The sequence below is a fragment of the Fringilla coelebs genome, assembly GCF_963513975.1.
Source record: "Fringilla coelebs genome assembly, chromosome: 24".
NCBI classification, from domain to species: Eukaryota; Metazoa; Chordata; class Aves; order Passeriformes; family Fringillidae; genus Fringilla; species Fringilla coelebs.
In genome coordinates this window covers 7885851-7955095 of record NC_140050.1, presented here as the reverse complement: position 1 = coordinate 7955095, position 69245 = coordinate 7885851, and the positions used below count along the sequence as shown (strand labels likewise).

The 69245-nt window shown below is 45.4% G+C and overlaps 6 protein-coding genes across 8 annotated transcripts; 2 read left to right on the top strand and 4 right to left on the bottom strand.

Annotated features, from left to right (window-relative positions):
- Positions 1–19157: 19157 nt before the first annotated feature.
- On the bottom strand, positions 19158–27685 carry AP1M1 (adaptor related protein complex 1 subunit mu 1). Its single transcript, XM_084220915.1, has 12 exons — positions 27604–27685; positions 26957–27113; positions 26540–26607; positions 25887–26017; positions 25601–25748; positions 25097–25223; positions 24213–24355; positions 23456–23527; positions 23035–23193; positions 22297–22422; positions 22028–22103; positions 19158–21250 (listed from the first exon to the last, which is right to left on the bottom strand). The coding sequence occupies exons 1-12, from the start codon at positions 27643–27645 to the stop codon at positions 21228–21230; spliced, it is 1272 nt and encodes a 423-aa protein (XP_084077041.1). The 5' UTR covers positions 27646–27685; the 3' UTR covers positions 19158–21227.
- A 506-nt stretch (positions 27686–28191) lies between these two features.
- Positions 28192–29620, bottom strand: FAM32A (family with sequence similarity 32 member A). The gene is made up of 4 exons (XM_084221127.1): positions 29472–29620; positions 29210–29348; positions 29064–29117; positions 28192–28908 (listed from the first exon to the last, which is right to left on the bottom strand). Exons 1-4 carry the CDS (start codon positions 29546–29548, stop codon positions 28840–28842), a joined length of 339 nt encoding a protein of 112 aa, XP_084077253.1. The 5' UTR covers positions 29549–29620; the 3' UTR covers positions 28192–28839.
- Positions 29621–30571: 951 nt separating this feature from the next.
- On the top strand, positions 30572–33304 carry CIB3 (calcium and integrin binding family member 3; the record flags this gene model as incomplete). Of its 2 annotated transcripts, XM_084221218.1 has the most annotated exons (6): positions 30572–30622; positions 30939–30973; positions 31752–31863; positions 32218–32365; positions 32511–32706; positions 33204–33304. In XM_084221218.1, the coding sequence occupies 6 exons, from the start codon at positions 30572–30574 to the stop codon at positions 33223–33225; spliced, it is 564 nt and encodes a 187-aa protein (XP_084077344.1). In that variant the 3' UTR covers positions 33226–33304. The 2 variants fall into 2 exon arrangements, with proteins under 2 accessions (XP_084077344.1, XP_084077345.1); XM_084221219.1 differs by lacking the exons at positions 30939–30973; positions 31752–31863.
- A 563-nt stretch (positions 33305–33867) lies between these two features.
- RAB8A (RAB8A, member RAS oncogene family) lies at positions 33868–41806 on the bottom strand (the record flags this gene model as incomplete). The annotated part of the gene is made up of 8 exons (XM_084221277.1): positions 33868–37705; positions 38575–38625; positions 38977–39042; positions 39662–39751; positions 40172–40249; positions 41043–41103; positions 41312–41372; positions 41647–41806. 8 exons carry the CDS (start codon positions 41804–41806, stop codon positions 37613–37615), a joined length of 660 nt encoding a protein of 219 aa, XP_084077403.1. The 3' UTR covers positions 33868–37612.
- Positions 41807–42033: 227 nt separating this feature from the next.
- On the bottom strand, positions 42034–50947 carry TPM4 (tropomyosin 4). 2 transcript variants are annotated; one of them, XR_014616728.1, is made up of 10 exons: positions 50629–50946; positions 48552–48677; positions 45321–45454; positions 44935–45052; positions 44453–44523; positions 44154–44229; positions 43798–43860; positions 43643–43712; positions 42542–43129; positions 42034–42436 (listed from the first exon to the last, which is right to left on the bottom strand). XR_014616728.1 is itself a non-coding variant. In XM_084221037.1 (10 exons), the coding sequence occupies exons 1-9, from the start codon at positions 50740–50742 to the stop codon at positions 43047–43049; spliced, it is 855 nt and encodes a 284-aa protein (XP_084077163.1). In that variant the 5' UTR covers positions 50743–50947; the 3' UTR covers positions 42034–42436; positions 43036–43046. The 2 variants fall into 2 exon arrangements, 1 of the variants encoding a protein (XP_084077163.1); XM_084221037.1 differs by having other exon boundaries at positions 43036–43129; positions 50629–50947.
- A 9286-nt stretch (positions 50948–60233) lies between these two features.
- TINCR (TINCR ubiquitin domain containing) lies at positions 60234–61282 on the top strand (the record flags this gene model as incomplete). Its single annotated transcript, XM_084221349.1, has 2 exons — positions 60234–60335; positions 60997–61282. The coding sequence occupies exon 2, from the start codon at positions 61019–61021 to the stop codon at positions 61280–61282; it is 264 nt and encodes an 87-aa protein (XP_084077475.1). The 5' UTR covers positions 60234–60335; positions 60997–61018.
- Positions 61283–69245: the final 7963 nt, after the last annotated feature.

The window sequence follows — 69245 nt, the reverse complement described above, 5'->3', positions numbered from 1 at the left end:
ATAAAATGCTTTTTCAAGGGACAGCCTGATACAATGCAACTTTGTAGAATGAGTTGTGAAATTCTCTTTTCATTTGCCACATAAAGCGCCAAATAAATGTTTGTAATAAAAACACAAGCCTGGGAAGAATGTGTTTTGCCAATTACAGCATAATGTGAGCTACAAAGAAGTGTTCAGCATGGACTGCATGGGGCTGTTAGTGTCGGGTTACAGCAGGGAAAAAGGTGCCTTAATTTACCAAATAATCAGCGTGGGTTTAGCCCACATTTGCAAGGAAAATCACTTCTTAGAGAGAAAAGATGGGCCTAATCCCATGCAAAATGAACGTGGTGAGGAGCAGCAGGCTGAGACACCGTCGAGGGGGGACTGCAGAGCTCAGATTGATGGTGGGTGGCCAATCCTCCAGCCCGTGGTTGCCACACGCATCTCCTGCAGCTGGGCACAGGCTGGGACTGAACCTGCTCCAGCAGAAGTGGTCCAAGCCACCCTGGGCCCGATGGTAACAATTCAGGGGGGCCCTTTCACCTATTGCTCAAGAGCCTTCCATGATTTGCCTTGTTCCCCTTTTCAGGTTTCACATCACAGAAAAAAACGAGGTTTTTTCAGCCTAACTTTTACTTCAGCCTAAAGTTAGACACCGAAACGCTCCGTGCCCGTGGCTCAACTCAGCCTGACAACACTCTTGAAATAAAGCCTGGATCCTGCTTGCTGGAAGCCCAATAAGAGCTGCCTTGTGCTCAGCTTCTCCGTGGGCTGTTTTCTGTCTTTTTCTGCTCAAAAACCACCTGCTCTGAGGGGATGGCAAAGCATCTCATTGACAGGGAGTCAGCGGGAAGCGGCAGCCAAGAGGCAGCGGCGAGTGTGAGCGAGAGGGGATCCTTGCAGCCTTTATATACCAGAGTTATTTTTAACCACAGCCTCCATGCTTATTACAGTGTTTCCTCTCTCAGACGCTCAGGAAGCCCACTTGGCTCTGTTTCCTGCTAACATTCAGCCCTGGCTCACAAAATCTTTGAGAACAACAGGCCTGAGACTGCTCGGCTCCATTAAAAAAACTGGCAGCTGTTCAAGCCCTGACAGAAAACCTTTGAAAACTCTGGATTTCCTCCAGCTAACGTATGAGGCTCCTACATCAGTGACAAATTAGACTGAAACAGCACAAAACACTCCTATGTAAATAGCCTTTTTCTGCGTTCACTCTTTTAATAGTTCAAACATTATTTATAGTTATTTCTCTGGGTGGAAAAATATTTTTATATTTTTCCAAAGATGGGTTGTAGTGAAATGTTTTCTTTGTTTGTTTGGATTTTTACGTTTTCTTTTTTCCTTCGAGAATTTCATGATGGTTTTCTTAGGCTCCAGGAGTAACCTTTTCTTCCTGGAAACCAGGACAAAATGGCTGTTGTGAGCTCTTCACTGAAAGACCTCTGTCCACAAGTCTAAATGCTGCCATTCCCCAGCTATTAAATAATAGTTGTAACAGGCACGACTGAGTTCTGATTTCCTGAGAGACAACAGGAGTGGTCAGCTGCACTTTATCCTGACTTCCCACATGCCTTTTACACGTAACGTAAATTGTATTGAATTTTTTCTTGCAGGGTTTTCGCTTCAATTCCAAAGGGACTCCTGCTTCCAAAATTGCATTCAAGTATCAAAATAGATGTGATTTCATGGCTGAGAATGCTATTTTTTTCCTGCACTGCCACTGTACAGCATCCTAAGAAATCTTAATGTTAAGTGACTGCTTATATCTGTGAGTAAAAATTACCTGGAATCATACATGATAAATCCAGATCATTAGACTGGTGGGATTTACTGATTTTCTAGGAGTATTTCCAGTATTTCACATCTTTTTCTGCATCAGCATCACCTTAAATGTTACTTATTGCCCTGGGCACGAGCAGGAGCCATCAGTAACTTCTCTATGTCCTTTGTAGTCCCAGTATTTGTCTCAAAGTGGTTGGTGGGAGCAAGTTCACTGGAGCAGGAGGATTTCTCTGACTTGCCCATTTTCTGGGCAGTCAAAAACACCTCAGTAAGGTGGTTTTGTTCTCTCCTCTCAATTTTAATCATCCCCAGCTCGAGTGTATAGGCTCCGCAATGGCAAGACTCTGTACTTGAAGGAGAAAGTGATGGAGAACTCATCCTTCCCTGGGATGATAAGGCCAGTTCTCACCCAGCTAAAGGCAACTGTAGCTAATTCTATTGCAGCCCTACAAATCCAAGGAACTCTCTTCTATTTTTTCCTTAAAGGATTACCTTCACTCCCTCAGTTGTGCCCTGAACCACTGGATTGTGCCTGTTACTCTGTTTTTGAGGCTGACCACCTCTGTGGGCCTTGTATGACAGCAGCATTTTTGCCCTCTGCCTTTCCTTTGGAGCTTGGCTGTTGTGTGAGAGCATCTCCAGTGGGAAAGCTCATCTGTACCATGAGTATCTCAGTTACACTGCTCAGACAGCTCTGCTCTGCTGTACCAGACACAAGGAAATACTCAACAGGGAGCTGAGTGTATCAAGCATGATCTTGAGCAAGTAACTCCCACCATCTCTCAGCCACCATCTCTACTATGACCCTTATTCTGATTGAAATCACTCTACTGCCTGATTTATCTACATTTCACACAGATGTGGCTAGCCTGTGCAGTTGAAACTTACTCTTATGGGAACAGAAAAGTGTAAACAGTTCCTACATGTGAAAGAATTGATTTCCACTTTTTTTTTAGCTTTTAGTAACTCGTTGTGCAGTTCAGTTGTTGCTTTTTGGGGCTTTTATCTCATATCATACCCAACAATGAGGTTTTGGCTGTGCCAAGGCTGCTCTTTCGAATGGATCTTGGCAAGTGAGGCTTTTAAATCCCGCGTATCATTTTGGCAAAGTGATCCTTATTTTGTAAATGTGAAATGGTTCCAGTCATAGCTCCCAGCATTTGCCCCCGTAGTTTATGGAACAAGTGGTATGGAATAGCAGATTCACGTTTATTTTCAGGCAGGAAGCCAGTAGTGCAAAAATGCCTCATGAACTGAAGCGTCAGGGAGAAACCTTTTTAAAAAAGAATCAAGGTGGTTGGGCTGCATTTATCAGGCACAGCCCAGAGGTCTAAAAACGACTTGTTTTGATGCTATTTGGAGCTCACTATAATGAAAAAGTGACTTTGTGCAGATTGACTTTCTGCGTCACAGCCCATCTTGGGACAGTAATACCAACAAGGACAATTAGTTTGACTGTCGTTCACAATTACTGTTTGTTTCTACTCAGTGGTTTCTGGTAGAAGCTGCAGGATGACCCTTCCATTCCCACTCCTGCCAGCAGCTTCAGTAATTGCCTACTAGTCACTGAAGGACAGACTCACCAAGGATTTTCAAAGCTCACTTACCCTCCTTCAAATAAAACTGAAATTTATAGCTAGCAACTTCTAAAATAACTCACATCACTACCACCTCCAAAAACAGCTCTGCAACCATGTGGCCTTGTGGTTATGGCTCTGGGGTTGTGGTGGTGAAGTCAGAGATTCAAATCCAGTTGTAGGGAGATAAAAAGCTTCAAAGAAAGTGAAACTGGTTTTGCCTTGATTAGGTGGCAATAATAACACCTCATTTTGCTTACACCTGAAAACCTAAACTCATGGCCAAAAATCAGATGCAATGCAGAATTCCATGTCACAGCAAGAGATGCACTGGGTGCCAAAGCATGTGGTTGCCATGAAGACATCTCGTGCCAACTGTCATGTCAGAGGGGGTTTGCTTCTCTTAGTGCATAATATTGAGGTGTGGGATGACAAAAGTCAAAGTCTGAAACCTTCAAAGCCAACGCAGACAGAGACTAGTGAGGTCCACTCTATTTTTCAATGTACTGTTTCGGATATGAAAGGATTTTGTTTCCTTACTACCTTAGAGCTGCCCAGAGCTCTCTCTCTCTGAGCATTTTAGACAACAGTTGCAGTCCTGCAAGAATCCCATGGATGCTACACTGGAAATTGTTATTATTGTACAATGATTAGTAAATGCAAATACTAATAATAGCTTCTGATTTTACATTGTACAAGAATTACATTTAATTAGAAGGGGCCAAATAAAAACCAGACAGCTTTATAAGCAGATGGCCTTAGCCCTCAATACCAAAATTATCTAAACCTGAACTAAATGTAAATAGACTTCTGAGGTATTTGGCACAAGAAACATCTGGAAAGCTCTGACTTCCCCCTCAATATGCAGAATTTTCACAAAGCCATTGCTGTCCTGCTGGGTTATTCCTATAGCCAGTCCATCTGTTTGAAAAACTGGGCCAGTTCTGGCTTTAAGAGGGACCTCCCTACCTGCCCAAAAAAACCCCACAGCAAGCCCCACTGAAACTCCAGCCTTGTGGTGTTAGTTTTCAGTTTTGTATCTCTCACTGACACTGGAATTAATTCCCACTCTTTACACAGGGTATGAGAGGAATTTTAACTTGAGAGTGAAGGTCAGGTTTAAGTCTCACTTCATGGTACACAGGATATAAATGTGAAGGCATATTTCAAGCATAAATGTCTACAAACTCTCTGCTACAGATGATAACAAGAAGAGTCCATGGAGCTATTAATCCTAAGAATAGCTGTTACTGGGTTACAAGGACATCCAGAAGTGAGCATGTCACGTTTTCTGATTTATTTAGTAGCATTCCAATGGGAAAACATAGAGATGATAATGTGCATCAATGGTCCATATTGGCTCTGCAGGAAAATCCAGACCTGATTCCTTGGTGACAAGCTTGGCAGATTATTTCTTGAACTGCATCAAGATTAAGTCTGCAGCAGAGACAGATCTGAAGCATTTACAGAAAGAGAACTGATGTTTCCATTGTTGGAATCCAGTGGATATCAAAGATGTCTTTGAATTTCTACAATTAGAAAGAGCCAAATAAAAACCAAATAATTTTCCAAGCAGATGGCCTTAGCCCTCGATACCAAAATTATCAAGTTCCCTACATAGTGGTTTTAAGATAGATGTTAATGGATCTTTGAGCAAGAAGCATTAGTGATCTGGACTACAGCAACATTTTAATTAAAAAGTTGTACAATAACAGGCTCAAAATGTAAACTTCAAAACATTAAAGCCTAAATTACCGTGGCTTCAGAACTGGCATTGAGTGTGTAATTTTTAACATTCCAGACTGCCTTCATTATAGTTCAAGAAGCCACAGAAATACACCGTTACGAGCCAGGAATAGTTCGTCCTTTTATTTGGAAGGAGAATTACAGAGGGAGCTATTGGGAACTGAAGTTTAGTTCCTAAAGCAGGAGCAGGCTGCAGTATTTTTATACACAACTGCAACCACAGACTCGCACTCACTCAAACATGCCGGACTAAATGGTGCCGGCTGTATAAATACTCAGCACTAAGTTAAAACACAGCTTCTTTTTTATTTCAGCTTTGAAGGTTTATCGTGATATTTCTACTTTTTCAATATCATTTAAAGTCTAGATGACATATAAAAATGTAGATATATAGGTTTATCATGCTCTTTCTGCTTTTTCAATATAATTTAAAGTCTAGATGACATATATATGTGTGTGTATATATATATACATACACACATGCACACATATATATATATATAGGTGCCACTAACTTAAACCTACAAATTAAGCCCATGGTTCTTCAGTAGGTTTGGAGAAAGGCTGATTCCTTTCTGAACATTGTTGATGGACACAAAGCTTTCTTTCATTTGTGAACATCCACTTAAAATTACAAAGTGAATCCTTCAGGATTTGTTGTCTTATTATTTTTTTCCAGTGAGTTACTCCACAACTACATCATAATGCTCATATAATCTCTTTTTCAGAAACTGGACTCGCATAACTTGTTGGTATGCAAAATATGTAAGTCCCCAGTCTGTTCTGAATTACACCCATGCAAACCGTTTAAACTTAAAAGGGAGTTTAAAATATGCATGAGTAAGGAAAACAAATGGAGCCTCACTTTGCAGAGTGCCTTGAGATCTTTAGAAGATTTTCTGGAGAGCTTTACAAGACCACTGCACACTTTGTTACCTGTACCTTCAAGACAGAGAAGGGTTCAATTCTTAAACTGCTGTAGCCCAAAACAGGTTTTATCGAAGCTTTTGATAAATTAAAATGGTAGGAGCAGCAGTTGCCTCACACTTAATGCTCCAAACTCACTATAATTAATTAAAAATCTCTAATGGAAAAGCATCCTAAATTTCATGTCTGGTCAGAAACCAACTCTGGTTTTGTTTTACCGAGGGCAGTAAATAAACCCAATATGAATAGACACGAAAGGACATTCTGGAAGTGGCTGGTTGCGATAATTCTGCCCAGAAGCTGCTGAGAAGCATTGCAGACTGGCTGCCCTCTCCTTTGGTGTCTCTTCTTCCCTGTGTTGTTATAAAATCAGGGGAATTGATTTTGCTTCATGACGTTGGTTGACTTGGACCATAGAGCTGCACTTCTAAAGTCTGGATTCTGGGAGAGAACACTTTTAACATGCTCTACAAACTGTTTTGGCTATTTTCAGATTGACTATTGAACCACAGTGGAAGTCTATGTATTCAAGATATTTCGGGTGATTGTGTAACTGGAAAAAACTGTCCTGATTTTAAAGTATTTTTGGCCTACAAGTGGAAGTAAATAAGCCATTTTAGAGACTCACTGGCAAAGTAATTGCTCCTGCAGGATGCAGGCTGTGCCAGGAATTCTGGCATATGCTCTGAATCCTCACTATTAAGCTTCAAAAAACCCTATTTTCTGATGTAAAGGATTGAAACCAAGGACATATAATCTAAAATGTGAGGAACTTGAAAAGAATGGATGTGAAGGGTAATGTTTAAACATATGAACTGCATTAGGAGGCAATGCAAGGGGAAAATGCCTGGTGAAGTCTGGAGACTCCTTGGCTTGTCGTGGTGGGAAGCAGGAGCTGTGGTGGCACTCCTGGTCTGGGGATGGAGCTGCTGGTGACACACAGAGCCCGAGGGCCTTCAGATGTGAGCCTGGGCTGACCAAGGACTTGGGCAGAAAGAACTGCTGATGGCAATGGCACAAGGGAGAGCAGGAGCAAGAGAAGCACCTTGTTTTGGGTGACATTGAACCACTGGATTGCAACCCTTGGATTAGGAACAGTCTGTCCTTGCACTTCCATCCAGTGACTCATCAGTGACTAGGAAAGAGTCATAAAAGCACCACTGTCAGCTAATGTGTCACTAAAGGAAGTGTTCTGCTGCATTTTTTCCTAAACAAGAAATTGACAAAGTGCTATTTTCCCCTGCTCACGCTGTAAACTGGCATTTCAGAGGCTGGGGTGACTTGCCTTTGCTGTTGCTTTACTCGCACCTCAAGGTTGTAATTGAATTCACCCAGGCTGGTTTGCAGTCTGTTCTGTCAGCTTTCTGCATGGCTCCTCCATGAAAATCCCTGCTCTTACCTCCAGCAGCCCCAGAGTTGATCTGAAAACCTCAAGGGGCTGTGGACAGCCACATGCTCTGTAGTGAGGGAGATGAGTAGCTTTGAAACCGAAAGAAAAGTTTTTTACCTGCAGAAAAAATTCCAGATACATGTATGACCAACTCCAGTTAAATCTCCCCAAACAGCCTGCCCAAAGCTCCAGCCTTAAAAAGGTGGAAGAAAAACTGCAAGTTTCATGTAGCTACCCCATGGACAAAAATCTCATAAAGCTCATCTGGGTGGGTGTGCTTGACTGGTTTTTGCTTACAGCATCCCCCCTCCAATGATGCCTGGCTCAGCTGCGCTCTGGGAAGGGTTGTTGTGATGGGATGTGGTGCCAATACTGTGCTTTTTCCATCTTGTCACTGCCTTTGGCTGTGTGGAAGCACTTCCTGAGTAAATGGTCTTGAGGCAGCAGAGGAGCAGCTTCACTTTTCATCCCAGGAGGTTGTGCGGACGGATGATCCTGCAGAACATGAGTGCACACCTTCCAGGAGCCACGGCGCTGGGGTTTTGGGGGCAGGAGGGAAACTGGCAGCTTTGGACATGCAACAGCCTGGTCAGGGACAAGGTGCAGACCTGGCATGGCTTTTCATTTGTCTGTTTGGCCTAGAGCACAGCTGAGTTTTCAACTCCTCCACAATTTCATATCAACTGAACAGGTCGTTGGAAACCACCGAAACTCAAACTCTACGAAAGCAATGGTGCCACAGCCCTGAGCTGCTGAGCAGCACCTCAGCTGGGGCTTGGGCTGACAGGGTATCAATTGCACTGACTATTGGCAATGCTCCTTTTTTCCTTTGGAGCTGGTTGGAGGGCGCTGCTCTGGCCAGGGAAGATGCTCTTGGAGAAGGACAGGTCAGCTCTGCGTGCCAGGCAGTGAGACTTGGAGTTGTCCCCTCCTCCTGCTGGTTTTCTGAGAGCTCAAACAGCCTTTTTGACAGAAAAGCAATGCTTCAAACTCACTGTCATCTTTGAAATTTCAGCCTGAGCACAAACAAAACTCATTGCATCTTAGCAGAGGCATTGCCTGTGTTCTTGAGCTCTCAGCCTGTGCTGTCACTGACAGTGGTGGGCAGGGTGGGGAGTGGAGCCCTGGCCCTACAGGAGAGAGACAAACCCAGCTGGATCCAAACATGAATGATAAGTGAGCTCTTTAGGCAAGGGCTGATTTTCTTGCTCACTCAGTGGTGCAGGGGAGGTTTTTGTGCACTTTGGACCTCTTGATACCACGGCAAGAGCTGGTGCCAGCAAAATGACAGGAACCAGGGCAGGTCAGTGCTAGGAGCAGGGGTGATGTAACAGCACCCAGAGCAGCCCTGTGTCACTGAGAGCTGCAGCACTCCCAGCAGACCTGATGGATTCCCTGCAGGAAACGAGGGAGAAACACTCTGGCCCCTCTGATGTGGGTCAGATGGGGAATCACAGCCTTCTTCCAAATCTCTCTCCCCCTCCAAATGACTTTTGGCTCCTGCTCCAGTGCAGCTGGTAGGAAAATGCTGTGAGGCAACCCCTACAGGCTGATTCTGAAATGTGGATTCTGAAATGTGCTGCTCAGTGAAGCAAGTTAGTAGTTGTCATTCCCTCAAAAAAGTCCAGAAATAATATCTCAGAGCCAAAGTGAAGCCTGCCAAGGAATGAATGCCCTTGGGTGGAGATTACTGATGCTGTATTTGTCATATTAGGCAGGGGAGATCAGACCATTCTTTAAAATAAGCTACAGTAAACAAGCTGGGTAGCTGAGCCCTTCAAACATTTCATTACTGATGAGTTTAACGTTAAGAACTTCTATCACACAAATCTTGATCGAGGGGAAGATAAATGAGCTGTTTTTTAGCGTTTCACTACAAACATGGTGTTTGTGCCAACTGACACAATGATTAAATATGATCATCTCTTCTGAGAAAAGAGGAGAACTGTAACCGCACCGAGCTCTCCGCCGCCGATTTGAGATAAAAAGAGTCAGATCATGTGTGGTTTCCTTCAGACCAAACTTGTGGTGTAGCGTTTGTGAATGATGCTGTCCAAAGGCAAAATAATCTGGTTTGCCCGTAGGTATTTTTACAGAAGACTGCAAGAGTGTATTTTTTCAATGGAATAATAGAAAAAGTTAATTTATCCTTTGCACCATGCCCAGTGATCACTCTTTGTTAGGGCAGAGGCTCAATGCTACAGTGTGGGAATTTTTATGTGCCCAATTGCTTTCATTCTAACAATGGCTAAAAAGGCAGCAGCCTCCAAACAAGCTGAATATATGGTGGGGTTTTTTTTTTAATAAAATCTAAAATTCAGTCCATTTTCCCACCACTGTGTCTGCTCTTGCTGAGTGGTGCCCCCAACACCCCTGAGACAGGGGCTCAGCCCAGCTTCATGTAGGATGGTGGGGCTGTTGCAGCTGCCCTGGCACTGATGGGTGCTTTTACACAGAAAATGAAAAGCAGCTGTTTCTCTCTTTTCAAGAGTATCAGAAAAACAAGAAAATGGTTCCCTCCCTATGTGGGCCAAAGGCTCCTTCAGCCCTTTCACTTTCAGCCGCTCTGGTAGGACTAGTTCTCTGCCTTTCTCTGAAGAGGCTTTCCAATTTATTTCACTGCTGCTCTCTCAGGCCCGTGGGAATTAGCTACAACTGCCCTTCCCCTGTGGTAGACCAAGATAAAAGCAGTGGTGGAGCCACCCAAAAAACCCAGAGAAGCAAAAAGTTGCAGCCCCAGGCACCTCAGCAGCCTGAGGGTGCTGCCCACACGGTGCTGTGCAGCCTCTCCAAGCCCTGCAGAAGCTTGGTTTGCTCACTCTGGGGAGGATGCCTCACCCTCCTCACAGCCAAGGGCAGCTGCGCTCACGCCTCCTCCACCACCAGCTCCGAACCGATGCCTTGTGAAGGCTGAGCTAGAACAGAAGCTAAACAGAGCTAAAGAATAAAGCAGGGATTTATTGAAAGGCCTCAATGGATCCACCTTGGGCAGCACCAGAGCCCAGCCAGGACTGCACCCCAGGTGAACCAAAATGGTCCCAAAACGTACAATCGGTCACAAGGTCTCTCACTTTTATCAGTTCTGCTCCATTCCAGCTCCAGCCCAGGCAGTCCCATCCCTCTTGTTTGTCTCTCTCCAGCCCACGGGGTTTGTGCTCTTGGGCTGAGATTTGGATCAGTTGTCCTTGGTGCCCAGCTGGAGCAGGAATTGTTTTGTCTCCCTGCTCTGCGCAGAGAGCTCACCATCCCATAATATGGAGCCCAGACCCACACACTAAAGCAGCACAGAAACTGAAAATACAAAAGCTAAAACCTGAGGCATCAGACACCCCACTGAGGAACCAGCAGTCCCTTTTGCCTGGCTCCACCAAGGCATGAGTCTTTGCTTGGCACAGCTCAGTCATGGCCCATTCCCAGGCTCCAGCAGGTGCATCCCAAGTCCTTTAAGCTCTGCTTTATGGGCTTCATAGGACATGGGCTTGGGGCAGTGCCCTGTTGGCCAAATAACCTTCTAGGATATCTGGACACTGCCAGGAATAGGATCTTAAAGAAAATTCATTGTGAGTGACAATTGTGATTCATCATGACTGACCTGTTAATTCCTCCTGTGCACTGAGATGGTCCTGAACCCATAATGTGGTATTTAAACCTTTCCTCTGTTGCTGGAGCTGTTTAATGGCTCTGAACCAAAGGCTACTGCTGATGGGACCTGACATGGGGCACCATTAATTGCTGGGCCACAAACAGCAGGCTGAGAGCCTCCCTGCAGAACTGCACTATGGATGCAGGGAAAAGCAGTTGTAACATTTATTCCTCTCTCACTCTGTGGCTATGGGGAGAGGAGATGGTCAGAAGCCAGGAGATGTGAGGCCAACATCCCCCACACAAGCACCAAGCCAGCAGCTTCTAACCCATGTGGCAAAGGACAGGGGAACCAGTGGCCTGGAGTGGAAAGGGAAAAATACCTGGGGCTCAAAATGAGGCAGCATTCCCAGCTGTGGGTGTGGATGGAGGGCAGGCAGCAGAACAGTTTTGGTCCCAGGCAGAATGGGACGCACCAGGTGCCACTGTACTTTCCCACACACTGGCTTTCCCCTGCCCTCACAGACAGCACTCTCACCCAGGATTCATGCAGGAAACGTGGGTGAGAGGTTCCCCGAGAGCAGAAATGATCCTGCACCCAGCCCAGCCTCCCTCCGTGCTCTGCTGTGCCTTGACTCAGCGTGCGGGGAGTCACGGCTGGGGATGTCCCACGGCACCTGCAGGAAACTTGCGCTGAGCGTGGAGGTGGTGGTGCTGTGAGGGCAGGAGCTTTGATGAGCTCAGCAGGGGGAGAAGCCTCCAGGAAGAATTATGCTGATGTTTTGGAGGTGAGGAGCTCCCACAGTCCTTGAGAGCATCACCTGCAGAGTCCACGCCCGAGGGCAGGACCTGTGGCAGCAGTTCTGGGGCTGCATTTTTGGAAGAGGTGTGTTTTTTGGTGGAGGCTCCCTCCCATCTTCACATGGGACTCTGAGCTCTCCCCTGCATCAATTCTATCAGCAAATGCTTGCATACAAACAAATGCTCTTCTGGAAACAAACTCCTCTAGCTTGACTTTGCCTCAACTTCCAGCAACTTGCAGCTGCTGTTTCTTTTCTCTGCTGAATTCACGTTCTCACCCCAATAAAAAAAATAATCTTGTATTTGCTGCAAAAAAATGTCACTTCATTAATCTGAACCCCTCTGGCTTTGCTGTCACAAAATCCTGCTTGGAAAAGAGAAAGCTGCTCCAGTGCTGCTGCCTCAGAGAGTTTGGGCACTCCAACACCTCAGCCAGGAGGACCAAAACGTTCCCTCCTTCCCACCACCTCCACCAGCATGTTTCAAGAGTGAGCAAGAGGGAGGAAAAAAGCTCTTAGTTCCCCACCTCTGACTGTGTCACCTGCCCCAAAATAACGCCTGTCATCATCAGCCTCTGATATTTTGGGTATTTGACACAAGACATAGGAGATAAGTTCGGGGACATAATTTTGCACTGCCACAGTGAGCTCCAAGTGCTGCAGCTCCTGCCTCTGGCTCTGCTGGGAGGTATCAGGAAGTTTTGAGACGAATCAGTGAGGGCCAAACGAAGCTTCTGTGACCAGTTAAGTGCTCACAGGGGCCTGCAAGCTTCCAGTTTGGGTTGGTTTTTTAAAGTGTGTACCATATAGAATAAAATTGAAAGAAAATCCTGACTTTTGTCATTGTAGAAGCCAGTTTTGTTATTGGTAACAAAATTATCCTTTTGTCCACATTTACCAAAAAAATTTCTATATAAAAGATATCTTTGAGTTCTGATGTCAAGAGACATTTAAGAAAAATTGTAATAAGAGTGGAAGTTAGAAAATCTGGCTGTGTGAGCTCTCAAAGGGCAACATGCAACAGTGCATTAAAGGTTGTGTAGCACTGATTATTCTGAAGGATCAAAGTGACCCTTTAGTTATTAGAATTTCTCATTATGCACTTTTTAGGAAAAATTTGGGCAATCCTCAGGCTGTGTGCTTGGTGTTGTAGTTTTTCCTTCTTGGTAGTTACAGTTACTTTGGATGAAAACAGCGACAACAGCTGTGGAAAAACCCACTCCAGCTTTATCAAATGGGCCAAGTGAGGCTTGCTATAATCAACAAGTGGTGTAATTCCATACAGAATATTAATTGCAGTATTGGCCCCCTTCCAAAAGAGCTCTTTACAGCTCCATTGAAGCACTATTTGCTCTGATCTAACACTAGTTATAGATGTTACTGCACTTTTTTGCCATTAACTGTGTGAGGCAGAAGAGCTGTTCTGTTCAACACATGGATCATGCAGAACGCTGCTCATTTCAGAGCCCAAATATAACATTTTATCATCCAGTGAATCTGAAATTTGCTTGGATAGAGCTCAATCTTGCACCATAGAAGTCTATGAGTATTTAATGAAAGCTAAACATGGCCTGCATTGATATGATTTATGGATTTGTTGTTTATATCCTAAAGGCTTCTTTACAAGGCTTATATCACCATATTAATCCCTTTAAACATGTCCATCTGCACTCAAATAATAAAAATACACATATGGACTGTAATGAAATACCATCCTGAACCACGCAGGGCAAGAAAATTCATTCTGCAACTATAGCAACTACTAAAATAGCAAAGCACTCTGATTTCTGCCATGAACCTGCTCCCAATGTCCAAGAGACACTGTGTGCTGCAAGCTTTATATACCAGTTCCCAAAATATCCGAGTCCTGATAGGATGAGAAAATACTGTCATGTTCTTGCACCAGGCCAATTACAAAGCTGTAGTTCCTGTGCTGGTAAAGATGTTTCCTGTTGATAACACTACGGGACAACACAGCACTTAGCTGCTAATGTTATCTGGCACCCTTGTGACCTCTTGGAAACTTTAACAATTGTAGAGACCACCACATGCAGAAGCCTCTCTTCTTGTGCTTTTGTTTGAATAAATAAGCAAGCAAGAAAATAAACACTTGTTCTGCAGCCATGTGCTCATTATTGGTCAGGGAGTAATTAGAGGTGGCTGAAACAGAGAGGAGAGCTCAGCTCAAGGAGCAACAGGTTCCTACCTCTGATGCAAGGCAGTGTTTGACTGATAAGTCCTTTTCTAAACAAATACAGTAAAGGTGGAATTCTACCCTAATAATATTTTTGGTCCGTTTAAAACATGTTCCTTTTCAACTTTATAGACTGCTTTTTTTTGTGTTTGAAGATGAAAAAGCAGATTTAATTTGTTTATAATGTCAGCATTTCTGAACAATCCTTCTTCATTATCCTTTCGCTCAAGCTTTTCCCCTCAACTTTTATACTGAAATTTCTTCAAACCCTTCCTGTCTGTGCAGTTTCATCCCATTTCCTTGGCCAGACAGCAGCAGTGTACAGCTTGGAGCACCATTCCAGGAGTTTTAAGAAAATATAAAACTGCACCTGAATTTGGGTGTTGCATTGCCTCTCAATAACTGGCTGATTCTAACACACATTTGAGATCTCCTACGCCCACCATCCAATAGAAATTTGCCACAGTTTATGTAAAACCCCCCTAAATCTAGATACTACAGGAAACCCAGTGCCCCTACTTGCTCTGAACTCGGTGGAATAGTTGAATTCTTCATTCTCTGCTGGGGAGGAGCCAGCAGCTTCTGTGACCTCTTTAGCTACTTAAAGCGTAAAAACCCAGATCAAGATTTGCGATTTTTGTGATTTGGAGCAGCACCCAGTTCTCATCAGTGGAATCCAGTGTGCCCATGAAGAATCACTCGGCAAAGCCTTCCCTGAAATCCTACAGGTACATTAGTGACCTGTAACCTAGTGGCTTGAAGATCCATAAATAACAAATAGATGGATTTATCCTATGTGCCTGATTTCCCTAGATATTCTTCTATCCCTCAAAATCTGGGGTGCAACCACCATGCTGCCTCAGATGGTCTAAGAAATTCTCAGATGAGGTATAGGACATTCCTTGAGAAGGATGGAAAAGGACTTTTCCTAACTTAATAGAAAAAAAATTTAAAGCCTTACAATAATATAGTAAATTATATTGAATATATATAAATATATAATAAGTATATAAATATAAAATGTATAAATATATAAAATTATATATAACATAAATAAATTAAAAATAATAATTATATATATATGTTTTAAATATAAAAATAAAATGAATATAAGAAATATTCAATATAAAGTCTATATATTGAATATTTGGGCCTCAGTTCAGGGTGAAGAGTCCTGTCAGTGGTCTTTTAAAAACCCCACTGCTCTTCACCTACACCTGCCCAACTGGAATAGCAGAGGTAAAGCTAGTCAGCACTCTTCCCTGCTCCATTGTTATTCCTGCTGGAAAGAGGCAGAACTCCTTGCAGTGGTTTCCTTTGAGTGGTGCTTATTCACAGCAAGTCACAGTGGGAGTGGGTGGGAGGCAGAGTTCATTCATTTTTGTAGCATAACATAGAGCAGATTGTGTTTGGATTTCACTAGATATTTGTTGTTTTATGTTTCTTTGCTTTATATTGGAGAAGGGCCTGCAACAAAATCTTGATCCAAGGTACAAATCCACTGCCAAGATTTGAACTAAGCCTACAAAACTTTCTCCAGAACAGGCTGGAGCCCAGCATGCTGACTCTAGGAGCGTCTTGTTCCTCACATTGATGATCATTTGATTCAGGCCTGTTTCTGTTTATTTATTTGACCATCAGCCCACAAACAAACTTGAAGGCTCCATGATCTAGTCCACAATTTGTTGAGAGTAACTCAGAGTAATTCCACCTACGGCAAAATGAAGTTTCATTGATGCAATGCTGCAGCTGTCAGGGCAGGACTTAAGAGCAGATGGACATAAGGAGATGCAGTGTGGAGGAGGAATGAGGTGAGGAGAGAGAGGTTATAAGCTGGGCATAATTTCTGATGTTAAACTCAGAATTATCCAAATCCTCTGGTTTAATGAGTTTGTCAACAATCGTAGAGCAGCAGAACAGCTGGAGTGGGAAAAGTGGATTTAACTTCCAGTGTAATGCCTTGGATGTTGCAGGGCTGTGGAACGTCTCAGTTTCAGATGGCTGTTTGCACCAATTCTTGGGAACTTAGTCCGGAATCCATCCTGATAAAACAGCACTCCTTCATTTTCAGCAGAACAGGTACAGATCTGAGCTTAGCTGTAACTCCTATCTCTAAAACAATCCCTACATCTTTCTCTTTGGGAGCTGGTGTGAAGGAGCAGAGCCAGATGTGCTGCTGCCCAGAGCAGTGAGGACGCTGCTGATCCACACCTTGATCCCCACACAGCTCCCACACTGCCAAAGCCTGGGAGGTCACAGTCACAATGCAGGAAATGTACAAGGACCTTAAAGCCCATCTTGTTTTATCTCCTGCTATGGGCAGGGACACCTTCTACAGGACCAAGCTGCTCCGAGCCCCATCAAACCTGGTCTTGAATATTCTCAGGGATGAGGCAGCCACAAATTCTCTGGGCAACCTGTGCCAGGGCCTCACCTCCCTCAAAACCAAATTTTTTTCCTAATACCCAATCTAAACCCTCTCTCTGTCAGGGAGATGCCATTCCCCCTCCTCCTGTCACTCCAGTCTCTTGTGAATAGTCTCTTTCCATCTTCCTTGTGGGCTGCTGTCAGATACTGGGAGGTCACAGTTAGGTCATGCCAGAGATTTGGAATTGGGATTCTCCCAGCCTTTCCTCATCCCTCTGATCATCTTGGTGGCCTCCTCTGGAGTTGTTCCAACAGGTCTGTGTCGTTCCTGTGCTGGAGCTCCCAAAGACCCAAAGTTTTAACTAATTCCCTAACGTGCAGTAGCTACACAAGGGAATCTCCTGCATCTGCCTGCAGTAAGCTGTAACTGTGCTTCAACAACTGCTGAGTCAAGACAATGTGCTGTAACTACAGGAGAAACAAGTTTTATCCATGTGTAAGGAGGGCATGACTTAGAAAACACACGGAACTGCACAAAATTCCATGGAAAAAAGTTTTACAATTGTTTGTTTACATTTTGATTTCTCCTGTAGCATAAATAACATAGTTGTATAGTTAATCACCGTGGCAGTTAAGATTATTCATATTGTCCCTTAACTTTGCTCTCTCACGCTGTTTTCTGCAAGGCCATCAACCCTCACCATGCCAGGGCTGCTGAAATTACAAACAGCAGTGGGTGTCAACCACAGAGGGGAAAAAAAAGCACTGAACATATTGCAACACTGCCTTTGGCACCAGATAAAGACAGAGGTGCCAAGGTTTAGCCTTTTTATTTTCACAAAATAAAGTCAGAAATAAACAGGTGCAATCTCCTAACCAGAGGCAAATCCACTCCAGATAAAGTCTCATGATCTCTCTTTATGTGTAAGGATGTTTTATAGACAAAACCAGCTCAGACTAGAATTGGGAAGCAAATATAAGCAGTCCAAAGAGTATTCTAGCAGAAAAAGTTGCAAAGAGAGAAGGAAGAGCAAGAAAACCTTAAAAACACATAACAAAAACTCTTCAGCTGGAAGACCAAGGTGGAATGAAGCTTTTCTAAGGCACTCATTTTACTTGATTGGGAAGTAGGTTCTGGCTTAATTTATCAAGACAAAACCAATTTTCACTAGAGCTAATCAAGTGTGAGGGGGTGAAAATACCCTCTTTTTTTTTTTTTTCTTTTTTTTTTTGTAAATATTTTAATTACATGGGAGCTTTCAGACCCCCAGCTGTGGTTTAATTTGTGACCTGGCAACGGCCAGCACCAGTGTACAACCCCGAGTAGCTGCTCCTGTGGTGCTGCACCGCGTCCTCCCTTCCCTTGGCATCTGCACTTTGCAGGAGTACCAGTATCAGCCACATGAGAGAAAAAGCAAGAAATAAGAATGTTAAAACTATCCAGCTAAAATGCGAGGTTGCTCAACTCCAAAAAAATCACACTGCATAAGGCTAAAAAAATAATTTAATTACATGTTTTGGGTGGTTGCTAATGCTCTCAGAGTCACTAAAATAGCCGTGCCTTCCAAATTCAAGGCGCGCTGGGTACACAGCGGTCGCACGGCTCTCGCTGGTCCGTACTGGGAGCAGCGGGCTCGGAATGCCATCTGCCTGCAGGGACAGGCCAGAGCGGGAGCGCGGCTCTCACTGGTCCGTACTGGGAGCAGCGGGCTCGCAATGCCATCTCCCGGCAGGGACAGGCCAGAGCGGCAGCGCGGCTCTCACTGGTCCGTACTGGGAGCAGCGGGCTCGCAATGCCATCTGCCGGCAGGGACAGGCCAGAGCGGCAGCGCGGCTCTCACTGGTCCGTACTGGGAGCAGCGGGCTCGCAATGCCATCGGCTGGCAGGGACAGGCCAGAGCGGCAGCGCCGCTCGCTCGTTCAGCCGCGCACACGCAGCTACAGGAAATGGCTCGGACAGGGAGCGCCGCTGCCGCACCTGAGAGGCAATTATCTAAAAAAGGAGCAATTAAATGGTGCATAACAAAGCGACAGGTCTGCGCCTGGCAGGGACAGGGAATGTTTCTGCTGCATCTCCAGCCAGCTGCCAACACAGCTATGAAACCACAGCGAGCTGAAAACACAGATTAGGCGCTTCAAACATGCAAATTGTCTTTTAAAAGTCTTTTATATTAGGCACTTACCTATAACTTAGTGGCAAACCAAGTTATTTACATTTCACCACATTAAGCAGAGAACAAAGTTCAGTGAGATAGTCAGTCTGAGAACAAAACTTGTGGTAAAAAAATTCCTCATAGGAGCACAGAGCAGTTTGTGTTGGAAGAGCTATTACAGCCGATCTCATTCTAAATGGGACACCTTCCACTGTCCCAGACTGCTCCAGCCCTGTCCAGCCTGGCCTTGGACTCGTCCAGGGACCCAGAGAAGTTTCCTGGGGAAAGCCTCCCACCCCCCAGGGAAGCTTCTCAGTGTCCCACCCAAACCTGCCCTCCTTGTAGGAGATCAGTGCTGGAATAACATCCCTTGTTTTTGTCTTTCTGCCTGGGCACCCACATTGTAACAACGAGTGGAGGAAAAGGGAGAGGAATTTTGCTTTCTGAGTACCAATTTTATGGTGCATGGGTGGATTTTGCTGAGAATAGAAAAGTGAAATTTTTTTCAGAATTTGGTAAATGAATCCGGAATATCAGTACTTCCTGCTTTTATAAAGTTCTGCTCCACTTATCCAGGCTGAGCATACTCTGAGATCAGACGCTACTACCTGGTGTAGATCAAAGTGAAAAAGAATCAGGCAAAGTACAACTGACTCAAAGAGGACTTTCTGCCTTTATTACCTTCTGGACAAGCATGGCTGATGCCCCATCATCAAAACAGTCAAACTGCAACAAAATGGGAGAAAACATGGTTCTGGTCCACAAGATCCAAACTCCAAGAGGAAAAAGATAGAGAGTCACATTTTACAGGCATAATTAGAGCAAACACTTGGAAAAATAAAAGTCAGCAGAAAGTGATTTGTCAACCAGTTACAGTTTTAATATAAAAGGTTTTAGTCCAGTCATAAGCTTAATTGTTCAAATGAAAATGAGTAGTGGAACTGAAATCTTGAACAAGATGATTCTGTTTCAATATCAAGCTTTTTGGGTGACAGTCAGAATACACCTGTCCACAGCCAGGGATGCCAAAAACTGGGTGCGTGGTTGTTGCCAAACACCACCAGATATTAGATTTCCTGAGGCATATCTTCTGTGATGTCACAGCAGCTGCCGCCTGGGGGGGTTGAGCTGATTTCTGGTTAATTTACACACAGGCATATCTATGTACAGTCAATAAGGATTCAGTGAGGACAGTGACTGAAATGCCTTCTCACTCTTTGTGGACACTCCTGGACTCTCCCACCAGCGGAGAATTTTGCACATAGTGTATTATCACATCGCATCTGCAGACATAGATATTTAGATTTTGATGGTGTAAGTTTAGCACCTCTCAGGAGTACTAAATTCAAGCTAAAACAGCCTAAAAGTTGTGTAAAGAAAATACTGATAACCGTCACAATTTTCCTGAAAAAAAAAACCTCACCAAAACCCAAAATAACTATGTACAACCATGCCAATTGTAGCTTCTGAGAAAAAAAATGAAATGGCATGTAAAAAAAATAATACCTTTAAGAATAACATTGCAAACTGTTATTCATTCTGCCAGGAAGATACAGTAATAGCTGTTCACAAACGGAAAAGACTGAGAAAGAACATATCTCTCTTTAGGGCAAATGAAGTTAAACAATTCTAGCAAACTATAACAAAAAAGGGGAAGTATTTGCCCTAAATTAACACAAAAGGCAAGCTGGAAGAAAGATGGCAACTGTATTTTTGTCGGCCTCTTCTTATACAGTAACTTCCAGGAAGAGCTTGGAGTATATTACTAACCTGGGAAAATAATCATAAACACCCAATCTTCCTACCAAATTACATTACCTCTACAAGTGTTTTGGTCTTTTAATACCTAATCTAAGGCTTCGTGCCTACATCTGACAATTGGGAACTTGTTTGATGAACAGAAATTTGAAAAAGCAAGTACTGGTCATTGGCAGAGGGTTCCCAGGCCCTGGGGTGTCACAAGGTTGGAACTCTTTCATCTGCATTTCGACTGACTGGAGGCAGCAATCCTGCTTCCAGAGACTCTCCCACAGGCATTTACTCCTCTTCTCAGCTAACTTAGTCTTTAACAAACCCCTATTTTTGTTTCCAAAGCTTTCACTTGAAGATGCTCTCTCAGATTAATTCCTTTGAAACCATGCAAAAAAAGCTAATGGTATTTTTTGACTTCAGATAATTTCAACTCGTGTTCTGCAATTTTTTTTTAAAGTTAACTGAGCTATGAATGAGTTAAGGCACCCAAATGCCCAGAAAAAAAAAAAATAAATACCTTGGGCTAAATACAACGAAGCGTTCAGCAGTCATTTAATTGCACAATCATCTCCCTAATTTGTAGCATAATGCTGCCAATGTCTTTAGGGATCCTAAAATACAAATACTAGAAACTCTGCGACTGTAATGAACAAGGCATCGACAAGACATTCCCAAGGTTCATTCTGGATTCCTGGCTCCTCGATGTAACTGCTACTCCTAATGTAATTAGCATTTAGCAGCAAGATCAGCATGTTCTAAGAATGAAATAAATATTCACACAATCAATACTAATGGTTCAAAAGCTCAAACAACATTATTGAAATCAATAAATTTCCAATCTTTCTTCTGTCAATCCAAGATTGCAGAAATGAGACCCTTGGCAACAACATTCACAGCTCTCAGGACCACAGAAGCTTCTGCACACGAATTCTAGGCCTGAAGGTTTGTTGTCTGTGGTGCCTGTGAGGTGTTTTACTGTGTTCGGAGCTGGTAGTCTGTAAAGGGGAAAAAAACAACAAAAATCCAATTTTGTAATTTGTCTCATTCAAAGGAGTAAAGCAGAGCAGCAAGTTGGGATGAAGTGATAAAATAACTTCTTGTATTAATATATATTAATAAAAGATAATGCAAATATCAATAAAACACTGAGAGGGGGAATAGCCTTCAACTGAAAGAGGGAAGGGTTAGATGGGATATGAGGAATAAATTCTTCCTGTGCAGGGGGTGAGGCCCTGGCACAGGGTGCCCAGAGCAGCTGTGGCTGCCCCTGGATCCCTGGCAGTGCCCAGGGCCAGGCTGGACAGGGCTGGGAACAGCCTGGGATGGTGGAAGGTGTCCCTGCCCATGACAGAGGTGGAACAAGAGGAGCTTTAAGGTCCCTTCCCACCCAAACCAGTCTGGGATTCAACAATTCTATAAAATAAAAACCCCAACAAAACCAAACCCCACCATTTTTTCTTGCTAAAAATCTAGTATTTTGTACTAGACAGTGTCTTATACATTTTAAGGGTGGCAGAATTATACATGCAAGCACACTGCTAAGGACGTGTTTGTTTTTAAATATACCAAATTCCAGCTCAATTAGAAAATACTTGAACAGCATTACCACTCTACCCCACTGGGTGTTTCATTAGGACACCAAAAATGGGATTAGAAAAGAAACAGTGTAGTTTAATTTACTGTGTATCTAAACCACATAGTTCTATACTCAAAAACAAGAGCTTCAATTTGTAGGTGTATTCTGGAGAAACAAAATATTCCTTTCCTCTCACCTCCATTCTGGGTGATGTACCGCACCCAAGGCAAAGCCTGGTAGCCACTCTTCTCAATTATCTTTAAGTAACGCACCTGGAAAAAAAGATCTGTGAGATAAAAAGGCTCCCATGCTGACAAACCAGCATTTAGCAAAAAACCCGACCCTTTTATGGGTAAAAATCTGTCTTGTGGATAAAACTGAACAGGAATCATCAAGATGAGAAACACCTCATGTGTTAGAGCCCAGCATGTGAATTTATCAGTATTTCTCTTTTTAATCACTGACCTGGATTCCTGAAGTGGTGAAATAGGGAATCTCAAACTTTACACTAATGGGAGGTTTTCCTTCCTTGTCTTCAGCTTCAACACTTGGAAGTCCAAAGTGAGCTCTCATCAGGTATTCTTTTCCACCCTATCCAAAAGGGACAATTGTTTTTTTCTTGAATCAAAAAAAATAATAAAAAACTTGCAATGATACAAGTAGTTTTCTTAACGTCAAACTGCTGAACTCCACCATTCATTCCAGCTCTTCTCCAGGGCTTCAAAGTGACATGTATTTTTAATTTAAAAATACTTTTTCTTTTTTTTTTTTTAATGCAGATCCAGCCTGAGGAATAATTCATTTTCTTCCAGCCTCATACTCAAAATTTCAGATTAAATAGTGACACACACACTATCACACCATTAGCAGTGGACAGGGCTCATGCTCATGGAACCACCCAAGAAGTAGAGCCTGACAAAACTCAAACAGCTGCTGCTAAAGCCAGGCCAATGATTACACCACCCAGAGACACCACTCAAAAATCTGCTCTCTGCCAGGGTTCTGAAAAAATATCCAAGTGAAACAAATATAAACAACATCTACCAGCAAGTTCCAATCTCTCATCCATGGAAAAAGAAGAGTCCACTACTACTTGTCTGATACCAACAGGATTTGCTTTAGGCAGAGTCTAAATGTGAATGAAATATTAGTGTTAAGTAATTATTACACGCTTTGCTGGTAAGAGTAAAAAATAACACTTACTGGAAAAGATTTAATGGACCAGACAATTTCACTGTTCTCTGGGACCCATTTGACACTTCCAACAGTGGTTTTAAACTTTGGCGAGTCTGCATCATTTGGAACTGGGATGTGAATCTCCACATTGTTGGCAGTTGATCTACGCTTAAACTGACTCTTTGCCTAAAGAAAAAAAACGGCAAAGGAGAAAAGCAGGGTCTAAGTATTTCCATGATGCCGGTGAGCTCAGAGAGCTGTGAGACACACAGCTCCCCTCCACCCCAACTTGGATCCTGAGAACCAGAGCTGGAACTGAGATCATAACTGACAAATGAAGACAAAGGTGTCTAAGTCCCACAGAAACGCGGAATACTTGTAGAAAAATGCATACACTGCTCATCAAACTTTGACTAAAATTAGCCATAATTTTTTAGGGATATCTCACCTTGATCATGTACTCGATGCGGCTGTGGGAATGTTTCTCAATCACAGACTCAATCCAGATCAGGGGTTTTACCTGGTGGTGGAAAAACACATCACAGCTCTGAGTATTACTCTGACAGAGGCACTAAAATGTTAATTTCCCTTAAAACTACACTCAATATGTGAGCCACACAGAAAATGCAGCCTGGGGTATTCAAAAATGACAGAATTGTGTTTTTTTAAGAAATAATTATACAAATGAGCAAGACTGATATATCAATGAGCAAATGTACAAGAATAATAGACTTAAAAATGTATGTCTCAGATTAATCCCTAATAACAAACACCTGCATCAGAAAATATTTGATAGTTTTACATACTAGGGACTGAACTACTTTGCTATAGGCCTTCTCTAGATTGAATTTTTTGACCTTTTTTTTATCACCATGGCTGGCATACTCCAATAAAACTAAGTGACATAAATACTGTTGTTAAAAAGCTCAATTAATTGTTACACTGATATTATGCAGTTAGATTAAAACCACAGTATTTCAAAAACAGTTTCAACAGCAGTTGAAAATACAGAGATTTATTGCTAAGTGAAGTCTAAACTTCCTTCTTCCTCCAGAAGGAGTGAGCACCAAGTTTTGCTATTAACAGTTCACTCAACACCCATTTGCTGCCCATGTTTTAAGAGAAAAAAAAAAAAAAGAAGGGAAAGCTATTGTGGCTATAATCTAAACCACCCTCATTTAAAAAAGGCAGAGATCCAGACTCACGTGGGTATTGAGACGATAGGACATGAGCTCAAACTCTCCATCAGGTGGGATGAAGGAGATTGTCCGGTCGTTTTCAAAGCGAGAGAGACGAACACACTGGTGGAACTTCACATCTTCCAGTTCTACTGATTTACTTTTCCCACCTAGCAGAAAACACACAGGTCACACAAACCATGGCCCAAGTCTCCCCACAGCACAGCTGCTGCCTGCTGACATTCTTCCTTTTAGCCAGCTTTCTAGGATCAGGGCAGTGACTGTCCCCCTGGGCTGGGCACTGCTGAGGCATCTCGAGTCCTGTGATCAGTTTTGGATCCCCCACGACAAGGACGACAGTGAGGGGCTGGAGTCTATCCAGAAAAGCAGAACTGGGGAAGGGGCTGGAGCACAAGGAGCAGCTGAGGGAGCTGGGGGGACTCAGCCTGGAGAAAAGTAGGCTCAGGGGGAGCCTTCTCACTCTCCACGACTCCCTGACAGGAGGATGGAGCTGGGGGTGGGGCGGGGGGTGGCGGGTAGGGAGGTCAGCTCTGCTCCCAGGCAACACAGGACAGGACAAGAGGAAATGGCCTCAAGTTGTGCCACTGGAGGTTTAGACTATATTTTAGGAAAATTTCTTCACTGAAGGGATGGCCATGCATTGGCACAGGCTGCCCGGGGCACTGGGGGGGGGTCACCATCCCTGGAAGCATTCAAAAGGCCTGTGGTTGTGACACCTGGAGACACGGCTTAGTGCTGAACATGGTGGTGTTGCTCAGCAGTTGGACCTCATTATTTTAGAGGGCTTTTCCAACCTTCATGATTCTGTGATCAGCATGCTACCCAGGCATCCCAAACCTCAAGAGTCCAGACAGCATCTGTGATGATTATGATGACAGTGCAACACTCACGGCCTGTGTTATCAAAGAGAACTTTGTCATTCAGCCCAAGGCGCAGCTCTGGCATTCCTGAGAGGAACACTCTCATTTTAATGGATCCAACTATCTCACTCCGTAGCACGTTCCCGTTGGCACTGACCTGAACAGAGATGAACAGGAAGGTAAGACATCTCTGATGGGGTACATTGTGACATCATGAAATACTCCCACTCTATCCCTGTGCCCTGGGTTTTCTTGGATGTGTTTCTTATGAGGAATTAATCCAGTAGAGTGAATTAAATCAGGGACATGAAGCAGCACAGAGGATCAAAGGATGTATCCAAAAATCAGCAATACACACAATTAAAGCATTATTTGTACTGGATTTCCTTGGGGGAACTTAATGATTACGTTGCTTTGAGTGTCACAGCACACCATCCCCAGTCAGACTTTCTACTGTAGGTTTTCATACAAAAAGCCCTTTTTAACACTTCCTACTACAATTCTCAAACACAAGTTAAACTACAAGGTACCCACCAAAAGGTTAACTGACTCTATGACATCCAGGAACACCTCATTTTTCCTGTATTTTATCCCTTCTGATCTCCATGAAACAGCATTTGTAACAGTGGCAGGCGGGCGTGGGGCTCCAGTTTCAAGTTTGTGGCCTTCCTGAGTGATGTACCTTTACAAGCAGAGAATTGGCATGGAAAAAAAAGAAAATTAATATTTTTGATAATTAGAACACGCTGAAACATTTCTTTGCCTATGGGAAAAGGCTCAAAACATTACAAGGGCTTTGTCACTGTTGAGTGATACTTACTCTTGTAAAATTTTACTATCAGTGGTTTGTGGATAACCAAAATCCATAAGCTCATCTAACAACTCATAAATAATAACAAAATTATCCCTAATGCTCTCTTCTTCCAACTCCTTGAAATATTCAGAAAAAACCTGAAATGCAATAAGAGGAGGGAGAGGGAGAAGAAGGACATTAACTGATGCAGCACAGCACATGCAGAAGGAATTCCTCTAAAATAATGATCTTGTAAAGTTCCAACCCCATACTTCCCAAACAGCACTATGCTCAGATCAGCCCCAGGAAATCACCACAATTAAAACACATAAAGAGAATCCTAGAAGAAACTATTATGAAAAATATTTATTCTGGAGAAAGTATTTTTCTCAACAGCTACAGAAGAACCAAACACGGGATCTGTGTTTGGATCACGCACCAATCACATGCACCAATTCACAATCTCCTCCAGGTGCTCAGCTCTTGTGTAACTACTTACAGCACACCGTGCCCCATCCTCTGCCTACACGGCTACAAAATATCAGTGCCCTTATTAGACAGTTCTACAAAATAATCAAATATAAAGTAAAAATGCTATTATTGAAGTTCTTAAAAAAGGTGAAAGCTCTACGCACTTCTGTTTAGACAGAACAGAAAGGTTACTTTTGAAATATACTCACCTGAACTACTTTATATAAAAATGAAAACACCAGTGATACACATGCATTTTTCTTAGAAGTTGCAACAACTGATAAAGGATGTTCAGGAATGCGCATTTTAAAAAAAAGTTTACTAAGTGAATTTTAAAAAGCCTAATTTTAGGCAAATAGAGTTGCTTAGAAGAATTATGCACTAACTACTTAACAGCACGTATGACCTAAGGAGAGATGAAGATAAACATTCAGGAAGTCATGAATTAAGAGTAAAATGAAAACACTTCTTCTATAAAGCACAAAACCCCCTTATTTAATATAACCAACTTTACTGAATATAGCCTTTTTATACCACTTCACCCATTCTCCAACTTGCATTTTGACATTAAAAAAACGAAACCAGCGGCCCTTGGCATGTCAGCACATCTGCAGCACAAAGGATACGATACAGGTTGTTATGTTTAATCCACATGAAACGAACTCCTCCATGCGCTAGGATAGGAGAAAGTGTCCCCTCTTCTTCCTTTTCCATAAGGATTGGCATAAAATGTTCCACCTCTGACATGTCCACATCTCCACGATAATTCCGACAGATCAGAACCTATAAAGAAAGCAACCAAATCCTTCTTTTTTCTCTTCCATAAGGACGTTATCATGCAAGACGCACAAACGCTTGAAAGGCCCTTCTAAGATCATCCAGCTTCCCTCGAGCCTCTCTGCATTTACACGCGCAAATTACAATGCCGAAATACTTGTCCGATTAGAACGCGAATACCAACATTTAAGTGCACAAAGTCATGTATTAGTATTTTCCAGACCTACCCTTCCCCTATTCCTGCTCACACTCTCACAATGATTTTAAGATAGGACAACACGCAACTCCTCTGAGGCAAAGCAGCTACAGCACCGGCAGAGATGAATTACCCGGGGATGCCGCCTCACCCAACACCCCTACCGGCGAGGGGCTACAGGCCACAACTGCCCCGTGCCCGCCCGGCTAACCCGGGGCTGGCAGCCCGGGAAGCGGAACCCCCGCGGCCCCCGCAGCCCTCCCAGCGGCAGCGGAACGGCAGCTCGGCGCCGGGCCTCACCTTCCCCTTCAGGTCCAGCACATAGACGGCGCTGGCCGACATCGCCCCGGCCGGGCCGCGTCCCGCCCGCCTTCCGCTTCCGCGGGAAGTGACGCCACCGGCCGCGCCCGGGCTGCGCGCAGCGATACGCGCGGTGCGGCGGAAGGACACCGCGAGCGAACAGCGACATTCAGTAGTCCCGGCGTGCTTTCCCCCGGGGCTGTGCCGGTAGCGCTCGCACAGCCCCGGGGCGCGCCGAGAGGCTGAGGTGGGGCCCTGGACAGATGCTGAGCACCAGGGCTCAACGGCGCCCGCGGCGGAACCTCATTCGGGTTAAGAACGATATTCCGATTTTAGCGGCGCGTTAGGAGTTCGAACATCATGAAATCCTCTCGTCATCCCTGAGAGGTGTAAGAATCAAACTCCACACTCCCCATTTCGTGCGTGTATCACCACCAAAAAAAGGGATGAAAGCAGCGTTTTAATAAATTACATCGAATTTACAAGTTGCAGCAGACCCCTCTTGAGAGAGCTCAACATAGAAATGATACTGTCTTCCACAAAACCCGGATTCAGTAGTCGGTGCACAGCAAGCCAGTAATTACATACTAGAGAGACACACTGATTATTTATTTCAGAGTTGCACAAGCCTGGATGCTTGGTAGGATCCCAGAAATCCAGCACATCAGCTATCAAAGCTTGGACATCACTCAAGAGCTTGTTGGCTGCTCTCTATTCCATGGATTAAACCTCACTTCTTGCTCGTTAGGCTTGAAAGTATAGAAAGATCAAAAATCAAAGAATATCCTTTCGTAAAACAATTTTACATATCTCCCATTTTGCAACGTGGCCGCTGACAGAACTTGATAGAAAGTAATTATACAATTCACATAACTTACAAGAGAAACTTAAATGTGAGCCTGTCAGACTCTTCACCTCAAAAAGGGATTACTGTTAGAACCAAATAAATAATGTTTTCCATCTGCCTCACAGCAATTAATTTTGGCCTTAATCTCACTATAAACACTAAGAAAAACCAAACCCTCTGCATCGACGTAAACCAGAGCTCCTCAACCCAGAGGAGACATTTTTGCAGGTTTGGTTTTAAAAAACAAGTCTATAAAATAACACAATATAAAGTCATAAAAGCTCAGAACATGTATTAGACAATATGGAGAAAAGACAGATTTACATGGCAACCCTGCTTGATACAAATAAAATACAACTCCAGCTCCACAGCCGAGAAAAGAAGCCCGGTCATTTAGTCCAGCTGACTTTGGGAATGTCGTAATGCTCAGTCAGAGTATCCAAGTGCCTGTTGAAGTCCTGGGGAGGGAAAGAGAAAGAAAACGGGTGCTGACATCACCAAAGCTGAACCACAACCTCCCCTGCGTCCCGGCTTGTGTTTGACAAGGCGGAACGGCTCCTTCAGCCCAACAATAAACACGCTGGCCTGAGGAACTCGGGACGGTTTTGCTCACCTCCACTCGCTGCTTGTGGGTTTTCGATGCTTTCTTCAGGATCCGCTCCATTTGCTGTAGGAGACAAGAAGGGCCGGTTACTCCGGACACTCGCAGCCCCCTCAGCGGCCGCACCCCGGGGCTCACGGGGGTTTTTAAAGCCTTACCCGCTTCTCCTGCATCTTCTCGTAGGCCACCTGCGCCGGGGTCCGCTTGTCCAGCCCGCGCTTCTTCTCCTCCTCCTGCTTCTTGCTGCTTACGATCTGCTCCAGGATCTGGGCCTTGTCTTTCGCTTTCTTCTTCTTCCTGCGGGGAGCGCCGGGTCAGCGCTCAGCCCCGGGGCTGTGTGTCCCCTCCTCGCCCACCGCTCTCCCGCCCCCTCACCGCCCCCCCCCCCCCTTCTCCCCCGGTTGTCCCGACGCCCCTCACCGCTTGCCGGCGCCCAGGGCCCCGCCGCTGCCCTTCAGCCGCAGCGGGCCGCGCTGCACCGCCTCATAATCCGCCATGGCGGAACGGCTGCGCCCGCGCCCCCTGCCGGCACCGCCACAACGGCGCGGCCGGGGCCGGGAGCGCGCGCGAGCCCCGCCCGGCCGCTTCGTGAGGGGAACCGGGGCTGCCGTGAGCCGCCTTGCACCTCCGTGAGGGGAACCGGCCCCTCCGTGAGGGGAACCGGGGCTGTCGTGAGCCGCCTTGCACCTCCGTGAGGGGAACCGGCCCCTCCGTGAGGGGAACCGGGGCTGCCGTGAGCCGCCTTGCACCTCCGTGAGGAGAACCGGCCCCTCCGTGAGGGGAACCGGGAACGAGCCCCGCCTGGCCTCTTCGTGAGCGGATCCGGCAGTGAGCCCAGTCCGTAGTCATCTTTATGAGGGGAACCGAAGCGAGGCTTGCAAAATGTGGATGTTTTTAACAGAGTGCATTAAAGGAAAATACTGGCACAGGCTGTCTAGGACAGTGGTGAAGTCACAATCCCTGGAAGGGCTCAAAACACTTGTGGATGAGACACTTGGGGACATGGTATACTGGTGACCTTGGCAGTGCTGCATTAATGATCTAAAAGGGCTTTCCTAGCCTTTATAATTCTGACCCTATAAAACGTGAGAAGGAAAGGAGGAGAGGCAATCAAATTTCCATCATTTGATGTTAAATTTTAAAGAAGGAAAACACTACTAACACTTTTCAGTTAATTCCCCATATCTGAAGGCATGAAAAAGCAGGGTCCACTGGGTCTACCTGCCGCTGAAGGGCATCAATGAGCAGCTATTACTTATTTGGCTAAATCCTGTAACCCGAGTCTTCGTGGTGCACACAGGAGACAGGTGAATGCTGCTGGATAAGAGCCTCAAGCAGCCAGACTAAAGATTTGATGAAATGCTCCTATTATGATACTTTGCAGCCTGTAGAAGTTGGTTACCTGATCCTCTGCTGTACCTGAGCCTCATTGTTGCAGCTTTTAATAACTGAATATCCAGACGACCTTTAAAGGTGCCTTTGAGGAAAGAACTGACAAGAGTCAGTATTCCCAGCTCAAAATGGGCAACAAGCAAACCATTTTCACTCAAGAGCAACTGGATGCATATCAGGTATAAAGGAAACTAAATGGCTGTTTGGGCAGGACACTGAATAATGGCAAAGGTATTGTTGGGTTTTTAAAAACAACATCTTTTAAAAATCAGTAAGTAGACATACTGAATTGCAGCAAAGATTTTAGGAACATAGTTTGATTTTTACATCAAAAGGAAGGGTTATAAGATATGCCTAATTGTATGTCAAAAAGAAATCTTTAATGCTTATACATATACTACAGTATAACTTCGTTTAAGTCACTGCATGGGAAAAGTTTGGGCCAATGCATGCTAACAGCTGTCATTTTGTGTTATATTTTTTCTTATTTCATAGGACTGCACATTTTTCACAAGGAAAGAAATTCTGAGGTGAGTCTTCTGTATGCATGTTGTGAATAAAGGGCAGAGATTGCTGTAAAGGCAGGTCACATATGGGGTAAGGTATTTAAAAAATAATTTTAAAATGGATTTACTCAAATTTAAAGTGATACTTTGGGGCTCTCTGAGCATTTTTCTTGGCTTTTCTTCATATACAAACCCTGTCCTAAACTGAGTCAGAATTCTAAATGTACTAGTCACTCTTTATTTATTAGAAATAAATGTAATGAATTATGTCTTAGTTGCAGCGACATCCACAGTTCTCTCACAGGGTTTTCAGACTGATGCTTCAAAGTATACTGTTATTCTCTGGAATACTTTGCTGGTTTATGAAAACTTTAATGATTGTGTCAAGTTTTCTTCATGTTTTCTTGTAAACAATTACACTGCTGCTCCAAGATGCATTTTTCCCGGGCCTCATTGAACTCCCTTTTTAATCTCTGGCCACAGGATCTGATAAAGGCAGTATCAGGTGGGACCGAGAGTCCTCAATGAAAACATGAACTTTTTCTCCTCTCGTAAGGGTTTGGCTGCATGTCCTGTGTAAGCGTTTTCACCTAACAGTTCTATAATGAAGCTTTGTATTTTTCACCTGTTACAGTATGTTGCTTGTTTTAATAACGGTTGTTCCAACAAAAACACACTGACTGTTACTTAGTGACTGATCTCTGTCTGGTAATGGATGGAAAGCATAAAAAATGAGGTGGAAAAGCAAACCACCTTGTTCTCAGAAGTCTCAAGAGCCAACAAGCCTTTCTCTCTGTCTCAGGCTGTTTCACAGGTACCGAGACCTGGCCCCACAGCTCGTTCCCCTTGACTACTCGGACAAACCAGCCGTGACACTCCCCTACGAGCTCATCGGCAGCATGCCAGAGCTCAAGGTACCCACACACGACTCAAGTGACTCATTTCAGGTTCATCTACCCTTTCTGAATAATTCATCCAGGACTAATTGCTGGGAGGCTGCCATAGAAATAAATCTGGGGTATCAAAGTAAAAAGTCTTTCTGGAAGCTTCTAGTAATTCCCAGAAAACATGCTGAAACAGCACAAAGGTTAAACAGAGTGTGGCTGTGTCTGCTTCTGACACAGCTTTAGACAAGAACTTAGAGGCAAAAAGGGAAGAAATTACCAAAAAGGTGTTTCAACAAAAATAATCTCGCTCCACTTGCCTTGCCTGCTCTGAAATCAATGCTAGTAAGGATGACCTTCCCTTGCTCCTGTGCTGTTTCCCAGGACAACCCATTCCGCCAGCGGATAGCAGAAGTGTTCTCAGAGCATGGTGACGGCAACATGACTTTGGATAATTTTTTGGACATGTTTTCTGTGCTAAGTGAAATGGCTCCCCGAGACTTGAAAGCTTATTATGCTTTTAAAATTTATGGTGAGTGAGACACACATGAAAAGTAAATGGGGGGCTGCAAAATCCTCGCTTTGTCAGCATAATGACTTCTATGTACCATTTAAATGCACTTGAATGTTTGTTCTCCCTCCTCTAAAAACTTCTGGTTTTCTTTATCCTTTGTCAGACTTCAACAATGATGATTACATATGCAAATCAGACCTAGAGAAAACTGTTAACAAATTAACCCGAAATGAACTGACCCCAGAAGAAGTCAGCCTTGTGTGTGAAAAGGTGATTTACGAGGCTGATGTGGACAACGATGGCAAGCTGTCCTTGGCAGACTTTCAGCATATGATTGTACGAGCTCCAGATTTCCTCAGGTAATATTTGCTTTTAACTTCTAGAACAAAATTCTCTTAGTTTCCTTGTCAGAAGCCTCTGAAGTGTGTGTTTATATCTCCTCAGCGTTTGCAGATCACCACTCTTCTGTGGCAGGTTCTAGAGAGTTGCCCACTGCAAACACTGCAAAAACAGATGCTTGAAAAAAGCCTCCAGGCTCTTGACTTGCTTTTGAACTTCCAAAGTACTTTTTACATGATAGAAGGTCCTTGTAACTTAAAAAATTAGTATTAGCACTTAGGCTGCATTGATAAATGTATGAGATTTGCTCACGTAATGCTTAACATCGTGCTAACGTGGTGTCTGATGCACATCTTACACAAACCAGCACTCAAATCTTGCATTTTTTTAATGTACCCTGTCTTTGCAAATGCTTTGAAAAATAAAGTTTCCAGTTTATCACAGAGTCCTACAATTAACTGTACTAAATCCTTTAAACATTGATGCATAAGTGATCATGACTTCTTTTTTTTAACAGCACCTTTCATATTCGAATCTGAATGTAGTCAACCACGGGGATGGGAGTGCTTCTGGGACTTTTAACAACTATTACTTCACCTGAGATTACCAGCCATGAGAGCACAAGATGAGAGGGAAAAGAGGACAACTTCTGGTAACTGAACCACTCAGAGAACTGTCTTTCATTTATCTCTTTAAAAGGAATAATTCATTAAGCTCTTCATCAGGATTTCCCAGTAATTTAGCAAAATGTCTACTCCCCACCCTCAGCTAGAGCAAACCTGGCCTGAACAGTCAGAAGGGAAGTATTTTTTTTAAAGTTCAGATACCACCAGGAAGTAAAGAAACTTGTATCAAACTATAACCTCTAAAAATTCACCCAAAAATGCCTTAACCAGATCCCTTTAGTTTAAATACATAAGTAACTCCTCTGATTATTTATGGTCTTAATAAATGGTCCAATGAATCAATTCCTGAAGTATTCTCCCACAGTGCAGGATTTACAATGAAAAAGTCAGCATAGTTTAGAGACAAAAGAGTCTACCCCAGGTCCTGTCCCTCTTCTCCATTTTCAGAAATCCTCTATCTTCCACACCCACCAGGCTGCCTACGCACAAATGATGAACAGGACTGAAAACTTAAGTTTGTAAAATTCTCTTTTCATAAGAAGTTTATTTATGCAGTGCTTAGGGTCCTGTACAAGAGAGTAAAAACAGACATATTGTAATAAACAACAGTTTTAATACAAACATGAAAATCAACAAGAAGTGTTTAAGAAAGCAGTTGTAATGTGGGAAGGGTGGCAGCCAAAAGTGATCATTCGAAAAATACAATTTACAGTTATTTTTACAAATTTTGGGATGTGTTAAATTCCCTTCAAACAAAGTCGTAAGTCGCAACTTGCACTCATTGTAGAGCAGATCATTCCTGCAGAAAGGCTGGAGAGACCAGTTAACCAGCCAGTTACCTTTATTAACCACAGAAACTCCAGGAATGAGAGAAGGATGGGTCAGAGAATAAGGCAGCCTGGAACACTCAGACTGCAGTTACCATTCACATTCCTTTGAACAAATCTTGAGTTAAGCTACAATTGAAGACACATGTTAGTCATCATTCTTCCCCAAGCCCTACAACTTCTACAAGTACAAAGGGAGCCCATCCTCACACAGCTGTTTGTGCATTCCCCTGGCAAGTCCAAGAGAACAAGAAATCATGGCAGTTTTGAGCATGATCTTCAACCAAACACACCACCACAATAACCCCTTAGCAATCATCAGGGAGATGATCAGCATCTCACAGGAGAGACCAAATAATTTTCAGCAGCAATAAAGAGACTTACAATAATCCATAGGATTTATAAATCTGAGGCTGGAAGTCTGAAGCTGGGATAAGGTTCTGATGTCAGGAAACATGAGCTGTGCCTGTCAGCACAGGACAACGCTAACACAGGTGTTAGAAAGCAGCTCCACCATTTATTGACAGACTGACAGGTCTTCACCCCTATGCAATGACACCTACTGCAACCAGCCTCAAAAATAAGGTCAACCACAGAATTCCATGATTCTCACTGAAATAAGGGAATTTGAGGACATGCTCAAAAATGGATTTGTTTCTCTACAAAACAAATGTTAATCAATTACTTGACATTTTAGTGGTATTTAGACACTGAGAATGTTAGTTTTGCAGACCTACTTCAATTCCTCAGTTTTACAGGTTTTGTACCCAATTTCTGATTTTTTCCTCCTTAGTTAAAGAAACCTTAGACACAAGTAAATTAAGTATGTATTTACAGAGTACCTCTTTGACAATTGCATTTTCCATTACATTCATACTTAATAAGCACAGTAATTGAACGATGTGATGGAAACACACTGTACTTCTACATTTGATGCCTGTGTTTAGTGACATAGCTAAGCCCACGTGCAGTGCAGTGTCTTTAACCTTTTCCTCTCTTACGCTTGCATTTTAGGTTTCATGTTGCTTACACAGATTTAATGTCCTGTGTAGAGCCTTCATACCCTGAAGTACAGTGATGACTGTAGTCACAGTAACTGCATAAGACTTCCTGAGATCAAGCAATAATGTTGTTGTTCGTAAACCAAACCATTTCAAAGGAAATAATGTCATAATTAGGTACATAAACACATGCAACAACCAGTGTAAGCTTAAACAGAAGGTATTCACATACAAAGCATTCTGAATGCAAGAGTAACTTCAGATTTAGAAAATTAGTGAAAAATCAGAATACTATCTTTCACATTTTACCCACTTGTAAATGAATATGGTTTGCTTTCCCATCTTGGGATGAGTTATTGATACAGTCCACAGGCAAGAACCAGCATCATGGCAGACCTGTGGTATCAAGTCAGATAAACACCAATTTTTCCAGTCACTCTGAAAAATAAATCTGGCTCAGCATCTGCCTGTTTACAGCACAATACAGATGCAAGACAATCCCCAGTTATTACTAAGCCAGAAGAAAATTGTTACAGAGTTATGTAGGAAATTCAGCCTCCCTTATCACTGCCCCAGTTGTGCCTCAATCATTACTTGAAGCACACACAAACTCTTTGAAAACATTCTTAGCTCAAGATAGAGGTGCTGCTTGTCCAGTCTACAGGTCTGTGTTAACTACACTCTGTCTAGAAGCTGCCTCAGTAACTTAACATGGTTTTATCCTACAATTACATCTATGTATAAATCCACTACAGGGCATGTTCATCAAGTCCTTATGCTAAAAAGCCACAAGTAACAAAGAACCAACCCATCATAAGGTTTTGGTTAGAGGAAAGTTTTTATCAGGACAGAGATCATCTAAATGCATCTAAAATGCATTTCTATAAACCAGCAACTTACAGAGTGAAATCTTTTCCCATTTTGGAACAGGCAGTATTCCTGTTGGGCCAAATTGCATGGTGCAGATTTATACAGTTTAATTGTGAATCCAACAGATATTTAACCACAGCAACACTTATTAGTGCTACTCTGGGGCCCAGAGTTCAATACCACAAACTTGAAGAAAAGCAAACTGGTGAGTAAATTCCACAACTTCAAAATCAACTTTGATTTTACCCTTAAGTGCAGTTGTCAATGTTAACAAAGCCTGTTTCAGTTCCAGCGAGCTGCAGGACACAGCTGGTGTGTTCCCTGGGTCACGCACACCATCACGGCAATCACTGGGCAGCAGCGAGTGCTCCTTCTGGCTCCTTCTGTCAGTCTAGTCCAGAGCCAGGCTTGCAGCCCCTGCTGAGGAGCTGCGCTTGGCTCTGGCCTTCCACACATGGGAATGTCCTAGGCTGGGTTTGTGGGAATGATAACACAGCCTGTTCTGGGAGGGCTGGACATGCCCTGGCACAAGCTGTGAGCAGGTTGATGCTGTGCTGATCGACACCCAGCAGCAAGGCCAGCCTCAGCCCAAGAGAGCCTCTACTCACAAAGTATTCTGATGCGCAACATTTATTTGCATATGTGAGCAAGTGTGCTTGGGAACACATGACTGGGAGCAGTGCAAAACATTTCCTTGTCATGATTTAAAACTACCTACTCTGTCATGATAGGTCTGGAGTCATTCCTAGCTGGAGAGCGGTAAAGCCACCCATTGTAAGGTGACAGGTTTCGTGGAAGTGTCCCTGCCTGACTCTGGTTCTCCAAGAACAGATGACAGATCATCTGTACAGGACTCAGTGTAGCCATCAGCGCCTCCTGTTATTAAACATGTCTGAATGTCTGGAGTACTTAATTAAGCACAGTCAAGTCTAACGTGGATGAATTACCAATGGTAAGGACTCATTCTATGTACAGCACACATTTTTTTTTTAAAAAAATAGAGATTCCTTTGAGGAGTTTTTAAAACATCAATTATACTTGTGGATTGTCTAGAGTAGCACAGCTGAGTAAGAGACAGGCAGACAAAGGAGTTTCTCTGTAGCAGTAAAGAAGTGGAGCTGCAGAAATCTCCCTCTTACCTCCTGGGAAGGCATCAGCCTGCACTGCTCATCTCCATGCATTTCTGGGATGGTCTCATGCCACTATTCAGTGTGCAGCTACACACTGGATATTCACATGTACCATCTATGCGCACCTGTACTTCATTAACAGTGGCATTTAAGTTTCTTATTTTGATCACAACTTCATATTTCTAAACTGGATACGTGACAGATATGAATGAAGACTGATGCAATGGTGCTGCATCCCAGGTCACATGTGATCTGTTCTTCCTCTGCTAGACAATACACATGCCCAGTGGCAATCTGACAAAAATAAACTTGTTTCATCTCCAAAATTGAAGAGTCAGACAATTACCAAAATAAGCCATTTCTTATTCAGATGGTCACAGAGTGACAAGGTATGTTGGGAGCACTAAGTCCATAGAAAGAGAAAACCTCACTTAGCACAGGCACAGTCCAGCTCAGATTAAGGCCGTGTCCCTCACAGAAGAACACATCGGAAAAAGCTGCTTTTCTTCTGCTGGTCTTGCGTGATTTTGACTCCCTGGTTGCTGCCTTGAGGGCTATTGCCTTCCTGAAGATGGAAAGAATATCCAGTTACTTATTTATACTTAACAGATTCTTCCATCCATACTTCATCTGGTCACTCTAAACCAAGCCTAAGATACACAAGAACCTTTCCCACAATCAGTAAGAGGCTTCACTCATTTATCTGAGTCTTACACCAGCCACAACAAAAAACTGGAGAACTGCATCTGCAGCTTTTGGCTTCAACAAGCTCACACTGTGCCTATGCCTCAGCTTCCATCAACTCAAAGACAGCTGAGACTAAAAGCCAATAAATTACAGAGCATGTATGACTCTTGTTGGAAGGCTCAGGAATCATCAGCAAGACCCAAAATATCCCATTGCATCAGTTCATGTCTGGTCACATGAAGGTGGAAATACCAGTAAGAGTAGCAAGAGCCTTCATTAGCTTCATTTCATATTCCTTAAGGAACAATCCAACATCACTGTGAATTTATTTGTTGTAAAAAGACAACCCAATTGTTGCTCAGGATATTTGTGCAAAGATTATCCAAAACCATTAATTCTTTACCTATTCTTAAACAGTTTGAAATTTCTACCCTGAAGTATGATGTCAGCCTCCTCTATCTCTAATTTACAGGATTTTCAGACTGCAAGAGTGAGAAGTATCATTAAACTGCTCTACCCCCAACTGACTTTTGATAAAACAAATAACAGATAATTTTATTTAGAAAACCTCAACCATTGCAGCTAATTCCGGAAATGCAGAGACAGCCAACATCAGAGCACAGCTTACACTTCTAGAACTTTCAGGGATCCTTCATAAAAGAGACTATGACACATTTTTTATACAGGCTTTTGGTTTGCTTTTTTTTCCTATTTAAATCCAGCATGGATGAAATCAAAGTTACTCACCAACTTCTTGTCCATTTTTGCTTTGATATCTCTTGCAAGAGTAAAAAATGCCTGTGACAAGTCAAACAGTTCAGTGTTACAGGGTATGAAATATTTTCTAACAGTTTTGTATAGCAATAAGCTGCCTTCTCAAGTTTTGACATGCTATATGAGAACGTTAGGTTTTCAGTATTTTTCCCTTTGCTCCAGGTTTTAATGCTCCTTCTCTAGCTCCACAACCTTCTTTCTGAGCCCCAAAGCCCCACTGCCACCCCCAGCCAGGGTGTGTGCTGCAGGAAGTGCTAAACAACCCATCTGTGGTACCCAACAACAGAGTTCTGCATCCCACCAGCGTGGGCAACTGCCTACACTGCTGGTCTGCACAAAGAGAACAATAAATACAAGAGAGGCATCAGTACTTACATTCTCTATGTTTATATTTGCTTTTGCACTGGTCTCCATGAATTTAATCCCGAAACTTGCAGCAAGCTGAACAAAAGCAGATTGCACATTAGTTGAACAATTGCAGGAACAGCTCCAAACACAGCCCTGGGCACAGCATCTATCCCTGCTGCCACCAGCCAGTTGGGGATTTACTCACGCAGAACAATTTGCAAAAATTAGGAACTAAATCCCAAAGCAATTGGCATCTGTTCTCACTGGCTTTGCTCTGCTCTTTTACACTCTGCACATTTTAACTTGCTCTTTTTTATTTGTTTCTTGCATAGATACCTTGGCAATCTAATAACAACAACAGTGCAGAAAAAAACTCTGCCTGGACTCAGTAACGTCTGAGATCAGAAAAGGCAATCCCATCTACCTTGTCTCAGTGGCTTTCAGCCAAAGCAGACATTTTCTCCATGTCCAACTCTAGCATCCTTTTAGAGAAGTCCCACTCGTTGCCTTGCATCTGTTAGATAATTGACAAGAATCCTTAACACAGGCTCTGCTGTTGGTCCCAGTGGGGAAAGCATTACCATGGCAGCTTGGGGAGCGTTCAGTCATTCACTCAGGAACACCACCGGGGTACCATGTGCACACAATCAGCAGGGCAGGTCTTAGACTCTGAAAAGCCTAAACCAAAACACATGGAAGCCACGGCACTCACCTTCTCCCCTTGCTCTCTAGAGACTTGTCTTTTGTCATTTGCATCACATTTGTTCCCCAGGATCATTTTTTCAACATCCGGAGAGGCGTGCTGAGACAAACACAGAGCAGAAACTCGGGCTTGGCTTTTGCAGATACACATTGTCAGACAGGTGAGGCACCCACTGAGTACCCAACATGGAGATGCCAGTCCTGAGAATCTTCCACAGATTTCCAGGCACCCCCAACCCTTCTTCCCAGCATGTAACCTGTACCATGGCAGTTCTTGGATCAATTGCTGTGGCAGGAAATTGTCATATTAGGCACCCTCAGAAGTACAGGGGCTACAGCCCTCACAACAGATCACCATCAGCCAAGGCATTCCAAAAGCTATTACTGACTTCCATCCCACTTACCTTCCAAGTACCCTGCAGCACATGACAACATGTAACGCTCCTGAAGCAGCTTTAATTACTTTCAGAGGAAGAAACAACACCTTTAACAGTCAGTAATGAGTAAAAAGAGAAATTACCTCTTCAATATTTCTCACCCAGTTCCGAATATTTTCAAAAGACTTTTCATTGGTGATGTCATACACTAGCATGATGCCCTGAAGGTAAAGAAAGACTGTTTATTATTAAAGGTTTATCCATAGCAGAGAGGAGCAGCTCAACAGTGGCTATTTTTAACAACTGGTTCCCAGCTAATGGCAGTGAGATAAGGTGTGCAGGACATGTATTTATAGAGTGAAACATGGGGAAGCTGCCTTTGCAAAGTCCCAGATTGTCCCAGTGTGGGAAATGGATTTGTAGAGAGTTCTCAGGGCCTGACAGAAGGCACACACAGTGTGCATCCGTATGTAAACTTTAAGACAAGAAACGCTGACTTAGAAATACTATAGGACAGAACAGATATTGTTGAGAGAAAAATGGCACTAGAAAAAGGTTTCAAAAGATGGTCTTGTAAATAAGACTAGATACTTTGGAGAAATAGAATTATGGAAGATATACTGTAGTGGGACCTATGAGGGGTAGTTTTACATGATTGGTTTTAAGGTATCTACAAGACGGTGTGGTAAAAAATTGATAAGCCAAGAAACACTTATAGTGTATTGTGATTAGGAAATAGCTGGCTTTTGATTGTGATGGTGTGAATTACAAGATCTGTATTGTCTCACCCTTCTCATGAGACGGAAAACGGAATAGAAGTTTTTAAAATGCCCTCAGTTACCCCATCTCTAAGGCAAGCAAAGGGTGTTATCCAACATCCCAGCACAGCTCCAGCAGCACCTGGAGCAGCAGCAGAGCTGTGAGTATGCAGCCTGGCATAGCCCCATGCTGTGAGGGCTCCAGAGCCAGTTGGGTTTATCCGGCCCCAGCACAGGATCCCGGCTGTGCCCCTACCATGGCTCCCCTGTAGTAGGCGGTGGTGATGGTCCGGAACCGCTCCTGCCCGGCCGTGTCCCTGCAACACACACAACACGGGGCTCACGCCAGCCACCTCCACAAGCCTTAAATAAATTCGAACCAGTCTTCAGAGCACTAGAAACTGACTTTTGGGCTCTAAAATACCATAAACCACTGAGCAGCCCAACCGGATGAGAACGGAACACATCCCCACCAGAGCACACAGCCCCAGCCATCAGACGCTCGCTGCGGCAGAGGAGCCTTACCAGATCTGCAGCTTGATTCTCTTGCCATCGAGTTCTATCGTTCTTATTTTAAAGTCGATTCCTGAAAGGAGAACCAATAACTTTACTCACGGGTCCCGTCGAAAGGCCAAATACAGCGGCTTAGCCCTCAATCCCGCTGCTTAGCGTCCCGTTCTCGGCGCTCCCTGCCCGCCGCTGCCCAGCACCGGCCGGAGCGGCCCCTCACGGATCCCGTGCGGAGAGCCCGCCGCGGCAGCGAGCCGGCCCCGCCGAGGCAGCGAGCCCGCGCCGATGCCGGCGCCGCGGCCGATCCCGGCGCGGCAGGACGGTGCGCAGCGCGGCCCGGCGGCGCTCACCGATGGTGGAGATGAAGGTGGCGTTGAAGGCGTCCTCGGAGAAGCGGAACAGCGCGCAGGTCTTGCCCACGCCCGAGTCGCCGATCAGCAGCAGCTTGAACAGGTAGTCGTAGGTCTTCGCCATGTTGGTGGGCACCGGCCCCGCCCGCCACACACTCATTGGCCCAGCCCGGCGGAGAGCGCACGGAGCCGGCACTCCATTGGTGGACGGCTCTGACACAGGCCCAAGCGGCGCTGCGATTGGCTATCGGCCCCACCGCCAGTGCTCCGTCGTTTCCGGCTACGGGCAGGCGAGGCCGGGCGGCGACATAGTGACGTCACTCCCGTACTGATGGCACCGTGACGTCACGCCCCCCGAGGAGCACAAAAACCCGCAAGAGGCCTCGGTACTGTGAGAAATCGTTTAATAAGAAACGGCAGCGAAAGCGCCGCCGCCGCCGCTCGGGTGCAGCTTCTACCGGGGTGTACAGGGAAGGACCAAGGAACCGCGAGAACAGCCACGGCACGGACACGCAGCGGCGCGGCGCGGCCCGGCGGGGCTCCCCGCGGCTCCCCGGCCCCAGGGATGCCCGGAGCCACGGTGTGGCTGTGCCGGTCATAACTTAATTGGCTTTTCCAGGATACAGAGAGAGAAAGGAGAGGCGCGGGGCAGGGCCAGGGCCAGGGCCAGGGCCGGCTCCCGCTGGCTGCTGTCAGCTCCGCGCCCCTCATATACAGTTCAGTTCATTTAGCGTCTGATCCAGTGTCTGGTGCAAGCCCAGGTTCTCCTCTTTGGCTTGAGCGAGTTTTTCTGGTGAGAAAGAAGAAAACCACAAGATTTAAATCACATTATTTTACAGCCTTTTCTCTTTAAATAAAACCTGGGGTAGCTTACCTTCACATTTAAGACACTTACATCTATATCATTAAAATGGAGCCAATTTTTTATAATTGCTGTCCTTAAGGGAGGTTTTTGGACATGTCTCATGGAATGTGAAAGGGCTGTGATTTAATGTGTCATTGTGTCATTTATAGGCCACATCCTGCTGGGTTCTCCTTGGACTGGGAAGTTTTTAACCAGGCTGGTGGAGCACAAATAGACATTGAATGCACACACAGCTTTTCGCTCACTAAAGGGAACACCAAAATTCAATTGTTTGCCAGAGCCAGGTCCTGCCCCATCCTGACCGTGTCCTGCCCAGCCCCACCTGAGGAGCGGAACGTGTTTTTGGTGTCATCACCAGCGTATTTGAGCTGATCTATACCGAAGCAAACCCTGCAAGGTGAAAGGTAGAGGTATCATGTTTTATTGAGCTCAGTTCCCAGAGGTGGAAGTGGCACAGGAGTGACAGGGATTACAGGCAAGAAAAGCTTGAGAAAACACAGTGAGTGGGAGCCCCACATCCTCACACAGGGGCAGGTCACAAAGAGGTCATGTCGTTGAGAGCATGGTCGAGCTCCTCACTGATGGCTTTGTACTTCAGCTTCTGAGCGTAGAGCTCATCTGTCAGCCACAAAGGCAGCAGGAACAGGCCAGCAAGAAATGCAGGGAGGAGAAGAGGCCACAGGAGGAGAGCAGAGAGGCAAAAGGCAACAGCAGCCCAAGCAGTTGGGGAGGAAAACAAAAGAAGAAAACAGAGGCGTAGTTGAGTATCAGAAGGAATGCAAAACACCCACAAAGCTGCCTCATCAGAAGTTCCACCTAGGTGAACTACTTTTTGTCTTTTTGCAACCTCACAACTGTTTCCCAGTAAGCAGATTTAAGTACGGTGGGGATCTTGAGCCCTTGAGTCCCTCCATCTGTTAGTTGGCCAAAATCAGGTAATTGTTACCAACTTTATGGAAGAAAACCTTTCTCAGGAGAACTTCCACCACACAGAGCAGGTGCCCAGTGGACACATCATACCCATCTACCAATATGCTGCTGCTCTTTCCCATTAAATCCCCCACCCACTCCTAGAATTTGTTATCTGATTTGTAACTGACCACTTTTAAAGAAACTTGACTCATTCCATACCTTCCAGGTCATCAATAGACTTTTCCAGCTTGGCAACAGTTCTCTCTGCAAATTCTGCACGAGTTTCAGCCTAAAAAAGTTGAAATATCATCACTGGATGCCCCTAGAAAGATTATGCCCAAAGATGCATCCAGCTTGGGGATGGCCAAACTTACTTCTTTCAGCTTGTCAGAGAGAATCTTGATTTCTTCTTCATATTTATCTTCTTTTTCCGAGTACTGTGAAAACAATAAACACTCTTTAAGGGAAGTTGTAGCAACAATAATAAATGTTTATGAAACCGTGACCTATTTATAAGCACTCTTCCTTTTACAACAGCTGCAAACACCATTTCCGTGCTCTTCTGCTCTCCTGCAGACCTTCAGGATTGTTTGGGCAAAATTGATGGAGTGGTATCTACAGGCAGGCAGGTAAAACCTGTCATTTGCTTTGTATTTCTGGTTTATTTCTATGAATTCTATTTACAAGTTTTGGCTTTTCCCATATCCTTTAGTTTACTGAAAGAACCAACCTTTTCAGATTGAGCTTCCAAAGATTTCAGGTTGTTTGTGACGTTCTTTAACTCCTCTTCAAGGTCACTACACTTACTAGAAGGAGAAAATAGAGGTATGAATTACTGGTGTTCCTGTTATGATTTGGAGAAGTCTAAAACACACGAGGGAGGAAGTAATTAAGTCTGAAAGAAGAAAGCCAGGTATATAGTGTACAAACCAACTTTTCTACAAGTACTAACTACATGCCTGCCTACCAGGAGATTATTTTTAATGCAATGTAGTGTTGGTATTTCCTATATTCTGAAAAGTTACTCACACTTCAGACACCTCTGCACGCTCCTCAGCTCTTTCCAGTTCACCCTCCAAAATAACCAGTTTACGGGCAACCTGTGAAAAGACAACAGCCAGTTGTCAGTCAGTGTGCAGCTCACAGAATCACAGCACAGCTTGGGCTGGGAGGGACCTCAAAAATCATCTAGTTCCATCCCTTGCCACAGGCTGGGACACTCTTTACAGATTTCAAAAGGCACTCAGAAGTACTCTGTTCCCGCTTCCTCTGGAGTAAGGAAATTAGGCTGAAGCACAGATGTAACAGCCCTCCCCAGTTCATCAGATTTTGCAGTATTTTTAGCATTGAGTGCCAAAGATGCTGCAAATCACTATTAAAATTCCTCCTTTTGGCAACGTTCCAAGGCTGAAGCATCACCCAGTGCCAACTGAACAGAGGGACTAAACTGAAGAGCAGTGCTGTTGTTCATGGCTCTCCTGTACATTTCACCATTTCCTTCTCCCTTTTACCTCCTCATACTTGCGGTCGGCTTCTTCAGCAATGTGCTTGGCCTCCTTTAACTGCATTTCCTGAATTTCCATTTTCTCTTCATCTTTCATTGCTCTGTTCTCAATAACCTTCATTCCTCTGCAGAAGTCAAAGAATGTTTAATGTAGAAGCATTCTGGCACTTGTATTTCAACTTCACAAAGTGGAATTTGATATTTGTAACCTAAAAGTGGCCCATTATGACCACTGTGTTCATCCAGGCTCACAGAATTACCCAATCAAGCTTGAAAGTAAGAAAGTTTGAAGTCTCTGACCTGCAGTATTACATGCAGATAATAAGTTACACAGGAATATTTTATTCACATACATTCATTTTTCTAACACCAGAAAATAAAAAAGGAGCGTACCTCTCGCTCTCATCTGCTGCTTTCTCAGCCTCCTCCAGTTTCTGCAGGGCTGTGGCCAGTCGTTCCTGGGCACGATCCAACTCCTCTTCCACGAGCTGGATGCGTCTGTTCAGAGCTGCCACCTCACCCTCAGCCTGTGTGAACAATGGCCCAGAGCAGGGTTACACAGGCCCTTGCTGCTGGCCAAGGCTCCCAACTCATCCCTTTCCTTTCAACTACAGCAGCATCTCCCTGGGACGTGCAGGGCAGCTCAGGGGCCCTTCTGCCTCTGCTTTTTTGTTTGCCTAAACTCTGGCATCTCAGGAATGTCAAGGTATGGAGAGTGTGCTTGTCCTTTCTTTTTTTAATGGCACTTATCATTCCTGCCACACAAAAAGTAACTCTACAAGACTGCGAATGGATCGGGGTATTTTTGGAGCACTTCATAGGGCTGCATCTATCCAAACTGAAAAAATGAACCGTTTCCATGATGGCTTAGCTCCAAAACCTTCACCGTTGGTTTCTCTGCCCTTGGTTTCAGTGACACCCTGTCACAGCTCACTGTGGAGCTGGAGCCAGGTCCTGATCCCTCCTGGCTCCCCAGCCTGCAAATGCTGGAGAATCTACAGGGTCAGCTGGGCACAGACAGTGGCCTCGGCATGGCAGAGTCAGGCTTTTTTGGGACAAAATTAGCTATATTCCTAAAATAAGCTACCTTTGCTTCCTGCGGTACTTAAGGAATTAGGTAGGATGCATTTCTCAGTAATGAGATCTGTTTGTGCATTACTGAACAAACTGCACAGTAATTGGAACACCATTAATGTATAAAAAATAAACTAGTTAATAAATGGAAGAGATTGCTGGGAGAAATGCACAATACAAACAACATGGACAAACTGGTGTCCATAAATATGTGTTTATTAAGATTCGACTCCTTTAATTGCTTGTTTTTGAAGGAAAATAGAACCCTGCTTTAGTAACTGCCAGGCTTGTGCACCGTACTATCCCCCAATCTGAGGAGGATTGCTATATACAAGATTAATTTTTTTTTTCTCCCCAAACATTTTTACAGAATATCGACCCTGGAGGGGTGACTGTTTTATGCTTTATGTTAAAACACTCTGGGGAAAAAAAAAAACTGTTTTTCTGCAGCTTAGCAAATTTGGTCACTGACCACTCCTAAACTGGAGGAAGTGGTTTCCATTCACTTCTGAGCCATCTTGGAAAGGAGTTCAGTGGCTGATCCAAATGGAAGCTGACCCAGGATTCCTCTAGTCATAAATTATCCAATTTCATCTGTTTTTAACCAGTGCAGTGTTTAACTTCCCGATTTATACACAAGGCATCGATCATGTACAAAACTGGCATCTGTTCTGTGGCAGCAACTCCTTCCACTAGACAGGGTGCTTTTAAGTCACTTTTTAATTCAGCAAGATTCCAAAGTTATGGAGCCGGGGCCACTGGGAATGTGGGGTGAGCCTGGCTCCACCTCTCCCAGCAGCAGCCCGCAGTCCTTATACGGTAAAACTAAGTCGCTGACATGTGATAAAATAGCAGGAAGATGCCGGGAAGGCTGATCGCACACAAATCTAAGTGAAACCAGCTGTCCAACCCCGGGAGAGCGCACGCTAGCAGAGATTTCGCATTTCTCTGTGAAAACCAGGACGGAAAGTTATTTTTCAGCGGATCGGACATTTCCCAGCTGTGCTGAAGCCAGCGGTGCGGCGCCGAGAGGCGGGAACTCCCCGCTCCGTGTCATGCAGTGCTTTTGCCTAATTAAACAGCCATTTGCTACTAAACTCTCAACCGCTCCCCAGTGCCGATCGGTGCTCGAACGCCGTTTCCGCAGGAATGGGCCCTAAAGCGCGATAAGCGGCGGGCGGGGAGCCGCCGCCGCGCCCGGTTCCCCGCGGGACGGGCCGGGCCGGTGCGGGCCGGTGCGGGCGCGGCGCTGCGGCAGCGCCGGCGGCTCCCGCGGGCGGTGAGTGCGGAGCGGAGCAGCGCGGGGACAGCCGAGGGATGGAGGCAGCCGGCGGCCAAGCCGTCCTGCCGCAGCGGGGAAGAGCCGGGCACGCCCCAGCGAGAGAGAGCCAGAGACAGGAAGGAAGGAGCAGCCCGGGAGAGAGCGACCGAGAGAGGCGAACAGGCAGCCCGGGCGGTCTCACTTTCTCCCGCAGGTCCCGTTCCAGGTCAAGCTCCCGCTGGAGGACCTGCGCGCGGTCCTCCGCCTCATCCGCCTGTTGCTGCAGGCACTGGATCTTCCTCTTGACGGCTTCCAGGGAGCTCGGCGCGGCCATGGGCGCGGGCGGCGGGCTGGGCGCGGAGGTGCTGCACGTGGCGGGCCCGCGCCTTTCAATGGCCCGCTGACGTCACGCTCCTGGAGGTGGAGGTGGTGACGTAGCCTGAGGAGCGGCGCGGGCTCGGCCGGGACGGGCGCGCCCGGGGCCGCCCCGCTCGGCCCGGTCTGGCCCGGCCCGGGGGATGCCGCCCCGCTCGGCCCGGTCTGGCCCGGTCTGGGGGATGCCGCCCCGCTCGGCTCGGCCCGGCCCGAGGGATGCTGCCTCGTTCTGCCCGGCCCGGCCCAGCCCGGGGGATGCCGCCCCGCTCGGCCCGGTCTGGCCCGGCCCGACCCGGGGGATGCCGCCCCGCTCGGCCCGGTCTGGCCCGGCCCGACCCGGGGGATGCCGCCCCGCTCGGCCCGGTCTGGCCCGGCCCTGGGGATGCCGCCCCGCTCGGCCCGGTCTGGCCCGGCCCGACCCGGGGAATGCCGCCCCGCTCGGCTCGGCCCGGCCCGGGAGATGATGCCCCGCAGCCGCGCTCCCCGCGCCCCCCGGCCCCCCAAAGGGGAGGTTGTCACGCTGCTGCCCGGCCCTCCCCGCGCTTCGCCGCTGTCACGACGGGGCGGGTGTGGCGGGGAGCCTGGGCTGGCCTTTAACCCTGGCGCGGGCATGAAGGCAAAGGGCATCCTTATGCCACGGCATAGTCCTGCTGCCGTTCCATTTTGCTTCAAAAGGCACCATTTGGTTTAGTTCTATTAAAGGAGATTTCTCCTTTCTCAAAGAATTCCCAGTAGGTTCCCCGGGGTCAACTGCGGGTGCCATGGGCTCGGTGTGGAGCAGCCCCGCTCCCTTTAGCAGAGAGGAGATGAGATTAAAACCCTGTAACCCCGCCTTTCTATCCCCCGGCAGAAATGCATACAACCAGTGAAGTGCATGCAAAATACACAGGCAAGTGTTAGCCATGGATACGTACATCAGTGGCCTTCTTCTCAGCCTGCTCCAGTTTTTCCTGGGCATCTTTAAGAGCCTCTGAGTACTTATCCAGCTCATCTTCAGTTCCTTTCAGCTTCTTCTGCAGAGCTACCAGCTCATCCTCTACCTTTCAAGAGAAAAAATTCCCAAAGTGAGCATACTGATGTAGTATCAGTTACAGTTTAATATGATAAAACTACTCTTCACTATTAGTTTTAACCCATTATAGCATACAAAAAGCCACAAAAGACCAGATCAAAGTTCTGCTAGTGACAGCAGTCTGAGAATGACTGGTAGCAATTGCCAGGGAATGTCATCCTTGAACAACACTGCTGGCCACCACACACACAGGATCTGCTTTAATACAGAACTTGGTATAAGCCCTTTCTCACCTCACTTTTTTTTTTTTTTTTTTTTTTTGACACCCTGCAGCAGTTTTGCAGCATAATTACAGATGTTATTAAATTATGTCCTTTTAGTGTTTGTTGTAACACTACTATCTGGTGATTTTTCAGGAAATTATTCAATTCCTGTGCAGTTGAAAAAAATTAGTGATCCTTCCTTAATGATCTTTGTGTGTGCTTCAGGACACTTAACCCAGATGAGGTATTCTGGATGTGGGAGGGAACAGGGCTGGCCTTGCTCTAGGTGGGACTCCTGACCTCGGGAGGTCCCTTCCAGCCTGGACTATTCTTTAACTGTGGCCCAACACGATATGAGGGTCAGACTCCTCCATACCATATAAATCCATATTGTTCACCAGAATGGTGCTATTTATAACCTGCTGGGAGGCTGTTTAGTGATAAACTGTCTCATGCTCCCTGAAGAATTCACGTTATCGAAGGCCTACTGCTGATAAGGGTGGGCCTGCAAACCCATCTGCTTCATCCTTTCATTTGCAACACAAAACAGCTCAGTCTGTTGAGACAGTGATTTATCCATTTAGCTCCAGCTTCACAGAAATTTACTAAAACAGTTTGTATTTTGGTTTACTTCCTTCATTTTAGTTTCACTGATAGTTTTAAAGACATTTTTGGTAGTGTACTATTCTGGAATGTTGGTGTGTTGCAGAGAATAACCAGACAGTGTGAGAGAACGGCAAACCTTGCTTGGGTGTTCTAACAGAGGGACACTGAGCGGCATGAAGTAGATGCTGGCTTTGTGTGTGAATATTAAAGTTACTATTTGAGTACTGCGCCCACATTAAAAAAGAAGCTGAAAATTTTGAGACAATTCAGAAAAGAGGAGTAAGATCAAATATTTATTTTTCTAAAGAAGAAGAAATATTAGGCCAGATGAATGCTTACAACATATTAGAGCAATGTGGAAGATGTAGAAGCAGCCAAACTTAGGAAATGTAAAAGGGAAATACTTTTGGTGGTACTTTTACAAGAAGAGCTGTAAAAACTTGAATGCACTCAGCTAACATTTCAAGATCATTCTGGAAATACTGAAGCTCAAATAGAACACAGACACCCAGAATAAAGACATTGAAAAGCAAAAGAATATGAAAATATTATCGTTAGAATTCAGTTAAAAGAACAGCATTCAAATTAAGATATTTTCCGTTATTCTTGACACAAAAAATAAGAGAACATATCTCCTGTTGAGTCTCAGCTGGTACCTCTAAGGGGCACTCCGCACCAAGAACTTGAAGTGAACTTTATTAATTCATTTCAAGGAGAGGCTTAATTAATGTTTAGACACAGCCGACTCTATTAGCACTAGTCCTACAGGTGTCAAGGTTTACAGCTTTGATTTTAAATATGTAAAGGCCTTTTGCATGGAATCAAACATGAGAAATTTAGGACAATTATGTAAGATTCAAGAAAACTTAGACAAAGTACTGTTAATAATCTGTGGATGATGTTAATTTTTTGAAAGACGGAGAAGGCTGAGAAATTACAGCCTAGTCCTGGCTGTAGAAGCATAACAAAAAGGCAAAAAAATTCAAAAGAAGATTAACAGAAAACTGACTTCAAATTATTTTGCTTTCTGAATCAGAACATTGCCACACAGTATTTTGTTACACTTATTTCCACAGCACACACAAAGTCAGTGATTTTATTTCCTCTTACCTGCTTGCATTTGTCCTCAGCTGCCTTCTTATCCGTCTCAGCCTGCTCTGCTCTGTCAATGGCATTCTCCTTGTCTAACTTCAACATCTGCATCTTTTTCTTGATGGCTTCCATTTTTGCTCAAGGACAGGCTGGATCTGTCACGAAACTAAAATAATCTTATTATTAAATTTTAGATTTTTAACAGCTTGGACAGAGAAAGAAGTTGTACCCAGGCAAGTCACAGGGAAAATGAGCTACAAGTGGTTTTAGAGAGCTTTAAACCCAGAGTCCCCTGGACAAAACCCAGATCTATTGGCCCCTTCTCCGGTGCTCCATCCACAGCCTTTCTAAGGAATGAGCTGGAACAGACTCACTAGAGGAATCTTCACCACTCCATCTCCTTATTTGGGTCCTGTTTTCTTAAAGAGAAAACTGTTTCCATTTTTAAGCTTCTGATAGAAGCAAAAGTGTTGACATATGAACACATGCTTGAAGAAAAGCTGATTAGTTCCCCTTTGTGTGTGCAGAGCAATTAACCAACCCAGCAGATCTTGGGGATGGCCTGCCTTCCTGGAATAAAGGCATGAGGCTGATCAAGGGAAGGATCTCTTTACGTTACTCCAAAATAAATCCAGACACAAAATAAATTATTTTTTGAAAATCTATGCCTAAGAGGTGGCTAAATATAAGTTATAAAAAGATGCATGATATGAGACAGCAGAGGTTTTTGCTGTAAAAATAAGCACTCATGTAAAGGAACTAGCTATAATGTGTGATAGTATAACGCATAACGGAACTCAAATTTAGATGTCAAGTTCAGGCTCAAGGCAAACTCAGTGAGTTTGAGTGCCTGTCCTTGAAATTTCCCTCACTAAATACTTGGGGAACTGAACAACACCTGAAGTTGCAGTCTGATGAGCACTGTAAATTATTCCTTTTGCTGTATGAAGCAGTCACCTTCACTCTGTCAGGGAAGAACAGGCTCTGGGGCAAGCAGGAGTATCTCCACTGACAGAGGACACCAAGCAGAGCATCCAACAGCCCCAGAACGAGCTCTGCTTCCTTTTGCAGCTCTATTAAACACGTCCTCAAAACCATTCTATCCCTTCACCAGCTCTTGCTGAGCCTGACAGCCCCACACAGCCTTGTCCTGACTGCTCTGATGTTCTGATATTCTGATGTACAACACTTTCCAGGGCAGCCTGGCAACACTTTTTGAATTTGCTGCCCTGGCACCTGCACAGAGCCATGGAATATGCTGAGATGGGTCCCACAGGGGTCATCTAGTCCAACCTCTGGCTCTGCACAGATAGCCCAACAATCCAACCCTGTGCCTGAGAGCGTTGCTCAAACACTCCTGGAGCTCTGGCAGCCTTGGGGCTGTCCCCTGGGCACTATGTCCAGTGCCCAGCCACTGTCTGGGGGAAGAACTTTTTCCTGATATCCACCCTTCCCATTCCCCAGTTCTTTCCCCATCCAGGTCCCATTGAGCACACAGTGCCCCTTCCCTGCCCAGCTCTGCCGTGCTCTGCTCTCCACAGCCCCTCACTCGCAGCCCGAGCTGCCTCACAGCCCCTCTGCCCAAGCATCCCAGCCCTGAGGGCACCAGGACACTCAGCACAAGGCCCAGAGCTTCGCCATCCTCTGGGGCTCAGCTGGCACGGCACTGAAAGGCCTTTGGGAGAGACTTTGAAGGAAAAATCTGCCCTTTATTGAGCCAAATATGATGGTAGAACGGACACAAAGCCAACACGAGCACAATGCTTGTGGCTGTGATAATTTCCTTCCCAGTGGCTAGTACAGGGCTGTGTTTTGGATTTGTTCTGAACACAGGGTTGAGAATATAGTGACGCTTTTGTTATTGCTGAGCTTGCACAGAGCCAAGGCCTTTCCTGCCTCTTACAGGACCAAGCTGGGGAGGGGCCTGGGGGTGCCTGAGAGATTGGAGGAGACACAGCTAGGATATTCCAGACCATCTGACATCACTCAGGACATAAACGGGGAAAAGGAGGAACAAATGGGGGGACTTTGGAGTGATGACATTTGTCTTCCCGTGTCACCATTCCATGGGATGGGGCCCTGTTCTCCGTTGTTTTCCCTCTTAAACTTTCTTTCAACCCAGAAGTTCTCCAGATTTTACCCTTCTGATTCCGCTCGTGGGCGAGCAAGTGAGTGGCTACGTGCTACGTGGTGCTTGGCAGCCAGCTGGGGTTAAAACACGACAATGATTTGTTGTTGTTGTTGTTTAAATGAAAATGAATTAATTTTACGAAAACCCAGCCCGCCCCACAGCCCAAGATGGCTGCCGGGAGTCCTCAGGGGCGGTGCTGAGGCGGCGCCAAGATGGCGGCGCCCCGGACTGCGGCTCCCAGCGGGCTGTGGGGATGGGCCTGCCCCGCCCGGCCGGGCACCGCCAGCGGCGGTGGGGGATGTGCTTCGTTCGTGTGTGTTTTACCGTTTCTTTGTCTTCTTCTTCTTCTTCTTCTTCTTTGTTTGTTTGTTTTTGTTTTAATATTAAAAAAAAATAGGAATTTTTAACAGGTCTAGGTTCAGTGTTTGCTTGGAAACCAGTGCTGGCACTTGGTACGCGCCCGTATCCGTCTGAACACCTCACAAAATTAAATGTGCTTTTTTCGGGTGCCTCTGCAGCAAGGTGGCACCCGGGCTTTTTTTTTTTTTTTTTTTTTTTTTTTTTTTTTTTTGGTCCAATTCCAATGACTTTTAAGCTACTCTGTGATTTGAGCAGTGGGAAGTAAAATCACATAGGACCACAGTCTGGAGCGGATTTAAGGTGTAGGGGTGAAGCGCTGTGTTACCAGTGTTTGCAAACCTTGAGAAATGTCATGGCAGCCCCATAAACCATGTTAATCACAGTCATGTCCCTTCCTCTCGCCCTCCTGCGTGGGAGTGTGCTGGTGGAGGGCAGCAGAGGCTCCTCAGGGCTTTGGAGTGAGAGCCCCGGGAGCCGAGCGCGGCTCAGTGCTGGTGGGCGCAGATTTCTTTGCGACAAGATGCATCTTTGGGACCCCTGCCAGATTTCTTGGGGACAAGATACACCTTTAATCACTTTCCTCAGCTGGCTGCAGCCTCGTGGTCCAGCTCACACTGCTGCTGTCTGTTCCAACCAGCTGGCTGTGTTTTATGGCTCCTTCAGGGCTTCCTTCCCTCAGTCACGCTGCTGCTGCCATCCTGCCTTGAGAGCTGTTTCACCTCATGGTCCTGCATGCCACGAGGCTGGACGTGCCACAGGCTCTCTGACTCACAGGAGCAAGTTTTGGGGTGTAGTTTGAAGACACAAGGGAGGGCAATGGAGTGGGAAGGACTGTGTTAGCCCTGTTTGACCCAGCACATGTAGGAACTTGTGGAATGGAGGCTGATATAAGGCTGTGTGTGCTGCTCCTTAGGACAACAGCTGCTTGTACCCTTAGGTGTGCATTTTGAACTGTTCCTGTGGCTGCTCTCACAGCCACTTCATAATTTCTATGATTGAGAGAAGCACAAGTGGTTTTCCAGTTAGCTCACCAGCCCCCTTCCTGCCACAGGCTCAGGCAGGCTTGGATTCAGGGCTGGGGAAGCAAACACCAAACAAGATTCTTTTTTCTTTCCACTTCAACTGCAGGAAGATAATTTTTTAATCAACACTATTGGATGACTCAGAGCCACATTTAGAAAGGAACATCAAGAAACATGTCACCCTCTGTAGCCCTTCAACCAGGTACATGCCCTTCTTCCCTTCCCTGCTTCACGAACTGGAGAGAAACACCTGGAGAATTCAGTGATGATAATCCTGTCAGTCCCACAGCCTCTGGTTTTCATTAGCTTGGGAAACAGTGAGCAACCAAGAGAAAAAGAAGAGCACTCTAAGCCATTTCTTTTTTTTTGGTTTGTTTCAGGCAGTCAGGAAGGTGCTTTACAGGCTGTAAGAGTTCCTTTGTTTTTCCTTTTCTTTCTGAGGGATTGTTTGGGCTGAGCAAAGCTTGGCAAGGTTGATGTGTAAATATGAGAGGATACCAGAAGGAAATGAAGTTGGATTGTTGGAGAGTGTGCTCATTCCTTTGGCAGCAGGCTGCATGGGAAGCTTGTCACAGCAGGCATCTGAACAGACTGGGGGTGGTCAGACCTGTGGCCTGAAGTCTGGCAGGTCTCAACATTTTTTCTGCTGTCAATCCCTACTCCTTTTTTGTGGCCCAGCAGTTAGCTGAGACCCACAACATGGCCCATTTCACTAGCTGGGAAAAACAGACACTTTATATCCCCCAGTTTCTCCTGCAGCTCTTTCTCTGCTCCAAACTTTGGTCATGGAAGATCTCCTTCCTCTCTTTCACACTGATTGAGCTCCAACTCCACATATACAGGGGGGCATGTATTAAGGCTAGAAGCAATTCAAAGCAGAAGAAAGAAGCTGTTGTCAACCCTTTACCAAATTCCTTCATTTTACTAAACTGAGTATCTCCTAACAATCCACTCTCTTGTGAACTTTCTGTTGTAGAAATTATGTAATATGGTGTATCAGTAGAAACGGTGGCACTAGACTGAATATCAAACTTGTCTATTCCTGACATTTCCTTTTAAATGACAAGATGTGTAAATCCTCACATCTCACTGGATTTTTTGCTCTGTGGGTTCTCCCTCCACCCTTCTCACTGTGTGTGCCAGTACCAGCCTGAAATACATTCTCATTAAGTATCCATTACTGACCACAGATGAACACTGGGCTGAGAATGATGAAAATACTAGATCTGCTTTTCCTGTGCCTTGATCCAGGGGAAATCTACCTCTTTTCTTTAATAATCCCAGTTACCTGCATTTCCCAGCAGGATCTTGGAACAGCTGAGATAATGAATTTTACGCTGTTTTGAACAGAATGGCAGAATTCACTCGATACCTGAGATACGCACCTGCTTGGGAAGCCTGTCTCAATGCCAGCATTAGAAGAACAGGGTACAGCAGAAGAAATCAAGCGCCACCCTGAATCCATGCTAATATTTCTGACTAATACAGAGTGGAGAGGATCCTAGAAAAAAAGGAATCAGCAGCCTCTACCGGAAGATTTTGGCTGCCCTGCTTTTCTCTGGGCTGGTCTTCATGGGAGAGACCTTTCAGCTGCAGAGGCAGGATTTGCATTTAGAGCACGGGACTATCCCTGCGGGCCATCTCCTCCTTGTTTTCACTGTTCCAGCCCATTGCTGGGCCCCAGCCAATGCTTCAGGCTCTGCCTTGCCGTTAGATGGCAATGCAGATCCACAGATCCTTCCTCTTCCTTGAGTCTCTGGAAAGTGATGGTGCTGCAGCTGGAATGGCTCATAGAGCCTCAAATCTTCTATTTCCGCCCATCTCACTTTTGAAGACTGAGGCACCTGAATTTGTTTTGCCTGAAAGAAAAGGAGCTGGCTGCCTGGGATGGCAGCTCCTCTGAGTCCTCAGTGGCACAAGCCTTCTCTCTCTCTCCAAAGGCCTTCTTATATGTGCAGAGGTTTGGGGTTTTTTTGCTCTTCCATCAGTTATCTCATTTGTCTTTTGTTTTGCCGTTCCCACCACCATTTTGTTGTCTTGCTTATTTCTCAGCTTATAGCCAACCCTCTCGGGTGAGCGAGTCATGGGCTGCCTCAGGCCAAAGCCCAAGGATATAGACTTCTTCTGAGGGTCACGAATCTCCCATCTGGGAAGTTATAAAGAAGTGAGAAATAGTTACCACCACAAAATGCTTTCCTCCATATCAATTTTTCAGCTTTTCCATTGTCTGCACTTGACTGGTTCATTTAACATGTGCTTTACCAGGGTTTTTTTCCTTCACATTGCCTTTTCCACCAGAAAATGTCACCAACTCACATCCAACTTTTGCTCAGAAAACTTGCAGGTTCATTTGTGTTCCAAACCCAGGGAGGTTTTCTCCTTCAAAACTAAATATGAATACCTTTTTTGTTTGTTTGTTTTTCTGGAGCCTGTTTGAAGTTCAATTCCATGCCAAACAGTCCACCAACTCCCAGTACTGCAATTTTTTTGCTGGGCAGCTGGCCAGAGCAGTTGTGGGGCATTTTGCAATCCGATTTGGATACTTGCAGCAGGATCTGCTTTACTTGGTGACTTCAGCTGTGTTACTGGCAGAAATCCTCATTTGTGGTAAAAAGAATGACAGTACCATCTTTTTAAATCTATTATACTGGTGGAGCAGATGGAGAGCTCTTGACTGTGGCTTAGAACAGGGCAGGAAGATGTTGACACTTTCCCCCATGCCAGGCAAGGATGGGAGGCTGGGGCTCTGCTTGACAGTCATACCTCACACATTAAAGTAAGCACCTTCCAGTTTGTCTAGATTTAAAATGTCTAAACAAAGAGGATTTTGTCTTAAACCCCAGGAGAAGTCCTCCTCTATCACAGAAAGGCTCTTTTTTCCTGGTGCACAAGAAGTTACTAGTGTTCCTAAGCCCTCTTGCAGATGTTAGCAGTGTGCTGCAGATAAGTTGTATCAGGAGAAAGCCTTATCACTTGGGCTTACATATTTTGTACTTATCCGTTGGAGTCTTAAAAAAGCTGTTGCATTTAATTACTCATTTCTCAAAGCATTTATTAATCATTTATTATCTCTTTGTTCATTTTTTGGAGATGTAACTTGACATATAAAGTGAGCCCAGTCATTTCATAACCAAGCACATCTGAGGAGGAGAGAAGCACTGAGTGATAGGAAAGGCCTTACTCATCTTGGCACGTGGTGGTACAGCTCTAGTTGGGGCGTCTGGTACTTCAGAAATATAAATACCTGTGCCTTAAGCTGCCCCATCACCTGAGATATCTGAGGCACTGAATAATTAGGTGACAGCTGCCTATTGGACTGAAGACTATAACCTTGTTTTAGCACTGTTAGGCCTGCACAGCCATTCACTCTATGAATAAACCTTTCCCAGCCTCCTGCTCCCCAGCACCTGGTTTGGGTGTCAGAACTCACAGTGCTGCAGCCTTCCCTCTGCACCTTTGATTAATGGAGCAGGAGAACAGTGTTTGGGTTGAGAATGTGCCCACCAGTTGAACTGAGTCTTTTGGGAATCTGACAAAAAGCCCCTCTTTAGTACCCATGTTGTAGAACTGCAGGTTCCATATTGAAACCTTTATTTCCTTATCAAGACCTTTATTTTCTTATTGAGCAGCATCCCGCTTCTCAATTGCCCTTTTCAAGGAGAGCAGCACAGCAAACAGCAAAACAGCCACTGTCAAACAAGCAACCCCACCAAAACCCCACCTGCCTAGCGAATGAATGTCTCTATTCTGTCATTATGAGAAGAAGTTATAAGGCCCAAGATCATCTCAACCATCTTGAGACATCTTAACAAAGCACCTAATTCAGGCAGGTGTTTCTTTTTTGCTCTAGTCAGTGGAGTAAGGAGGCTCTGAGAACAGAAGAGGAGACATTTTATAAATGTTGTTGCTTTATTTCTTCTGTCCATAAAAAAATCACAGCCCACCTGGGTTTTAAATTGCTTTTCAGGCTTTCCTAATGAATGTCTCTGAATATTTGCATGTCTTTTGTTTGCCCTCAATATGGGGAAAAGCTTAAGTCAACAAGTTTTTATTTGATTTGTAAATAATGTCAGAGTGACACTTTATTACAGATTCCCAGAACTCCAACTCCATGTCTTATCCCCCAGATATGACATACCAGAGACATCACCAGAGACAGGCTGCCAGGTGTAGGGTAGGAGACAGAAATTAAAATAATTTTGAGGAAAGACCATCTAGAACTTTACCCTATACCTCTGTTTAGCCTACAAACTGTCAGGAGCTGGTGAAATAATTGCTTTGGACAGATAATAAAACATCCTCAAGCAAAATTAAGGTATTTAATATACTGCTCAAGTCAATTTCCCTTATTTCTGCTGGCCTTTTGCTTTTAATAGTGGTTTAATGAAAAATCCAGAATTAATTGAAACTGGCATTAGCCATTCACGTGTTCCGTGAGGATTTCATTGCTTCAATATTTCATAAGCTGACTTCACTGCTATGCTTCTCCTTATGCTGCTTTCATAGGCCAGGATATCATCCCTTTTCATAAAATGAAGGGTCCCAATGTGGGCAGATGGGGGTACATGAGGAAAGTTTGCAACCACATCATAGGCAAAGAAATAAAAATATTAGCTGCTTTCTTCCTGCCACCATCCCCCTTTTTCTATAATGATTTGCATCTGAGCCTTGATGGGAAAGAGCTGTCCTAAAAATAAACAGGATCTGTCTGAAAGGTGTCTGAGGGAGGTATTTGGCAACTGTCAGGCTGTCACGTATGCTAGAAGGATGGAGCTGATGGACTCGCTGACACCAGACAGGCTCTGCTGAAGTGAGAATGCCTTATGCTCCCCTTGGCACTCACTGGGCACATTCTGTTGGCCAGAGCCATCAGAGCACGGTGTGTCTGGGGCCTGTGCCAGGTCTGGCTGCCGTCAATGAGAGGCTGCCCTTGGATGGCTCTGGGAGCTGGATCAGACCCTTGCTTTACCCCTGAGACTCTGGCTTTGCACCAGGGATGAAGTTTGGCTCCCTGAGTGAATGTCACCCCAATGGGGAAGGAATCACCAGCCCTGGGCTTGAGGGTTTGTTCAGGTCTCTGAAAATGAGACCCCTCACGGAGGTACCTGCTTATGGGGACCAGAGCCTGACCTTCCGCCTTTTCTGGGCTTTAACAGCTTTATCCCTCAGTTTCTCCATCTCTAACAGGGGTAGACTTGTTCTGTCTTCAAGGTTATTGGCATATTTGTAAATCGAGGCATCCTTAAATGCTCCCAAACCATGACAGTGCTAAACTCAGTTCCTGTTTCCCACCAGGTGCTTAATGAGCATGTGTTACACCATACTACAGTCATGAGGTGAGTAAATACAAACACCAAGGCATGACATGACTCATCTCGTGCCTTTGCAGCAGCTCAGTGGCAGAGCAAGGACCCAAGAATCCCAGACCCACCAAAACAATCATACCTTTGGAGTGACCCAAGCTGAAAAGAAATGCTGCAATGGAAGCTTCAGTTCTTCTCAATTGTACAGGGAAATCTCCACTGCCCGTGGTTGTGGTGCAAGTGAAGATATTTGCTGCTGTTCTTGGCAGAGACATAATGTGCTAGGGAGGGAAAAGGGAGTTGTGGCGGAAAGGTGGCAACCTCCTTGTTCCCCCATGGGAGAGTGGACACTTCTCTTATTCTCAATGGCAGCTGACTGCTGCCTTATCTGAAAATCAGACTTTTTTGTTATCTGCTGGGCAAGAGCAGCTCCTTTTTAGTGAAGAGCAGACTCTGAACTCAACAGTCTTGCAGTACTTTGGTCTGAAAATACTGGTCTATGTTGAGAAGAATGGAAGAGGGAATTAAAGCCTGTAATATGGGCTGCAGAAAAGTTACCTACAAGATAAGAGGGTGACTTGATCTTTTTGAGAAAAAGAGCAAAAAAGGCTTCCTTATCTTCATGGTGTTTGCTCTGAAGTATCATCTTGTGACTGCCAGAGTCTGCCTTGCAGGATCAGTCAATTACAGCCTGTGGCTGACATCAACTCCTTCCTTTCAGAGGTGCCATTGTATTTCCCAAAGTATGGCTGGCTCCTCTTGACACTTCAAGGCCTCTGTGCCACCTGTTTGTGCCTGCGGCCCTGTGGTGCTGATCCCACTGATGCTGCACAGGGTACCCAGCCCTGCAATTAGACAGCGGTCTGAAAGGAAGAGGAAATCAAGACAATGAACCATCAAGGAGCTCAAGTGAGTCAATATCAGATGTATGGGGGTATGATGAGGAGTGAATGAGTCCTACCCCTTCTGGAGGGTCCCAGATTGTTTGTGAGCAGTAACAGTGCAGATCTCCTGGGGGAATCTGCACTGCAATGATGAGAGTGGTTCACACAGACAGGCTCTGGCTCATCAGGGTGCTGTGGCTCTCCTCTGTGAGGAATTTGTCGCTATGCAGCTGTACTTCTCTTCATTAAAGTGGCCATGTTAAATAGCTGTGAGGTTGCTAAATGCCTACTTTGCTAACTGATCTTCTCCCCAGCTGGCAGCTTTTTAGAGCAGGAGACGTGAGGTTGCTAAACCCATTCATTTCTCACATGCACCCACGTTTCTAATGTCTGTGGGGTTCTGGCTTTAAAAGTCCTCTGCCAGCCACTGGAATGAAGAGCACTCCGTGAAGACACTGTAATTATTATGGGATTTAGGGGTGTGTGGAAATGATTCATGGAGATGTTTCCCAGCCAGCAGGCTCATGGAGCCAGGTGAGCTCTTCCCTGGAATGTGAAGCATGCAGTGTGGCAACTGGGAGAAACAGGTTTGGCAGGACGTTTTAAGCTGTTTGCAGCAGCCAGCCTCTTCAGAGCCCCGTCCCTGCCTTGCTGATCTCCTGGCTGGATGCTCTGCTCTGCCACAGTGGCCCTGCTGAGCTGGAGAGGATGGACACGCTGCGCAGGAGCCTGTCCCGATGGAAGAGGTACCACATCAAGGTGCACCTGGCAGACGAGGACCTGATGATGCCCCTGACGGTCCGGCCCAGGGACACGGTGATGGACCTGCGGGCTCTCTTGGTACGGGAGGGCATCACTTCCTGGAAGAAGACATTTTATTACAACTCCAGGCAGCTTGAGGAGCATGAGACCCTCAAAGAAGCCAATATCCAGAATGGTTCTGTCCTCCTCCTTGTCAGCAATAAAAGGTAGGCAAGGAGCTCCTCTGTCCTGGGCGTGGTGCAGAGGAAGGGGAATGCTCGGTGTGTCTCAGCCCCTTGGGACACTTTCTTGTCAGGGTTTGTGGAAGGCAGACCAGGAACTCAAATCCTGCCATTTCCAGCAGGATTGAGGCTCCAGGCTCTTCAAATCCAGACATGTGCTGTGAAATAAGCAGTTTATAGGTGGTTGCTGCTGTCTGTCCTGTCTCGGGTTAGGTCTTATTTTCCTGGATATGTGGCCAAGGACAGAGAGAGAAACATGCCTAGAAAAAGGGCAGGGGAGATTGTGCCACATGGGAGAATGTTCTGGGAACCTCTCTCTTGTCCTGTTGTGCCTGTGTCTCCCTGCTTCTTTGTAGCAAATACTTTTTGCAGGTATTTGGGGGAAGCAGTCCTTGTGACAGGAGAGGAGCTGCCAGCCACCAGCTTACAGCAGAGCACGAGCAGTGTGGACAGGGATGGCAAGAGGCTGCAGCTGCCCAAAATGTGTCTGAATCACAACAGAAAGTACAGTGAGACTGGAGACTCCCTGGAGAGCCAGGGCATGGGAGATCAATCACAGCAAGCACTATGTCCTAGTGGGGATGAAAGCTGAGATAATGGACCTTGGAATCACTGGCCCACAGGACAGTTTTGATTCAGTGTGGTGAATTTATGCCCACCTGCACTGTCTTTCCTAATGCCGGGTTGTTGCTGCCAGCGTGATTCATTCTGTGAAGCATTTTGGGGATACTGGGTAGAAGAGGTATGTTGTGGGTATGTGGTGTCTAATTCATCTTTCTAAATCCTGAACCCTCTGAGTTATGTGTCTATGCTGATCAGAGTTTTCTCTGCAGAAAACCCTGCACTAAAGACTTCAGTTCCTGATTATATCCCACATACTGGAATGGTCCTATTTTCCAGTCCAGAGGCAGGTTGAAATCTCACACAAAGAAGATTTAATAAAGCGTTTCCTTCCAGAGCTCAGCCAGACACAGGAGATTTCACATCACTCAGCTAACTGCAAACCCCAAGTCACCCACGGCCCTTTTCTCCAACATCTCATTTCAGTTCTCTGATTAACTTGGCTCAGCTCCTCCTTTCACCTGGTTTTTAATGGCAGAAGCACTTCTATTTGTTTTTGTTTCCAGTATTTATTTTCCTACATTTTACAGTCTGAATTTTTGAATCTAAAAAAGGATTTGGAGAGTCTGAGTTGATGGAGTGCACATACTGATGCTTGTTTGGTAGATGCCTGGTTTCCATAAAAAGGAAACCTTTCCTTAAGGTGCTGTGCACCTTCCCACATGCTGGAGAAGCAGGTGTAACTGCAGCAATGCAAAACTCACCAGGAGATCCTGCCCTGGTGTGCTGAGTTCAGTGGGCCCAGCTGAAGTCACTGGACATTTTTGAAAGTCTAGAGCCTGTTGCTCAAAGGGCCAGCTCAATTTTTGTGAGAACACTAAAAATGAAGTGGTATTTCTAATATTTTTCTCCATTGATTTCCTGCTAACCTTCCTGATTTCTAAACTAGCACCTTTGGCCAATCTCCTATTGCTTTTTCCAGGGCTGGGTGCAATGTGGGGAGTGCCCAATCTCTGCCTGAAGTAGTCTCTTTTTTTTTTTTTTTTTTGACATAAAGGATTATTGGGTTGTGCCAACCTCACCTACTCCCAAAGACATTTTTGTAAATGCCCAGATAGTGGGGGCACTCTTCCCTAAAGGTTCATGGGGTGACTGAGCTATGGTAGGATAGTTCCCTGGGATTTTTTTGTGATATGTGGCTAGGCAGTCCTGGGCTGAGGGCAGGTTGTGACTCAGCACCTTGCCAGGTCTTCAGCACAGAGAGGTTTAGAGGATTTTAGATGCCTGTCCTCGCTGCCCCTGGGACTCAGGAAATATAGAGTGGGAGAAGGCTGCATTGTAACTGAGATTACAGTACCAATTCGAGTCTTAAGATCACTCAGGCAGATCTTTAGGTATTATAAATCCATGTTGCACCAATAATGTCTTTGGAAATACACTGGTGTGTATCAGCTGGGCAATAACCAGTGAATAACCATGGGGACTATAACAAGAGTAGGCCATGCACTGTTGGGACTGTCTAGGAGGCACAGGAGCAGAGAGGATAGTGAAAACAGGATGCTGCATTTGGCCAGCAGTCCTGAGGATTTAATAGTTGGTTTTAGTGTTTCACCAACTCAGTGAAGTATGGACCCCTGCCCATCTACTTCTTCAGTTCTCCCTGAAAATCTTCGTGTACCTTCCTTACTCTTGTGTACTGAGGTACCAGCCAAACAGAGCATTATTAATTCCAAAAGTAGAGTTGCTGTGATTGCCAAGGTCTGCAGCTCAGTGTCGTGCCTATAAATATTAATGGTCACTCTGCATGCTGTGTGTTCCTGCAATGGGCTCACGGGACAGTTTGCTTTGAACCAGAGAAAACATGAAAATGACCCTGTTTTTCATCCTCCCCTCCCTGCCTAATGCCTTTGTAGATAATTGGCATTTAGCAAAGGCCAAGTCAGCATTTCCACTTCTTGCTTGTACTTTCTGGGGTTTGTAACTTAGTCATAAAAATTCACTTAAGGCGGCAGCTTGGCAGGAAAGGGATCAGCATACCAGCTAATGCTGAAAATTTATTTGGACCTTAATGTTTAAAAGTTCGAGCAAGCCGTTTTGGAGATCAGTCAACATGACCTCTCACCCTGGGAAAACACATGGGCTGGGCAGAACTGCAAATATCACATCCACCTAGGATGCAATTCCCCTTTGTGCAGAGCCTGTTAATCACATTACTGCTGTGCTGACTGAAATTGCAATCCTGTTGCAGTAAAGGCTGAGAAAAGAACTCACTCAAAAACAGTTTCTGCCCTATAGAGTGACATATTACAGTAATATGGTTTGTCAGTGGGTAGAACAAGCAAAGCAACAGTTGAAATGGGAACGAACAAGCAGAGAAATGCCCCAGCTCAGTGGCCGTGGGCCAGCATGTGGTGTAGAAGCCATCAGTGCCGAACAGGAGACCAGCAGTGGGTCTTGGCATGAGCAGAACAGCCACCCAGCATGGCTACAAAAGCATCCGTGGGCATGCAATAGGCTGTCCCAAACGCCCAAGGCATGCTCAGTGCTGGCACTGTGGGCCACACCACGGCAGAACCCGTTTGGCTGGCTCTGGAGGCAGGGCCAGGGAGCTGCTCAGCTGGTCTGGTGGTGACGTGGGAGTTCTGAAACTGGCATGACTCTTCCTGAATTTTGTCTGCTGCAGCGAGCTGCCTGGGAGCTCCTTGCTGGCTGCACTGGAGCACCAATGAACAGGGTCACCCCTGGGAGGTGGATGCAGTAGTCTGGTCAGAGAGAGAGGAAGCCAGATAAGTTCTCCCATGAATCGGCCTGGAAGACTTTTGGGAGCTGGAGAGAAAGAATTCTAAACAATCTGGTGTTTTGTAAGCTATTTTGCCCATAAGGCTGTTTACAAATGGTGTCTTGTTAATTAGCCAGTCATGTGAAATGTATTGATTAAATGACCAGTCGGGTCCACCTGTATGGGACCAGGGTATAAAAGAAGCAGTTTCAGTAAAGTTGGGGCTTTAAGCCTCTCAGCTTTCTGGCCCGGAGTCTGTGACAAGCGACACAGTCTGACCTGGGCTGGGCAGTGGGCACATGGAATTAGCTGCTCCTTGCTGATCATTTATTGGCTGTGTTTGGATGTTCAGTGGGAGGTGGAGGAATATTGCCTTGAACTGGTGAATCCTCCACTTAACCCATGAGCTGTTTCAAACAGAGGATGTCAGTGGCTGATCCAGAGCAATCCCCCTCGTGCCTGTCACTGCCTGTTCCTAGGGATGTACAGTTCCAGTTCGATCTGTATGTGGTGTAAGCACAAGCACACTGACAGAGCCTTTGCTCTTGGTTCCAGGCTCGTCTCCTGCAGTTTCCTCTAGCAGTCACCCAGGCAAGGTCTGTGCTGATAAATTAAGCAGTGCCTGGACTTCTGTCTGTTACAATGATGGAGTATTGCACTGCAATTTTTGGCTCAGTCCAGGTGCATTTCAGGAGCCAGCATAGGCCAGGGACTGCTCCTTATGGGATGCCTGGATGTGTCCACACAAGTTTGGAGAGTGAGAATTTAATAGGAAAACCTTGGCCATTCTGTGCCAGCTGTCCTCTAAATGCAGGAGAGTGTCCCAGGCACATTTGATTTACTGGCACAGACTCAGCCACAAGACGTGGGTCCCCTCAGCCTTTTGGAAGCTGGGGTTCATTGAGGCCAGGCAGCTTTTCTCATCATACATGGCTTGCCTGGAGAATGGAGTTCAGGAAGTCATTGGTGAATAGGTTAAATAAAGTAGATGCCAGCACTGAGTTCAGCAGAAGTCTATTATCTGGAATCTATTGGTGTTGATTTTCTGGCCTGGAGCCACCTGAAAGCATCTATCTCAGGGCATTAGCTCAGTTACCATAACAACTCATCCAGGAAAAACTCCTGACAGCTCCAAGAGCAGACCAAGGTCCCACGTTGTATATTGTAGCCACTCTTAGGTCAAATAAGCATGTCCAGGTTCCTCCCTCTGCAGCCTCAGTGTCCCCTGTGAGTGCCAGTCCTTATGGAAGCTTTGACATGCTTGGGAACCTGTTTTATTCTTCAGAGGCTGCTTAGTCTGGTTTTCCAAAGGTCTATCCACTGAAGGATGGATATTTTATCTCCTGCCAGAATAACAAACCCATCCATCCTCAGGGAGCCCATTGTATTCTCTTCTTGGCATTCAGTTTACAGTGTCTGATTTTTTGGAACTGTAAAGGAAAACCATGACTGAGCCACTTGCACAAGGTCCAGTTTAGCTGATGCTAAACTCCTGCCTATGTTTGAATCTGGTGACATAAGGAGCAATGACAGGCACTCAGCAGTGGCTCACTCCACACCTACATCACTGTCCTATCAGCCCTGCTCACTGTCACTGGAATTGCCCGGGATGCAGTCACCAAGCACAGAAGGTGATTTTGGACTCTAGAAAAAAAAAAAAAGGTAATGGGATCTGCACAGTTTGACCCTGAAGTAAGTTTTTTACTCAGAGTTTCAGAGTGGTTTTGTGGTGCCTGCTCTTTGCACTGACCCTCCTGCTCCTGCGGCTGCTCAGCAATTACTCCTCAGCACGGAGGGGAGACTTTTCACCTCCATCCAACTCTTACAGCCTTGCCCTGTTAAGCTGAGGCCTAGCAGCAGGCTCTGAGGCACCTCACAGAGGGATAACGATCCTTTAAATAGCACTGGGAGTCTCTCTTCTCAGGGAGAACTAATTAAGTTCTTCAGTACATGCTTAGACATATGCTGACCTGGTATGGCCTTAACAGGTCTGCTTCCACCTACCAGATAAATAATACTGGCTTAAAAATATCCCCCCAGAGATGTGTTACTGAGGCAACAGCCAGGTGGGGGGCTGACTGCATCTCAGTGGCTGAAGGTAGTATTTATGTGTATTATTCACAGGCCAAGCTCTCTTCTGGTGTCCTCAGTTAAGTGATTTTTAAGTTCTGAAAGCATTAGTGCAGTTACCTCTGCTGACACCTCACAGCACACAGGTCAGACAGTCACACCTGTATTTAGCTCATTTACTTATTGTTCAGCCCAAGAAGCTCATTTAACAAAAACACAGGGTTGCAGAGATAGAGAACGTGGTCCACAGGATTGGAATTCCTCCCTGTGCAGTTGCTTGGGACTGCAGCAGATGAAACTGAGCTAATGTGTCCCCAGGGGTCTGTCGTGGTTCTAGGCAAAGAATTAATGAATGGGAAGTGCATCCTAACGTGGGTTTCTTTCTGGTGTGATATGGCCCAGCTCCCTGGATTTCTCTGTAGTTGTGCTGATTTATATCAGGTGAGGATTTTGCCCAGTTGGGGTAAATCCCCCCTCCTGTGTGAGGGTGTTTTATGGGACAGATGTGCTACAGGGTGGGCTCACAGCAAACCCTTGGCTATCAAAATCCCCTGAAATTTCAAGTGAAGAGGAAAGTGCTGAAATATGAATCCTGCTCTGGGTTTTACAGAAAACCCAACTAGAAACTGATATAAGCCTCACTAGACTGATCCTTTGCTAGAACACAGCAAAAACTCCCACCCCACAGACTCTGGAATTCTCTAAGATCTGATGAAATATTTGCAGCACAGGCTCAGTTTCTTGTCATTAAATGAAAAAATAATTGCAAACAGCAATTCACAGGAGTCAAAAGACTCAGCCCTGCTTAGTTGCAGTCCAAGCTGGGATAATGAGCTCTCCAAGCAAATCCCAGCCCTATAGAGGTACTCCAACAAACTTGGAAGAGCTTTAGGTTCTGTTCTGGAGACCCCAGGGGATAGCACTGGGTGATTTCTAAGGGTTTTTGGAAGAGCAAGTTAGAAAAGAATTGTACTTTGCTAAGTTTAGGCCTTCTGTGGAGGGTCTGGACCCCTGTCAGAAGATGTTGATAGACCCACAACCCCAAAAAGCTGCCTTTAGTGCTGATGCCTGAGGGTAAAGGTGTTGAGAGCAGTTCAAGCTCTGTCTTACTGTGAACATTCTCAAAGTGCTCCTAAAGCTACAGACCACCCTTGTTCTAAGATGAAAAATGGATTTCCAGGAGCAGGCACTAAAGAGGAAGAGCCTTGCTTATGAGAAAAAGGCTTCCAGACAATTGTGGATTATCTGAAGGAGGGTGCAGGCATCTTCTGTGGAAGGATAAACAGGTTTGAAACCCTGCAAGGGGCTTATTCTAAGTTATATTGTGTGATTGAAGAACAAAACCAGCCAGAGGACGAGCTTTACATTCTCCACATTCAGGGTCAGTGCCTGCTTGGTCAAATGCCATTTTTGATTGCATCTCTGTAGTGCTCCAAGTATTTGCCTCTTTCTTACTCAGATAATGCCAAAGAGCACAGCCCAAGCCATGAGGGACGGGGAGTGTGACAAGGGCTGAAGGAAACAGATGGAAGAGAGCTGGCCCACGGAAAGGCAGCCTGGCCACCAGTGTTGGTAAGTCCCTCCTGCACGCCAGCTCAAGGACTGTTCAGAAAGCAGCTCCAAGTGTTTCCAGCATGGTGCCCATAAATAATTAACCCAAACAAAACAACAAATAGTGTTTCCTCATCAGCATGCCATGTGGACCCAGCTGCCAAGGAGGAGTGTGGTGAGACTGACTCAGCTTCTGAGAGCAATGAATCAGTGAAATGCCCAGGACAGGGAATTTCTGCCTGGGACACGGAGCACCAAGGAGCTGAGGGGGACTTTGCTTAGGGCCCCAGATGGGGACATGGGACATCCGAGCCTCCTCCTGACTCCTTCTCAGGATTCTGCAGTAAGTTGCTGGGCTTGGCTTTTGTTTTCCTACATATGTAATGTAGAGATAACTATTTTTCCCTTCCAGCCTGTCCATCCAGGTGTAAATGACTCTCTGGGCTCCAGAACACTTTCTGTACATAAACCTCATTTCCAGGTTACAGGCTTTGTACAGCAGAAAGTGGTGAGTGCACTAGAGGCGGTCCTGGAGCTTGGCAGCCTCACTGTGTCCAAAGGACAGGAACTGGTTGGTCTCTGGTACCACTCACCTGATCTCAGGGACCCACATGTCCACCAAAACTGCCTCATTTTGGAGCCAGGGTTTATACAGCAATGAGCCTCCTTGTGTTCTATCTGCAGCTGGCCCCCCACTTTCCCCTGCTCCAATAACTTCTGAACCAGCTGACCTGATTCAACCCAATCCGATGGAAAAAGAGAGGTCTCACAGACCCAGGATTCCTGAAATTTTCATGAGCAAACAGCAGTTGGATAGAAGAGAGACATTTAAGTTAATATTCTATTGAAGGAAAGGTAATTACACCTCTGGCTCCCTGCCTAGTTTGGGATGCAGCAGCCAGGTGACCAGCTGGCATTTAGATATGACTGGTCAATCAGTTCCTGCCCAGCTTCAAACCACCCCTGCACTTGCCACCCCTTCCCTGCAAAG

What these genes read in the sequence shown, in the direction of transcription:
- AP1M1 (XM_084220915.1), bottom strand. Translation starts at nt 27,645, where the DNA reads ATGTCGGCCAGCGCCGTCTATGTGCTGGACCTGAAGGGGAAG. An exon ending in TCTCTTTGATAACACAGGCC is followed by an intron (nt 24,356 to 25,096) that starts GTGAGTGTTGCA and finishes GTTTTCTGCTAG; the next exon opens with GTGGGAAAAGTAAATCAGTA. An exon ending in GCATCGAGTACATGATCAAG is followed by an intron (nt 23,194 to 23,455) that starts GTGAGATATCCC and finishes TTTTTTCTTTAG; the next exon opens with GCAAAGAGTCAGTTTAAGCG.
- FAM32A (XM_084221127.1), bottom strand. Translation starts at nt 29,548, where the DNA reads ATGGCGGATTATGAGGCGGTGCAGCGCGGCCCGCTGCGGCTGAAGGGC. An exon ending in GCCCTGGGCGCCGGCAAGCG is followed by an intron (nt 29,349 to 29,471) that starts GTGAGGGGCGTC and finishes CGCTCCCCGCAG; the next exon opens with GAAGAAGAAGAAAGCGAAAG. An exon ending in CCCACAAGCAGCGAGTGGAG is followed by an intron (nt 28,909 to 29,063) that starts GTGAGCAAAACC and finishes TTCCCTCCCCAG; the next exon opens with GACTTCAACAGGCACTTGGA.
- TPM4 (XM_084221037.1), bottom strand. Translation starts at nt 50,742, where the DNA reads ATGGAAGCCATCAAGAAAAAGATGCAGATGTTGAAGTTAGACAAGGAG. An exon ending in CTGAGGACAAATGCAAGCAG is followed by an intron (nt 48,678 to 50,628) that starts GTAAGAGGAAAT and finishes TTCTCTTGAAAG; the next exon opens with GTAGAGGATGAGCTGGTAGC. An exon ending in TCTCTGACAAGCTGAAAGAA is followed by an intron (nt 43,713 to 43,797) that starts GTAAGTTTGGCC and finishes CAACTTTTTTAG; the next exon opens with GCTGAAACTCGTGCAGAATT.